Source organism: Syngnathoides biaculeatus, chromosome 4 (genome assembly GCF_019802595.1).
Source record: "Syngnathoides biaculeatus isolate LvHL_M chromosome 4, ASM1980259v1, whole genome shotgun sequence".
Lineage (NCBI taxonomy): Eukaryota > Metazoa > Chordata > Actinopteri > Syngnathiformes > Syngnathidae > Syngnathoides > Syngnathoides biaculeatus.
The window spans coordinates 5,929,693-6,000,205 of NC_084643.1; the positions used below are offsets into that span (position 1 = coordinate 5,929,693).

Below are 70,513 nucleotides of genomic sequence, written 5' to 3' on the forward strand. Positions count from 1 at the left end.
TACCACAACTGAAAACATGTGAAGCTCACACGACCAGTTTTAATTCTACATGGCAAACTTTGAGGGAAAACCCCGCCATTATCCAACCTGTAAACCATCTCCTCAACACGTTTTGGGAGTACCAAGATGGCGGCCAACTGTCTTCAACCAATCGACATACCGCTCGATGAGTATGCGCTATCCACTCTTTTATTATTATTATTATTATTTTTTTTTTTAGATCGGTGAGTCTAACGATTTAAGACATTCTTGTGCAGTATACTCGCTGCACATAGACACACACGAAAAGTTCCTGCACTATAGCGCCTCCAAGCGGCAGGAGAGTCCCTCCAAGTGGGAGGGGTTTGGAAAGAGAAAGTGAAAGTCTCCTCCAGTTGTCTTCTAACGTTGGAGTGATGAAGCGAAAAACGATCAAGGTAAATCTTTCTTGATATTTCCATCTTATGCCAGAATTCCACGCAGGTATTTCCAGACGAACCTTGCCTCGCACTGTCACGTAACCCGATTTGCAGTCCCTCTTTGCCCCTGCAGCTGTTGTCACCTCACACTTTTAGCCGCGGCCTGATCTCCTTTTGTCCGCATCGGCTTGTCTTTTGAGTATGCCACAGTCTCGCCGTAGATGACTTATTATTGCGAACCATGTTGCTTTATTTACAATTTGGCTGTTGTTGTTTTCTTCTTGATCCCAGTTTTTTTGCGTTCCTGTTCTCCGGAAGTCTCTGTCCTTGTGTGTCATGATCCGCCTGTCCTTGTGTTCCACCTGCAATGCCTCGTGGGTCATAAACCCGAGTATATATAGACCCACTTTCTATTCAGGCTTCATCAAATCCGTACTGTTGTCACGGTGCTCAATACGCTCCGTCGGAATTCTCATGATTATGTGCGTTCATCTGAGATGACACACTGTGGCGACCCCGAAAGGGACAAGCCGAAAGAAACGTACCTATTATTATAGTTATGTGTTTACACTTGTTGTTTTGCATCCCGGCAGTTCCTCTTACCATTTCCGACACGAGATTAGTAAATTCGTTTCTTTCGGCCTGTCCTGACGCGACCCCTCGTGGGGAGTAGAGCCCCCCAGAGAGATACCAACTCACGCCCCCCTGGTTTACCAAACCAATGCTCTACTACAATACTCTGGGCCTCATTTACAACACCGGATTGATACACAGTGACTCTGAATTGTCATGATCCTGCCGCTTCAGCACGAGCTGTGCGGGTGCCTGCGCGGCTGCGCTCATTGGGAGGCGCACACCTGCGACTCATGCGGGCGGATCATCCCCTGTGTATATATAGGACCCGGTGACGACTGGTCCTCCGCCAGTTCGGTGAGCTTTATGTCCCGTTCCAGCACTCTCGTATCCCTGATTGAACCTGTGTGTACCGACCTTCGTCCGTTCTCCGACCAACCCCGTAAGCCTGACTCCTTCGATACTTCTGCCTGCGTTGATTGTTCTCCCGTGTACCGACTCCTGCCTGTCCGCTCATCTGCTCTCTTCGCCCGACGTCCGAACTACCGCTGCTGCACCGGACTGCTGCTCGATCCCCGACCTCTGCATACAATAAACGTGTCTCTTCTTGAACTACCTTGCGTCTTCCGAGTTCCTGCATTTGGGTCCTACTCGCGTTTCCGATGGGACGTGACAGAACGAACTGGCCAATACAGGACCCAGCAGGAAAGACCCGGCGTCGCCGGGACCGACGCAAGGTAGACCGTCTGCCGGAGGACCAAGCCTGTCCGATCCGGATAGGCTCCCTGATGTCCTCCGATTCCGTGTCTTACGCTCCGCCAGCGAAGTACGAATACGTCCCGAACACGACCCGTCCGGCTCCTCATATTCTTCTAGACTCTGACTTTTCGGAATATGAGGAGGACCGTGATTTGTATGCCGGGCTGCCTGAGTACGACTCCGACGACTTTGATTTTGAGTCTCTTTGCCCGGCTTTTGATCCCAGTCAGTTTGCCCCGCCTTCCCGCCTTTCCAGCACCCAAGCGACTTTGCCCGGTAGATCCAAGTGCACCTATCGGTACGAGGGAACCCGCTTGGCCATCTACACGGGACCTCCGCGTGGCGGCCAGAGGAGATGCCCCGGCCGGGCGCTCCCTGGTGTCTCTCGCTGCGCGGCAACGAAGACACCGTCCTCCCACTCCTCGCCGGTAACGGTGAGACCGGCAGACCCGCAGCTGGTGGCGAAGCTTCCACCCCAGAGGGAGTAGGTGCCGCGAAATGCGGGCAGAGATAGAGCGGCAGAGTGCCGAATTGGCGGCTCTCACGGCCCAGGTCCGGCAAGGATTGGCGAACCAGCCGAGCTACGCTGACGTCGCAACGGCGACGGACTCACTGCTGACTCAGGTTCACGTTGCCGTGGAAACCGACCCGCCCCCTTGCCAAGTGCACGCAAAAGTGGGAACAGACTCGCCACCTCAAGTGCACGTCGCAGTGTTGGCGGTTCTGAGCAGAGCTCACGCGGCAGTTGGAACTGACCCGCTCCCGAGACACGCCCACGTGTCAGTTTCGACTGACTGTCCGCCTACTCAGGTTCACGTTGCCCTGGAAACGGATTCGCCACCGTGCCACGCCCACGTTGCTGTTTCAACGGATGCACTGCAAGCTCACGTGGCAGTGGGGACCGACCCGATGCCGCCTCACGTTGCTGTCCAGGAGGTGGCGACGTCTCCACAGCCGCTTCACGTCCGCGCTCTGGAGTGGCAGTGGCGACCGGCCCGCGGTCGCTCCCCCTTCCTGCTGTCGGCGACGGGCACGCCCTCACGTTCCTGTCCAGGAGGTGCCGACAGTTCCCCAGCCGCCTCACGCTCCCGTCCAGGAGGAGGTGGAGTTGGTGATGCGGCGGCGGGGTCGCTGCCTTCTCACGTTGCTGTCCAGGAGGGGGCGGTACTGGCGCCGCTTTCTCACGTTGCTGTCCAGGAGGGGGCGGTACTGGCGCCGCCTTCTCACGTTGCTGTCCAGGAGGAGGTGGAGTTGGTGATGCTGCTGCCGCCTTCTCACGTTGCTGTCCAGGAGGAGGTGGAGTTTGTGATGCTGCTGCCGCCCTCTCACGTTGCTGTCCAGGAGGGGGCGGTACTGGCGCCGGCTTCTCAAGTTGCCGTCCAGGAGGGGGTGGTACTGGCGCCGCCGCCTTCTCACGTTCCTGTCCAGGAGGAGCTGGGGAGTTCTGTGGAGCCACCTAGGAGCTGGAGAGACTTCGGGGTGGCGGTCATGGCTCTGGTCCTGCCCTCCATCATCTTCTTCGCTCCTGAGTGTGCCCAGCCGCTTCAGGACCTGGCCTCGTTGGCGACCAATCCCTGGTCGTCTTGCAACGACGGCGTGGGAGGTTCTCGTCCGGAGCAGTGGCCTGCCTCGTTCTGGTTCCTGCTTCGCCGTTTGGTTCCTCACAGAGGTCGTCCGCCCGAATCGCCCCGTGGGGACCCTGGTCCTTGGCGTCCGGGTCGTCCTCCTGACCTGTCCGCCCGGACGCCTCGTGTTTAGTGGCCTGGATGGCCACCAGTCTGGGGTTCAGGGGGGGGGGGCGTTCGAGTCAGAGGCATAATGTTTGAAGTATGTTTTATGCCCATATTTAGTCATGACTGAATAATTTCCACATGTCCTCAGTGGGGCTCTGCTCTGTGGCAGGATGTGTCCTTGAGTGCATCTGTGCACGCAGGCTAACCTTGATAAACTGCATACTGGACACTTTGTAATAATCCATTGCCAGCTAGAACCGGTTGAGACAGAAACCTTTTGTCTAAGTGGAAAGCCTCGATGTCATGCCACAGGTCCGATACCACTTATGGTCCGCCCTTCTGACAAGATAAAGGATGTGTGCTTTCTCTGTAACTTTGCCCTTGTGATCTACTCTCTACAGCCATTGTCTGTAACTAATAAGTGCCCGGAATATTCTGTAAGTAAAATTCTTTGAAGAAACTGTTCATCGTCTCCAGCCTTTATTTGGATAACCAACATTCTCACTACCCGAAATTAAACGAACACGCGGAAGAAAAAAAGCGTCCTCCAACAAGTTCAATGTAGTTTATTCCGGAAACTGGGTGTAGCATTCCGACAAGACAGAGGTACAGAAACGCTAGGCTAGGTGGGATCCAAAAGACATGCGGCAAGGTCTGATGACTATGGGGCAAACTAAAAACTCACGACTCCTGGTTTACCAAACCAGTGCCCTAACCACTGAGCTATGGGGACTCATTTACAACACAAGATTGAAACGTTTAGCACCACATGAAACTGTTATAAATAGAACTAGCTAGATAGCTATCAAGATATCTGTCACGAACCTCCTGCAGGGGGGCGGGGTGGACCCAAATGCAGGACTTTGAGGCAGAAGCATAATGTTCAATGTAGTTTATTCCGGAAACTGGGTCATACACGGCGTAGTAGTCCGACAAGACACAGGTACAGAAACGCTAGGCTAGGCGGGATCCAAAAGACGTGCGGCAAGGTCTGATGACTGTGGCGCAAACTTACAACTCACAACTCCTGGTTTACCAAATCAATGCCCTAACCACTGAGCTATGGGGCCTCATTTACAACACAAGATTGAAACACGTGTGTGTGTGTGGGGGGGCAAGCATCGTCTTTTGACGGATCATTAAGAATTGTATCCCTTAACCCAGAAACTTCGACTTTGTGACGTGTAACTTTTGTTTTTGTGATATTATTATTGTGTTCGTTGTTTTCCACAAATCTGTTTTGATCGTGGGGAGAGTGTCACTCTTTTAGTTTTTGCATAGGGACAAAGATAAGATTGATCATCGGCAAGATTTTGGGTTTGGTCAAACATATGAAGAATTACATTTTGTAATAACATACAGCCAGCCATAAAACTTCAGGCAAAGTGGAGACTGTTTTGTTGCTTCAGGTGCAGGTACCGGTTCAACAAGGGACTTCAATATGAACGGACAAGAACACTAAACGATCATCTTGATTCTTTGTTAGGTTTAAGATCGGAGGAGAAGGAAGAAGGCGGCAACCCTTGTCGAATTTGGCAGTGGACGCGTCGCCTTTACAGGCCTTCACAAAGACACATTCAACGCCTTGTTTTCAGCAGCAGTTGTTCGCCTGCTGCACAGCTTTGACGTTTTCTTCAGACTGGGACATTTAATCCAAAATGGCTTTGGTGAGGCTGATCGTGCTGTCTATTATCCACTCACACGTGGTTGGAATGCAGCCCACCCAAATTTCACAGCAGGCGTCAAGCGCTAGTCCGCCTCCCGGAGAACAAACTCCATTGGAGACGGGCAATCTGTCCTTCCCTTGGAGTCGCCTTCGCTTGCCAAGGTAAATCCCCCTCCCGTCGTTACCCCGAAAAGTCAAGTCAAAGGAAGCTGTTTGAATTTACTACGAGAAGCAAGCGAGATGCTGTTTTACTTCTTAGGTATGTGATTCCTCTTCACTACCACATCATAGTGCACCCCAACCTCACCAGTCTCCATTTAACCGGCTCCGTCACGATCCAAATCGACGTCCAGAACAGCACAAATTGGGTTGTGTTGCACAGCAAGGGTCTGCGGATCTCCAAGGCAACCATATTGGACAAGAACTTAGCTCATTTGTCTGACCAGGTAGTTTTAACGACTATCAAAAAAAAAAAAAACGTCGTATTAGCACACTGACGCTGATCTGAATGACTGACCTCCCGTCATGTTCTAGGTTCTACCTTGTCTCCATAACCCTGCCCATGAGCAGATCGGCATCTTTTCTCCCAGAGTCCTCAGCATCGGACAGAAGTACTTCCTGTATATTGAGTTTGGGTCAGAGTTGTCAGACGGCTTCCAGGGTTTCTACAAAAGCACCTACAGAACCAGTTCAGGAGTGATCAGGTAGAGTATATTTTGATGCATACTGTGGTGTGGATAATCTTGGTATAATGTGTAAAATAATATACTCCATGGCTCTTTTTAGAACATTAGCTTCCACTCACTTTGAGCCTACAAGTGCGCGCATGGCATTCCCTTGTTTTGACGAGCCAAGCTTCAAAGCCAACTTCTCAGTGCGGATCAGAAGGAGCTCCGAGTACATTTCCCTGTCCAACATGCCGATAGTAAGTGTAGCTTTTCATTTCCTGACGCGGTTTTTGGTACGTGAGGAAAGGCCCACGACAACATAAAACGGAACAGAACAGAACAGAACAGGTGTCCGGTTGTTCCAGGTCAAGTCAGTTGAGGTGGATGAAGGCTTGCTGGAGGATCAGTACGCTCCAAGCGTAAAGATGAGCACGTACCTTGTCGCTTTTGTCGTTTGTGATTTCAAATCTGTCACTGCGACAACATCATCTGGGGTGAAGGTGCGGCCCGTTTGGTTTCTTTTCCTAGTTTGTCGTTTAAAATCATAATCGCTAAGGCTTTCTCCCCTCATACACTGCCACAATGGTCACAGGTTTCCATCTACGCTGATCCTGAGAAGTGGTATCAGACCCACTATGCCCTTGAAGTTGCTGTCAAAATGCTCGACTTCTACGAGGAGTATTTCAACATTAATTATCCCCTTCCCAAATCTGGTAAAGTTTTTTTTTTTTTTTTTTTTTTTTTTTTAACCCCCAGTTGCTTCCCATAAAATATATTGCTTCATATTTTCTCTATCTTCTTCCAGATTTGATCGCCATCCCAGACTTTGAGATGGGTGCAATGGAAAACTGGGGCCTGATCACTTACAGGGAGCACGGCCTGCTCTTTGACCCTCAAGTATCATCAGTATCCGACAAACTGTGGATTACCAAGGTGATTGGGCATGAGCTTGCCCATCAGGTAGGTGTGCGTACAGTCGCATTTCACACACGCGGTACGGTTTGGAAAAAGTGCCATCCATCCATTTTCTACTGCTCCTCCGGGTCGGGTCGCGGGGGAAGTAGCTTCAGCAGGGATCCCCAGACTTCCCTTTCCCCCGCCACCTCTTCCAGCTCTTCCGGAGGGATCCCGAGGCGTTCCCAAGCTAGCCGAGAGACAGCGTGTCCTGGGTCGTCCCCCGGGGGGTCTCTTTCCGGTGGGACGTGCCCGGAACACCTCACCGGGGAGTCGTCCGGGAAGCATCCGGATCAGATGCTCCAGCCACCTCATCTGGTTCCTCTCAATTCAGAGGAGCAGCGGCTTGACACTGAACCCCTCCCGGATGACCGAGCTTCTCACCCTATCTCTAAGGGAGACCCCAGACACCCCTGCGGAAGGAAACTAATTTCGGCCGCTTGTATCCGGGATCTTGTTCTTTCGGTCACGACCCGCAGCTCGTGCCTATAGGTGAGGGTAGCAACGTAGATCAACTGGTAAATTGAGAGCTTGGCCTTTTCGACTTAGCAATGTGAGCTAGGTGGTGACTTTGGTGATCTGATCCCCGGCTACAGAAACTGGGAAACAGTGCCATCGCCATGAATTTAAATTATGTACATTGGCCGGCACTCCTGATTCCGAAGACCCTTGCCATTGGACGAAAACACAGAGGCTGAAATCTGATCGGACAAAAAAATAAATCTAGCAACCACATCTATGACTAAAGGTGGTGCAGATGTGAAAAATGATATAAAATGAATAAAATAGACTGTTGGGAATATTTTACAACATCATGACTCAAGAAAGGACTTCCTGGTTCTGATATCTCACAATTGCTGTCAGCACTGCACTTAATTTCACGGATATGTTCTGGTGCCATCTTGACTACGCATTCTACACTTTACTTCATTCCTTTACTTCAATTTAACTGAAGAAGAATCACTTAGTTGACGGCGATCAGGATTCATTCCTTGATGTGGATTCTTTTGTACTAAAGAGGATTTGTTTTTTCTTCTTGCAGTGGTTTGGTAACCTGGTCACAATGACGTGGTGGAATGACACCTGGCTGAATGAAGGCTTTGCCAGATACATGGAGTACATTGCAGTTGAGGCGACCTACCCTGAACTCGAAGTGGTACGCGCTTGAAATAATCTGACGGTCAGGTGAAGGCGGAATCACGTAACCTCACGCTGTCGTCGTTCTTGCAGGAAGAATATCTGTTGCACACGTGTTTCGCAGCAATAGCTCACGATTCCTTGAATTCTTCTCGGCCAATATCCAGTCCGGCGGAGAACCCCACTCACATCCGGGAGATGTTTGACACCGTTTCCTACGACAAAGTACGGTTTCTGTTTTTCTGCCATGACTTTCTGACTGGCTATGTTAAAAAATAACATTGAAAAAAATTGTACCTCATGCAGGACGAGCGAATAGAAACATTTTACTCTGCCATTATGAAAACTTTAATTGTACAAGGTATTATTTAAGTTTGAACTTTTGTATGAATGTAAAAATAACAGTTACGCATTGTTAATAAGCATTTTAATTTAGCGACAAGATTACTTAGCCTTTGTAATTCAACTGTCCTTGTAGCTGAAGCGGAAGATCACAAACAGCTCAATTTTTGATACCTCAGACTGCGACTGCAGCTTTCGTATGGACGTAGATTAGTGCCACCGGGATTTGAATTTGAAAAGTAAAGTGATCACATTTTCAATAGTTGCTACAATTCACTGTCTAAAATTCAACTTGCTACAATTCGGTGTCTAAAATTCACCGTCCGTGCCACCAGGCAGGGTTACGTCAGGTCAGAACTGAACAGACAGCCAATCGTAGTTGCGCTTTCTTAGTCACGGGACGTCACATACTAAGAAAGCGTAACTGGATTGGCTGGCTGTTTGCTTCTGACCTGAAGTAACCCTGCCTGTTGGCACAGACGGTGAATTTTGGACAGCGTATTGTAGCAACTATTGAAAATGCGATCACTTTATATTTCAAATTCAAATCCTGTTTTCTGCGGCAATTCAAATTCAAATCCTGGTGGCACATATTTACTTCCATAGATTACTGCCACTGGGATTTGAATTTGAAATGTAAAGTGATCACATTTTCAATAGTTGCTACAATTCACTGTCTAAAATTCAACTTGTTGCCATTCAGTGTCTAAAATTCACCGTCCGTGCCACCGAACAGACAGCCAATCGCAGTTACGCTTTCTTAGTCACGTGACGTCACATACTAAGAAAGCGGAACTGGATTGGCTGGGTGTTTGGTTCTGACCTGAAGTAACCCTGCCTGGTGGCACAGACACCGAATTTCAGACAGCGAATTGTAGCCAGTTGAATTGTTAACATTGAAAAGTTACACTGAAATCCAACTATTGAAAATGTGATCACTTTACATTTCAAATTCAAATCCTGGTGGCACTAATCTATGGTAGTAAATATGTGCCACCAGGATTTAAATTTAATATGCCACAGAAACCTGTATTTGAATTTGAAATGTAAAGTGATCCCATTTTCAATAGTTGCTAGAATTTGCTGACTAAAATTCGCCGTCTGTGCCACCAGGCAGGGGTTACTTCAGGTCAGAACCGAACAATCCAGTTACGCTTTCTTAGTATGTGATGTCACGTGACTAAGAAAGCATAACTGCGATTGGCTGGGTGTTCTGCCTGGTTGTACAGATGGTGAATTTTAGGGTTAGGGTTAACGAATTTTAGACAGCGAAATTCAGACAGTGAATTGTAGCAACTATTGAAAATGTGATCAATTTACATTTCAAATTCCAATCCTGGTGGCACTAATTTACTTCCATACTTTCGGCTCGTCCCACGAAATTTACAAAACCTCATCTGTGTTTGTCTCTTTCTACCTCTAGGGGGCATGCATCCTGCACATGCTGCGTCACTTCCTCTCCGAAGACGTGTTCCAGAGGGGAATAGTCCGATACCTTCGCAAATATAGCTACCAAAATGCACGAAACCAAGACCTGTGGGACAGCCTGGTCAATGTAGGAAGACAAAATGAGACAAAAATCGCTTTGTAAAACATGTTTGAGAATAAACTCCAGAAATATAATCGTAGATATGTCTTTTTTTTTTTTTTCCCCAGTCTTGTTCAGAGGAGGATTTCATTTCAGGGCAGCATTGTTACGACAGAGCACAGGCCCATAAAAATTCAGTCAGTAAACTCTTATTGGAAGTGCTGACCTCCACCCGGGAAAAAATGTTGACAATTGTGACTCGGCTATTGTTTTATTCAGTACCTCTTGGCTGGGGAACACTTGGACTTGACCGCCATAATGAACACTTGGACTCTGCAGAAAGGCGTTCCTCTGCTAATCGTAAAAAGGGAGGGGGCGCACCTGAGGCTCAGGCAGGTGCGCTTCCTGAGGACGGAAGTGCCCTCTGGTCCCCTCTGGTCCACGCTGCAACGAGGGTGAGTATGCAGTCCAAAGTGGTTCCCGTCAGTGTTTAATTCTTAGCTGCATGACTGAACAATCACTCTTTTTCTCCAGCTACTTATGGCATATCCCACTCACGTACAAGACGGATACTTCCCACGCCATCCACAGACACATGATGACAACTCACACAGGTAAGCAGTCATTTTCATTTCTTGCCTTCTTCTTGTTGCGCTTCTTATTTTCACTGCCATCAAGTGTAAACATCGATATCTCCGGCGCATCCAAGTTTATTTGTGTGCTTTCCAGACAGCGTCCACATAGGAGAGGACGTGAAGTGGGTGAAGTTCAACGTGGACATGACCGGCTACTACGTGGTTCATTATGAGGACGGCGGGTGGGAGGCCATCACGAAGCTGCTGAGAGAAAACCACACTGCCCTGAGCTACAAAGACAGGACCCATTTGATACACAACGCATTTCAACTGGTCACGTAAGACGACTGCAAATGCTGTACCGTACTGTATGTGTGTGTTTTGAGCGAGTATAAGTCCGGTCCGATTTTGGTTGCGTCGCCAATTTCATCATATAACCTAAAATGAGGACTTTTGGTGACTAATCGCACTTGAGATCAAATTTTGCGCGTTCAATCTCAACGACTTTGCGGACTTTACTTGACAAACTAGTTTGTTTTTATTTTGCTCGAGAGCCGGGATGTCAAACTCATTTTTAGCGCGGGCCGTATTGTAGTTACGGTTTCTGTCAGAGGCCCATTATGAAATTTTGAATTGACCCATCATATTTACACAATGATTTTATCAACTAGTTTTGGAATCAGAAATGAAGGGTAAATGTGTTTTTCAATGATTGTTGATGTTTGGTAACACAAAAATGCTTTCAATATCCCAACGTCATCATTTAGGATGTGACAGTTTGAAGTTTTGCTACAGATTTGAACAATAATCATGGAAGTTGATACGCATGATTTGCTTTCACGGGCCACATCAAATCATGTGGCTGGCCGCATCTGGTCCCCGGGCTTTGAGTTTGACACCTGTGCTCCAGAGCATTTAAAGATGAATTTGTAAAACGACTATAAAGATTATTCTTGATTTAAAACAACGTCACATTCCTCAGTATTAGCCGCAGCATAAAATCAATTAAAAAAACATGCGGTGAATCATAACTTAATCTGTCATGAGTTAATTATTATCCTTGTGTGTGTATTTAAAGGGCAGGTTTTCTTTCCCTCGACAAAGCGTTCGACTTGATCGGTTACCTGCATCTGGAGACACACACCGTCCCCCTGCTCGAAGGATTGGGCTACCTGGAGGCCGTTTACCATATGATTGAGAAACGGAGGGACGCGGATCTGGTGGAAAACTTTAGGGTGAGAAGATGAAGATCCGAATCAGAATCAGAAGCGTGACTGAAATTCTCCTCTCGCTTTCCTTCGGCTCAGAGTTACATCCTGCAGTTTTTCCGCGGTATCATCGACCAGCAGACCTGGAGTGACGAGGGCTCCGTGTCGACTCGGCGACTAAGGTCGGAGGTTCTCTCTTTGGCGTGCTACCTGAATGACGCTTCCTCTGTGGATGAGGCACGCTGGCGTTTCAAAGACTGGCTTCAGTCAAACGGAGCTCTCAAGTCAGTCCGCTTCTCGGCTTCCTTTACGCTTTCGAAGTTGTGTCGATGCTTGACGTTGCCCGAACAAACGTATCCTCTAATTGTGCCAACTGGAGACTTCCCACCGACGTGGCCGAGACTGTGTATGCGGTCGGTGCCCAGGATGATGATGGGTGGACTTCGCTCTTGCATCTCTACAAGAACTCCAGCTCAGCAGCGCAGAAAGACAAAATTTTGCATGCTTTGACCAACAGCAGAGACACAAATAAATTACACAGGTACATTCTCCCGTATAACGGTTCCATAGAATTACACCATCAGAATGGTAATAATTGAATAAAATACATAACCATTGTATACTTTCACGTGGCTTATGCTGCCACCATGTGAAAAAAATGATTAGAGTTACAGTGAAGAAAATAAGTATTTGAACACCCGCCTATATTGCAAGTTTTCTGACTTAGAAATCATGGAGGGGTCTGAAATTTTCATCGTAGGTGCATGTCCACTGTGAGAGATCACAATGTATGATTTTTTTTTTTTAGCGATTTATTTGTGTGATACAGCTGCAAATAAGTATTGGAACACCTGTCTATCAGCTAGAATTCTGACCCTGAAAGAACTGTTAGTCCGCCTCTAAAAGTCCACCTGCACTCCATGTAAGATCCTGAATCAGATGCACCTGTGTGAGGCCGTTAACTGCATAAAGACACCTGTCCACCCCATACAATCAGTAACACTCAAACTTGTAACATGGCCAAGACCAAAGGGCCGTCCAAAGACACCAGAGACAAAATTGTACAAGTCCACATGGCTGGAGAGGGCGACGGAGAAATTGCCAAAAAGGTCCACTTGTTGGAGCAATCATTAGAAAATGGAAGAAGCTAAACATGACGGTCAATCTCAATCGGCGTGGAGCCCTGTGCAAGATATCACCTTGAGGGGTCTCAATGATCCTTAGAAAGGTGAGGAATCAGACCAGGACTATTCAACAGGACTTGACCTAAAAAGAGCTGGGACCACCGTTTCCGAGGTGACTGTTGGTAGTACACTAAGACGTCATGGTTTGAAATCATGCTTGGCACGGAAGGTTCCTCTGCTTAAACCAGCACATGTCAAGGCCCGTCTTAAGTTTGCCAGTGACTATTTGGATGATACAGAGGAGTCATGGGAGAAGGTTTTGTGATGAAATGAGACCAAAATGGAACTTTTTGGTCATAATTCCACTAACCGTGTTTGGAGGAAGACGAATGATGAGTTCCATCCCAAGAACACCATCCCTTCTGTGAAGCATGGGGGTGGTAGCATCCTGCTTTGGGGGTGTTTTTCTGCACATGGGACAGGACCACCGCACTGTATTCAGGAGAGGATGACCGCGGCCATGCATTGTGAGATTTTGGGGGACAACCTCTTACCCTCAGTCAGAGCATTGAAGATGGGTCACGGCTGGGTCTTTCAACATGACAATGACCCAAAGCACACAGTCAGGAAAACCAAGGAGTGACTTCGTAAGAAGCATATCAAGGTTCTGGCGTGGCCTGGCACGTCTCCAGACCTAAACCCAATAGAAAATCTTTGGAGGTAGCTAAAACTCCCATGTTTCTCAGCGACAGCCCAGAAACCAGTCTGATCTAGAGGAGATCTGTGTGGTGGGGTGGTCCAAAATCCCTCCTGCAGTGTGTGCAAACCTGGTGAACAACTCCAGGAAATGTTTGACCTCTGTAATTGCAAACAGAGGCTACTGTGCCAAATATTAACATTGGTTTTCTCAGGTTTTCAAATACTCATTTGCAGCTGTATCACACAAATAAATCGCTAAAAAAAAATCATGCACTCTGATTAATGGATTTTTATTTTTAGATGATCTCTCTCACAGTGGACATGCACCTACGATAAGAATTTAAGACCCCTCCATGATTTCTAAGTCAAAAACTTGCAATATAGCAAAGTGTTCAAATATTTATTTTCCTCACTGTATTTTCCCGCCTCATGCTACAGAACACATAATGTTTGTTTTTTTTTTTTTTTAGACTACTGGACCTAGGTCTGGAAGGTCAGGTGATCCGACCCCAGGACCTTTTCTCGCTCATCTACGGGGTGGCCAAAAACCCTCGAGGGCACTACATCGCGTGGGATTTTGTCAAGAAAAACTGGAACACGCTGGTTCAAAAGTCCGTGTCGATTCGGCGATGAATTATCGTTTTCATTTTTGTTGACTATATGGTCTGAGTGTCTGCTCTTCAGATTTCAGTTGGGCTCATCTACTATTCGGAGCATCCTCGTAGGGACTACAAGTCAGTTTTCATATCCAGAGGAATACTCTGAGGTACATGTATACATCTTTACCGCGTTTATAACCAATATTGAACTGTACCTTCCAAATTAATGTTCATACATTAGTGATGGCTGTGCTGAACTATGTTTTTTTTCTTCCCCTGAACTATATTTTTTTTTCTTCCCCTATCCAGGTGAAGTTGTTTTTTGAGTCGATCAGAGAACATGCATCTCAGATCAAAGCTCCTGAACTTGCTCTGGACAACTTGCAGAAAAATATTCGATGGATTCAGAGAAACTTGGAGATGTTAAAAAAGTGTCTGGCTGAGAAAAAGAAATTTGGACACAGGGAATACTTGTGATTGTTGATTTTTTTTTTTTTTTTTTTTTTTCAAATTACATTTCTTTTTATGACAGTTTGTGGTGTGTCTAAAAAAAAATCACATTTTCATTTTTTCTAAAGGAAACATGAATTATGCTGACTTATTGTTATTTTTTTTCAATTCAATCTTTAACTTGATTGGTCTCATTGATGATTAAAAGTCTCTTTTTCTAGGGAGACAAGCTAGACAAACACCGGCAAAAATAGAAATAAGTTACAGACGTACAAGGAAAGACAAAATACAATTTAAACCGACACTTTGGATTTAACGATCTGAGTCATAACTACGAATCAATTGCTCAAACATTAAAGCATTCGACATCGAAACATACATAGAGAGCAACAACAAAGAAAGTCCTTCCATTTCATTCATTATAGATTTTGTGAGTGTGAGTCGGTTTATGCAAAGGAGATAAACATTACCAAATTATGTTGCAAAAAAAAAAAAAAAAAAATTCTTCCATTTTTTTTCTCGTCTTCTGATGACCGGAACCTACGCAGCCCCTAAAGGGACATTGGAAAAAAAAAAAACAAGACTAACTTGTTTCTCATTGTAAAGAGTAAGTTACTCATTGTAATGAGAAGCTTTCTCATTGTAATGAGAAACTTTCTCATTGTCATGTAATGTAACAAGTTCGTTTTTTTTCTCAATGTCCCTTTAGGGACTCTGTAGTGTGTCAAAAAGTAAGTACAATTAATTTATAGCACATATCAAGGAGAGGACTCACAAAGTGCTTTACGTTGTTAAAATATACAAACACAAATGTTACAGTGTTCCAAGCTTATTCCTAAATCAAAGCTTGCAAATTCACCTATTTGTGGATGTTTTTTTTTGGCGGGGGGGACAGGCCGAAAGAAAAAGAAGATTATTATTGGGGAGCCTAGCTTCTATTTTTTTTTTTTGTTTGTTTAAAAACTATTTTTGTTCTCAGTCCAACTCTGTGCAACAATATTGCTTCGGCCTCATTTTTTGGCATCTTCTTGGGAACTGAACTGATGAGGGGAGGAGCTTGCTTACTCTAGACCAGAGGTGTCAAACTCGTTTCTATTGCGAGCCACATTGTAGTTATAGTTTCTGTCAGAGGGCCATTGTGACTGAAACCATGAAAATGTTTAATTGACCCATCATATTTACACATTAAAATTTATCAACTAGTTTTGGAATCAGAAATCAAGGGTAATGGGTTTTTCAACTATTGTTGATGTTTGGTAACACAAAAAAGCTTGCAATATCTCAATGTCATCATTTAGGATATAACAATTTGAAATTTTGGTCCAGGTTTTACAAAAACCATGGAAGTTGATACACATGACTTGCCTTCGCGGACCACATAAAATCATGGGGCGGCCTGCATCTTGTCCTCAGGCCTTGAATTTGACACCAGTGCTCTCGACCATAGCTTTGTCTAATAAAAAAGTGGGTGTAGCAGAGAACACTACAGTATACGTATGGTGTGTGTACAAACACACGCACCCACGATATTTTTTTATATAATTTATACAGTTAATAGAATAGAACAATAAATCAAGAGAATCGATTACAACTATAAACAATTTAAATTTTAGCATCTTTAAAAATGTGTTTGCATATGTGGCACTGAAGTGCAATATTAAAAAGACACGTCAAGTTCGAATCAACTGCAAACATCAAAAGTTTCAACATGGAGTAATTTTTTTTTCCTAAAAATGATTTCTCAACGTTGCTTTTCCGGTTGTTATTTTAGGCCCGCCTCTGCATATTGTTAGCCAATAGGATGCGAGAGCTGGCTCAGTTGTCAACAACTGTTCGGCGAGCAAGTCAAGTGTACCGTCGTACATTTTTACCAATTCCGTTTGCGGACAAATATATATGAATTTTGTGCCTTTTAAATTGTGGAACAAGACCGCGTTGGATGGACGAGTTTAATTGAAGTCAGTCAGCTACAATTTCGTGAAATTGGCTCGTCCCTGGTTAGCTAGCGTAGCTGGTGTTGGTGTTTTGAGGACGAGCTGCAGTCAGTCAGTCAGTCAGTCAGTCAGTCAGGCAGGCAGGCACGTACGTCAGTGGCGTGTCCAGCCATTAAAAGCACACGTCTGATCCAAACGTGTCCTAATATCCTGCTCCCGGGACCTAAGATCCTCCTTCCAATAATGTGCGATGGACCCTTTTGACTATAACAGTTCAGGTAAGGAAGTACGACGGGTTACTGTACGTGACAGCAAGCTAGCAGCGAGCAATCTCGCTAATAATAACCATTCATTGGGAGTGACTTTCAACTGCGGACACGAGGTCGGGAGGAGTCAGTTTTCCCTTTATCTATTACACGAGCCTGCTAAAAACTTAACATACAATTAATTGAGCGACTTAATTGAGCTAGGACCCTCCCCCGTCTTTGTTAGGTTTCATATTTAGTCATAGCAGATAAGTCGTATTCGGGTCTGCTTTGCCGACCAGCACACATGCAGCAGCTGATCAATAACCTCTTCTGTTGTCCCAATATAACCAAGACGTTATTGACAAAAACAGACAAGCATATTTTATGTCAGATGGCAGAGGAGATGAGCACTTCATTGTTGTTATTGCTCGAGTAAATGACCCAAATCACCTCTAAATAGGCTCCGTTATATGTTCTTATCCCGTCTTCTTATGGCTAGCTCCAATTGAAGAAAGTGATGGACGTCAGGGGATAAATAAACTGTAAGTTTGACTCTTAAATGGGTTCAAATATCGAAATATGTTCAGAAGCTGCGTTTCCCCACTATTTGTGTAATGTTTTATTTTTTTTTTAACGTTCTAAACTTAGTGACAAACAAGTAATATGAGGGTTACACTCTTGCAGATTTTCTTACTTGTCACGCAAGTGTAAAAGGAAGTTAACCACTTTCAAACCAAAACCTCAACCGGTTTTGATGGTTCAAATGTGAGTGTGCTTACTTGCCACCTACAACTGTCTTCTGTCTTTCTCTTATCCTGTTCTTTTCACTTAACATCCTCTGTTTGCCGTATCGAAACCAAAAAGTAGAGAAAAAGCAAAACCTGTTCATCTTTTGCTTGTTGTCAGTCTGGAGTACACACTTTTCTGTGGCTTCAAAGGCATCTCGATCTGTAACGAGTGACTGAATTCATCGTTTGGAGTCACTGGTTATTATTATTATTTTTTGCTTTAGGTCATCTGACCCTTTTATAACTTCTATAATCGGGCCACAAGGTCTGGTTTATTTCAGGTTATGTTCTTTCATCTTCTTGAGGTATTCCACATTACCAAATATAGAGTTCCTTACCTATTAATAGGCATTTATGCAGTCAGTGTGAAACTGACAGACAGATACCCACGTGACAGAAGGTCGGAATGCGTGAAGTTAGCCCACACGTCCACCCTTGCATTTAGGGTAAATACATTCTAAACTCACGGCTCGAGACATTTTTATTCCCTCCTTCAAATCTATTACATAGTGGCCGGACATCCTCATTACCCAACTAACTATGCAGCAGTGTATAGGTAATTAGCACTGGGGCCATGTTTTACTACATTGACTAATTCCGAATCGGGAGGCTAAACATGACATTTATTGTTTGTGGAAATGAGCAGAGAATGGAATTCCCTCCTGGAGAATTTGACGTTTACCATGCACACGCGGTGCAGGTCGCTGAAAAGCGTTCTTGTGTAATCTTTGGGCGCGTGTGACAAGAGCGGACGCGACACGGTCGTGATTATTTCATTATTCGGAGCCGGTTGGGCCAGCGTGGCGACAAACAAGGCTCGCAGTTTGCTTCACTTGAAGTCAATTCCATCGTAATATCCAGAGTAGTATACATACTAAGTAAATTAAAGTAGCACAAAATACTGCATGTGCTTGCTTAGGAAACTATGAAATAAATAGAATTAGAAATTTCCACAAATTAAAGAGGGAATAACATTTAGGCAAGGATGTCAATTTAGATAAAAAAAAAAAAAACAGGAATTAGTTGTAATTTAAAAAGGAGTTCTTAATTTGAAGATTTGCAAGGATTCCAGCTAATTATGCCGATTTACTTGACAGGTGCAGTACAGGTAAATGTTGTTTGTTTAACAGGCGAAGACTAACAAACTCTTTTCCCCGAGGAAAATAAGAGAAAAGCAAACACTAAAAACGAAAAGAGAATCCAACGGCACTTCAACGGCAGTGAATGCAAAGATGTGAAACTGCGTGAAGAGACTCTTCTTTCATCAGCCCTTTCATTTCCTCATGTGTCACGCTTGCCTTACCGTGTTTCTTCCTCTTCTTCCGGCTGCAGAGCGTGCCACCCTGCCACGGAACATGATTGAGAACACCATGTTCGAAGAAGAACCTGACGTTGTGGATCTGGCCAGAGACTCGGCAGCGTATCCGGTACGCTCAAGTCATTGCACTGGCCGCTATGGCAGCGATCACAATTTAAAGCACTCTTTGCGTTTGACGCTCGCTAGCCACGACATTTGCACTTCCAATTCAGCCCAACGTGAGCTGCTACCTTAACATCCATCCATTTTCTTCGCCGCTTATCCTCACGAGGGTCACGGAGAGTGTTGGAGTCAATCCCAGCCTTCATCGGGCAAGAGGCAGGGTACACCCTGAACTGGTTGCCAGACAATCGCAGGGCACATAGAAAGAAACAGCCACACTCACAATCGCACCTAAGGGCAATTTAGAGTGTCCAATTAATGTTGCATGTTATGGGGATGTGGGAGGAAATTGGAGTGCCCAGAGAAAACCCACGCAGGCACGGGGAGAACATGCGAACTCCACACAGGCGGGGCCGGGATCGAACCCAGGTCCTCAGAACTGTGAGGCCGACGCTTTACCAGCTGATCCACCGATGCACAGTCATAAAATGACATTATTGTCAGGAATCAGCAGCACAGGGGCAGACCCAAATGCAGGACTCTCAGGCGAAGGCATAATGTTCAGACCTGTTGCTCCACCGTGCCGCCGCTACCTTAACAAATAATCAAAATACATGTAAAATAAATGTTTATAAATGATACAGAGGTTGTTATGAAAATAACAAACGTACAACTGAAATAGAATTCAACCGAAAGTGCATAGTATCTGACAGTCTCGATTAAAAAATTTGAATTTTCAAAAGAAGTGCTTAAATTTTGTAGCTGATTCTTACTTACCAGTAATTTTGTGTCCACTCAGTCAGTGTCGATGGTCTTTACAATGTGACTTCAGACATTTCCGGCCCTTGACCCAGATGAGACTGCGTACGAGCCTCGCAGCTCCCGGCTTCTGGTGCGAGGCTTGGGGGAGAACGACGTGGATGACGACGATGAGGACTGCGAGTCCTCGGCCCGACTTTTGGGCATGTCCTTCATGAACCGCAGTGCCAGCCAGAGATCCAACGCATCTATTCATGTCAGACAGTCTCTACCCAGGTAAGATGATTTTTTTTTCAATCGCACTACTGCTGTTTAGATTTATAGTAGGTAAAAATGAATACTTGTCCTGTGTCCCAGATCATGTTCACCACCCTCAGCCCGCACCACGGTTGTTTGTGTGCTATTTTTGGTCATAGTGGCCTCCATGACCATGGTGTTGTACTTTTTACCTGGGTGCAACTTTACAAAGGTAAGAAAAATACAGTGTTCTTGTGCATTTTATGATTTTTAGTAATTCCCGGCCTACAGAGCGCACCTGGTTATAAGCCTCGCCCAGTACATTTGTAAAGGAAATACCATTTGGTACCTACATGTTCCGCAGCTGTGTAAAAGCCGCAAGTGCCCACATTGAAACCCACATTGAAACACGAGGTATTTACAAAGAAAAACGGTACACAGAGAGTTTAACGCTAGCTCATTCAGAATGCTGCTGGTCGCGATCTGACCAAAACAAAGAGCATAGGACTCCAATCCTAAAGTCCTTGCACTGGCTTCCAGTCAGCTTTAGAATAGATTTGAAAGTTCTGCTACTGGTCTATAAATCACTAAACGATTTAGGTCCTGAATAGATGAAAGAAATGCTTACGGAATACAAACCCAGTTGAGCTCTGAGATCGACTGACTCAGGTTAAATAGTGGAGCGCAGAGTCCAAAGCAAACATGGTGAAGCAGCATTTAGCTATTATGCTGCACACAGATTTAATAAGTTGCCAACAGAGGTGAGGTCAGCCCCAACATTGTGAATGTTTTTAAATCCAGGTTGAAAACTACTTTTTTCTCATGCTTTTTAGAATATATCCACTTTTTGATCAAATCACTTGCATTGTATGCGGATTTAATTGTCTTTTTTTTTTTACTATTTTGTTTGTCATTTTTTTTAATGCCGTTTTAAATGTTTTATCGCTTTGTTTTCAAAATGCCTTTAATCATGTAAAGCACATCGAGTTACCTCGTGTATGAAATGCCCTATACTAATAAATTTGCCTTGCTTTAGCGCCGCTGGGCTAACGCTAACACTAGCGGCGCACTAACGGGGCCGGTAAAAAAAAAAAAAAACACACACATACTGGTGGAAATCACTGAAACACGGCAGTAACACGCTAGTGCAGCGCTAACAGGACCTGACCGGTAAAAGTCACTTCCTCGGCACATATATTCCACCGGTCTCACTGTTACCTTTTCCGCTAGAGTGCCCCCTTGCGGCCGTTAGAGAAAAATCCATAAATAAGCCGCATCACCGCATAAACCGCAGCGTTGAAAGTGTGTGAAAAAAGTCGCAGTTTATAGGCCAGAAATTAATTAATTAGTCCCTTGTCACTGTCTATCACCTGGGCACCGCAGAGGTCTTGTACTTAGTGTGTCAGGTCGGTGTTTAAATCTCTGTTCCTGTCTTGTTGTGTGGAATTCCCATGTTCTTCCCATGCTCGCGTGGGTTTTCTGGGTTCCTCAGCCAAAGTGCTTAGCCCACCTCTTACCCAAATCCAGCAGGGATAGGCTTCAGCTCACTCCCTTAATCCAAGAACAGCAAGCACAATTGAAAATGGATGGACGGGCTTTTAGCGGCATCCATACTTTTATAAAAAAATCTTCACTCTTTGCAGATGGGATGTCCTAAACAAGGAAACAAGACATCTAATGGCACCGATGGGGAACTCTTCCCCTGGGCACAATACCAGCTCCCTCGTAGCGTACGTCCTCTCAGCTACGACCTGACCTTCACCCCTGACTTCAGCACCATGGATTTCAGCGGCCACACCGTCATCAACATGTTTGTACTTCACAACACCAAGCGCATTGTCCTGCACAGCGCTCATCTCAACATTAGCAAAGCTACATTCAAGGTGGGATTTCGGGTTTTAATCAATCTGGTGTTGAAAGAGTTTGTAATTTCTTTGCCGCTTGTGCCGTGGAACTCCTTGTTGCTGGTGCAGTCCAGTGCTGGCCCGGCCCTGGATAAGTGTGGGTGAGGGCATTCGATGTAAAAATTAATCTGATCGAATCATGTGATTTGGAGAATGATTACTCGGAATTTGTGCAGTCACACTCATTCTACTGAAATTTGGAACAATTCTCATAAGACCATATTCTTCTAAAAACAACAGTTTTATAACAACAAGCAATTTGTTACTGAGGAGAAAAGTATCTTCAAGCATTTTGGCGTGTGGTCTGTAATTTAACGTCAGCTTTGTCTCTTCCAGCTTGGTGACGGGGAGGCCAGTGACGTCACCATATTGGAGTACTTGCCAAGGGAGCAAATAGCTGTGAAATTCTCTGAGGAGCTGAAGGCAGGGCAGCGCTGTGTTTTGACTCTCGACTACGCTGCCAGCCTGTCGCACACCTATGACGGTTTCTACAATAGTTCCTACACAGATCAGCATGGGAACAAAAGGTACCCCAAGATGAGATTTTTCTTCAGTTAAACCTACGAAAATAAATTGTGTAACGTGTTCAGACGATCAATATTTTAACATTCGGAAAGTGTCAAACATCCATCCATTTTTTTTGCCGCTTATCCTCACGAGGGTCGCGGGGAGTGCTGGAGCCTATCCCAGCATTCAACGGACAGGAGGCGGGGTACACCCTGAACTGGTAACCAGCCAATCGCAGGGCGAATAGAGACAAAAAGCCACACTGACAATCACACCTAGGGGCAATTTAGAGCGTACAATTAATGTTGCATGTTTTTGGGATGTGGGAGCAAACCTACGCAGGCACGGGAAGAACATGCAAACTCCACATAGGCGGGTCCGGGATTGAACCCAGGACCATAGAATTGTGAGGCCATCTGATCCACCGTGCCGCCCAATTGTCAAACAAAACAAAAGAAATACATTTAAAGTGCTTATCCCGTGATGACTCATTAAAATCATGAACAGGAAAGTGCTTGTAATGTGATACTTTTATGTTTTTATAGCAAATGTAATTGGAATAAAATTTTGTGCTGCGGTAGCTTGCAATATTACCACAATATGTTTTGCGATGGGCACGGTGGATGTGCCCATGTGCCTTGCGATTGGCTGGCAACCAGTTCAGGGTGTACCCCGCCTCCTGCCCGTTGACAGCTGGGATAGGCTCGAGCACTCCTCGCGATCCTTGTGAGGATAAGCGGCTAAGAAAATGGATGGATGGATGGATGTTTTGCGATGGTAGTTGAAGGTCAGCTTTCAAAACTAAAATTTCCATGACGATGAATTATTTTTGGAATTATTCAGAGTCCGCGGCACAGTGATCAGCTTGTAAAACAGTGGCTTCACAGTTCTGAGGTCCCGGGTTCAATCCCGGACCCGCCTGTGTGGAGTTTGCATGTTCTCCCTGTGCCTATGTTGATTTTCTCTGGGGACTCCGGTTTCCTCCCACATCCCAAAAACATGCAACATTCATTGGACACTTTAAATTGCCCCTAGGTGTGATTGTGAGTGCGGCTGTTTGTCTCCATGTGCCCTGCGATTGGCTGGCGACCAGTTCAGGGTGTGCCTTGCCTCCTGCCCGTTCACGGCTAGGGTAGGCTCCAGCACTCCCTGCGACCCTTGTGAGGATAAGCGGCTGAGAAAATGAATTATTCAGAGTCCAAACTGTTAACTTTATAAAACATTTATTAAATCTATAGGCAATGTTTTAAGTAATGTTTTACATTATTATCACAATACATGTAGTCACTCAGTTAAAAAAAAAAAAAAAAAGTAAAATCAGTACTTAACCTGTTTAATATTAAAGCTAATATGCGTCACTCCTATGCTAATAATTCTGCATTAGTCTGGGTTGCCCCCCCTTATCTGCCCCTATATTGTGGGCCTAGCAGGTTGCTGGGAGGCGTCTCGTATTTCCTCAACTTGTGTACAGCTGTTGTCTTTTGTTGTCTTCTTTTTTCAATTATTATTATTAATTATTAGCCCATCACGCCCCTTTTGAAAGTTTGTTCTGAACGATTGTAGTCTTCAATATCTAAAGAAAAAAACAGTAGCACCTTAAAAATCCCATTGCGAAACTTTTCCGGCATAAAAAGGAATATGCAACCTCAATTCCAATGGAGTTGGGACGTTGTGCTAAACAAACAAAACTACAGTACAATGATTTGCAAATGATGTTCAACCTATATTTATTTAATACACCACAAAGACAATATTTAATGTTCAAACTGAAAAACTTTGCTGTTTTTAGCAAATAATCATTAAATTTCGAAAAAAATGGGAACGTTGACGAATTCTTATTAAACACCTGATCGGAACATCCCACAGGTGAACAAGCGAAATGGGAACAGTTGGGAATTCTGCACTTTACAACAGCGTCCTAGTAAAAAAGCGCGGGAACTACGCTGGCCTGCCGGCAGTCTACGCCCGTCCCCTGTTGAAAATGTGTAGCGCGATATGAAGTTCAAAATACGACAAAAAGAAGAATGGGAAAGAATTCCGCCTACAAAGCTTCAATAATTGTGTCCTCAGTTGTCGAACGTTCATTGAATGTTTTTAAAAGAATAGGTGATGTAACATAGTGGTAAACATCCCAGCATTTTTGGAATGTAGATTCTGAGTTATTGATTATTTGCTAAAAATAATAAAGTTTATCAGTTCAAACATTCAGTATATTGTCTTTGTAGTGTGGCGGCCTCACAGTTCTGAGGATTGGTGTTCAAATCCCGGCCGCACCTGTGTGGAGTGTGCGTGTTCTCCCCGTGCCTGCGTGGGTTATCTACGGGCTATCCGGTTTCTTCCCACATCCCAAAAACATGGAACATTAATTGGACACTCTAAATTGCACCTCGGTGGGATTGTGAGTGCAACTGTTTGTCTCAGTGTTCCCTGCGATTGGCTGGCAACCAGTTCAGGGTGTACCCCGCCTCCTGCCCGATGACAGCTGGGATAGGCTCCAGCTCTCCCACGACCCTCCTGAGGATAAGCATATCAGAAAATGGATGAATGGATGTCTTTGTAGTGTATTAAATTAAACATGGGTTGACCAGGATTTGCAAATGAGTGTATTCTGTTTTGATTAGTTTAACACAACGTTCGAACTTCACACAGAGCTTCTTTTCCGCTTCCGCCGAAGAGGTCCAAAAAACCTAATCTGCATTTCTAAAACATCAAAATGCAAAGTGCATATACGTCCTCTAACCACTCGAGTGTTACAGTACTTTCGTTAAAGTAGAGACAGAGTTTAAGCATGTACAATACTGAACTGCTGCCATGCGGCCCCCAAGCCATTCAGATTAAGTGTGAAGTATTTACAAGTTACATAATTCAGCATTTTAATCTGCCCATCTCTTGCCCTCAGGGTCCTGGCTGCAACCCAGTTCGAGCCGCTCTACGCTCGAAAGGCCTTCCCTTGTTTTGACGAGCCATCATTTAAAGCCACCTTTTTGGTGAAAATCAACAGGAAGCCGGAGTACATGACACTGTCCAACATGCCTCAGGTACTTTGACACCAGTTGGGGGTTATTATAGTTGTTCCTGCGAAGAAATTCTAGTTCGTGTATCCGACAACAAAACACCATCATGTCAAATGTTTCTTTAAAAATGGATCCTTTTATTTGTGTATTAGATACAAGTCATTAGCTCTTTTTTTTTATTTTCTTGGTAATCACATTTTGTTCCTTCTTGCAATCATTCTCGCTACTTACATGAAGTCTTTGTTATGCTGATATTTTATTACCATTTGTCTGAGGAACAACTGAATAAAAAAAAACCCAAATCGCGCTCTCTGACGTGTGCCTCAGCTGCACAGCACGCAGCTCGCCAGTGGCCTCGTGCAGGATGAATTTGCAAAGACGAGCGTCAACATGAGCACGTACTTGGTGGCCTTCGTCGTTGGTAACTTCACCTCCGTCAGCAAAAACGTCTCCGACATTTTGGTAGGTTTGATTTCTCAAGTGCTTTTTTTTTTCTATTCGGATAATCATTCAGACTGAAAATCTTGATTTGGGTGCATTTTTAGGTTTCTGTGTACAGTGTACCAGAGAAGAAAGCGCATACTAACTACGCTCTGGATACTGCATCCAAACTACTTGAATTTTACAATGGCTACTTTGAAATAAACTATCCTCTTCAGAAACTAGGTGAACATTGACATCATCATCCCCCCCCGCCGCCGATGGTTAGAATCCCCACTGAAATGTATTCTCTCATTTGGCAGACTTGGTTGCCGTCCCAGACTTCCTGGCAGGAGCCATGGAGAACTGGGGTCTGATCACCTTCAGAGAAACCGGCCTGCTGTTGGGGGGACATTCCTCTCTTTTGCAAAAACAAAGCGTTGCTGCCATCATTGCACATGAGCTGGCTCATCAGGTACTTACTTTATTTTATTTTATTTTTTGTTGCCTACATTGTACTGAGCGGTGAGGATGCCTGTGCCATAACGTTGTTACTGGTGTGGTCCAGTGGTTTGGAAACCTGGTCACAATGAGCTGGTGGAGTGACCTGTGGCTCAACGAAGGCTTTGCCACTTTTATGGAGTTCATGTCAGTGCAGAGGGTGCTGCCGGAGCTTGACATGGTAAGCCATTTTGGATTCCACACACGCGCAGCTAAAATTTATCAGACCACTTCATAAAAAGTTCAATTAAGTTGAAGGAAAGGCCACGACTGTCTTAAACGAGTGGGTTGGTAATTAGAGGTGTCTCGATCCGATCACGTGATCGGAAACGGGAGCCGGTCACATAATTTTCGCGTGATCTGTATCAGGTGATTTTCTATGCACTCAAAGACACTTCGGTAAGCCCGACTCAAAAGTGATTTAAGTTTGGAATTCTTCATTCCTGTTCAAAATGATTAAACGTCGACGGCGCTGAAAACGAAAGCATTCGTGTTAAAGCAGTTTATGATGCTGGATGGCCTCATTTCATTTCCATGACAATCGGTCTTCTAAATTTGTGAAACGCACTATGTGAGACCATCGAGGCACTGCGCCGTCTGCTCGGCCATTAGGTTTTGTGTTTGTGTTTGCAGAGTAACTTGTTCTTAGCGATGCGATTCCGAACCTTGGACAGAGATGCGCTTAACTCCTCCCACGCCGTGTCCACCGAAGTCAGCACACCGGAGCAGGTGCAGGAGATGTTCGACTCCGTGTCCTATCAGAAGGTGCACGTCTCCATATTTTTTTCAACATTTTTTTCCTATTTACCGGATGCGTAATTCAGGCAGTGATAAAAATGTGCTCTGCTTGGTCTCCTAGGGAGCTTCCATTCTACTGATGTTGAACACGTCTTTGCCAGGTGACCAGCAGTTCAGAAAAGGCATCATTCAGTATCTGAAACAGTTTGCCGGTTTAAACACCGACACTGACGACCTCTGGAACAGTCTTACCGAGGTAGGTACATTATTGATGAGAAGTTCCGATTATGATATTTAGGTGGGATAATAATACAGGGAGTCCTCGGATTAGGACGGTCTCCACCTGAGACGTTTTGACTTTACAACGCCCGTCCCCCGTCCGCCATTTTGTCTGGCTAACGCTCGTCCGTGTTTATCTCACCCTCCTTTTTCGGCATTATCCCCCCAAAGAAGAAAGCTGTCTTTTAGCAATGCTTCTGCAGCCAAAAGAAAGTCTTTTCCCGTGGAAACGAAGCTCAAGATCATAAAAAGACTGGAAAAAGGAGCAACACCTAGACCACCAAGGCTTCAGTCGGTCAACCGTGGCGACAATTATTAACCCATTCATCGGCAGGGTGGCAGTTCTTTGCCTTATTGAGATAAAAGTCTCCTAACAGGCCACAATCAAGGAAATAAAATAACACTTCTTTTTCGTTTATGGTTAAGTTATATGATAACTTTACTAATGTATAATCTCGTCCCAAAAATGGGACGCTGCCCGCGAGAGGGTACTCGAGTTTTCTTCGTAGATCGTCACAAAAATAGGACCTTTCTCATTAAGGGATATATTTTTCAAGGGAAAAAAATGGTATAGCTGTAATCCAACTAGTTTATTACAGCTATGTACTGTAAATAAGTAAATTAAAAACATCAGCTTTTCAACGTTCCAAACTTTGTGTCCTATGTCGCTCCGACCTGGGTAACCGGTGTCAGAGAAGTTTTATCTCAACAACTTAACAGAAAACGGGTTTCAGACGCTCTATGTGTACTTTAGGCAGCCCTGTTGGGTCAGGAAGGAAAGGGAAATAACGCCGTGCTAACTTTGACCGATGAGTTATCCTCTCCTGGTACCGAATTATGGCTTCAGATTAAAACGCTTAAATATTTTGATATACTGAAGGATATAATGTGTGAAAATCATGACACTGCCCACGATTGGGTTGAAGGCAAAGCCCGTATTTTTGCGCTTGTGAAGGGTTCTGTTCCTGTGTCGGATACAATGATCACAAAACAAGGTTCTTTGATACTCGTCGTGATGGAGAGGATAGAGGACCAGGTTCCTTCGCAATAGCTAAACACGGCCACCCCCTTCTTCTTCTTCTCCGTCCACCTCTGTTGCTAAGTACGTCATCTTGTTTAGTTCAATGTATTTGTCTTTTATACAAAATATTTTGATGTAAATTCTGACTTTAATGGTGCAATCTGACTCAAGTCGAGATTCGAGTTAAGGCGCTACTGTAGGAACGGATCTCCGGTCGTCGACCGAGGACTGCCCGTACAGAGGAGTCTTAAATCTGAAATAGAATTAAATGATAATTGATTTTCTTTCGGTTCTTAGGTCGAGGTCTCAAGTCAGCATCCAAATGTGTCAGAGATGATGAGGTCATGGACTTCCCAGAAAGGCTTCCCGTTGGTTACGGTATCCCGTACGGGGGATGTGGTCAATTTAAAACAGGAGATTTTCCAGCTCACATCAGACAACTCCAAACATTCCTCCAGGTAGCCTGCGTCTTCCTCCTTCTCTTCCTTCTCCTCTTTCACTTTTGTGATTTGTGGTGATGGGAAGTCACCGGACCAAAAGGTCAAATTTTATTTTGCCCTTTGTCCTAGCTTGTGGAATATTCCCGTGACCTACGTGAATGACAGCTGTAGTTTGGGCCCTGAGTGCAAACAGTTGTTCGTGCTGAATACGCAGTCAGGTGAATGACAAACTTCCAACGAATAATCATTTATAGAGTCATCGTTTGCCAAAGTCTGCACACGGCAGGCGCTAATTTGGTGAAACACCTTTGCACACTCTCTTCTTAGGAACTTTTAAGGTGGCAGAAACAGTGAAATGGTTGAAGTTGAACTACAGGAGCACGGGCTTCTATATCGTTGACTATGGAGAAGAAGGCTGGGCTGCTCTGACTGACGCCATGACCAAGAACTTCCAAGTTCTCACGCAGGAGGACCGCGCCTCGCTGATACACAACATCTTTGCACTCTCCAGGTACGTTTGCAGATAAAACACCCTTATGTATTTGCGTTCATCGCTCTGTTTGTCCTTCACATCGTCTCAGACTGGGACGCGTGTCCTTCCGCCAAGTCCTCAACCTCCTGAAGTACATGCCGAATGAAACTGAGAGTAGTCCTGTGAGGGAGGCCTTGCTGCAGCTCCAGAACATCTACCAGATGCTGCAGAAAAGATACAAGGAGGGTCTTGTCAGCCGCATGAAGGTGTGCACGCACACACACACACACACACACACACAAAGAAAAGATATGATATGAATGTTTTAGTGTTTTTTGGATGAGGATGTTTTGTCACTAGAAAGGCCTGAGACATGTAAGTGATGCATGGAACCAAATTGCTGTAGCTGAACTGTGCGATTCTTTTGGCAACCTTCCATTGATGGAAGATGAACTGTACCATGGCGACCTGAACTGGACAACTTGGTGGAATCCATCCATCCATCCATCCATCCATTATCTACTGCTTCTCCGGGTTGGGTCACGGGGGAATTAGCTTCAGCAGGGATACCCAGACTTCCCTTTCCCTAGCCACTTCTTCCACCTCTTCCGGAGGGATCCCGTGGCGTTCCCAAGCTAGCCGAGACACATAGTCTCTCCAGCGTGTCCTGGGTCGTCCCCGCGGGTCTCTCTCCGGTGGGACATGCCCGGAACACCTCACCAAGGAGGCGTCCGGGAGGCGTCCGGATCAGATGCCCCAGCCACCTCATCTGGCTCCTCTCGATGCGGAGGAGCAGCGGTTTGACACTGAGCCCCTTCTGGATGACCCAGCTTCTCACCCGATCTCTAAGGGAGACCCTGCGGAGGAAACTCATTTCGCCCACTTGTATCCGGAATCACGACCCACAGCTCATCCCCATAGGTGAGGGGAGGAACGTAGATCGACTGGGAAATTGAGAGCTTCCCCTTTCGACTTGGCTCCCTCTGCACCGCAACGGACCGATACAAAGTCCGCATCACTGCAGACGCCGCACCCATCCATTTGTCCATCTCGCACCCCATTCTTCCCTCACTCGTGAACAAGACCCCACGATACTCAAACTCCTCCGCTTGGGGCAGGATCTCATCCCCGACCTGGAGAGGGCACGCCACCCTTTTCCGATTGAGGACCATGGTCTCAGATTTGGAGGTGCTGGTTCTCATCCCAGCCGCTTCACACTCTGCTGCGAATTGCTCCGGTGAGCAAACTTGGTGGAATGTAACACAGATTTCATTGAAACAACTGGAAACCTGGTCTGGAATTTGATTCATTGTCATATTTATTCCCACAAACCGAGCAGGTTGTTTTTGGTTTTCTGAACTGGCGGTTTACTCTTATTTTAGTTTGTTGGTTAGTAGAGAAATGTCAGAAAACGTGCTATAATTACTTTTTGATAATTTTGAGAACCTTGGTTCTTTATCAAATTAACACGTGACCGCTCCTTGAAATTTTTGCAGGCACATATTCTGAAAGACTTTGGTGTGCTGATGGATAAGCAAACCTGGACTAAGGAGGAGAGTATCTCCAAACAGGACTTGAGATCTGCCCTGTTGGAAATGGCCTGTCATCTCGGGCAAGAAAAATGCACGCAGCAAGCGACAGCCATGTTTAAGCAGTACGTGGCGTCCAATGGAACCTCCATGTGAGTAAAACACATTGCGAATGGTGATAATCTGAATTAAACCATTGAAAGGAGGAGATGTGTTGAGCTGAAGTGTGGCATTTTTTTGGGGTGGTGGGGCAGGATTCCAGGCGACCTGCAGCGAGTTGTATTCACTGTGGCGGCTCAGTCCAATGAGGACTGGGAAAGTTTGCTCACCTTGTATCATTATGCCACGTATGACTCCGAGAAGCAAAAGTTGCTAGAGGGCTTAGCATCCACCCAGGACACGCAGAAAATGGTGTGGTGAGTAGCGTGCATAACCAGGATGCGCACATCCTTCATAACATAGCTGTTAATCCGTTGTTTCTAGATTGACGGTTTCAAATTTGCATCTTCAGATGAAAAGGAAGTTTGCTTTATACAATTTGAGCCATACCAGTCCGGGGGAAAAAAAAAAAGTCATCCAATTTTCAAGGGAAGAGCACTTATAATCACAGTGGTACCTCGCTTTTCGAACGTCTCTGTTTTCGTACAAATCGCCGCATGAAGTGGTGCGTAAGTCGAAAAGCTGCTGATTGTTTTCGTGAACGAGCAGAGGTTAGCTGGGGACAGCGTTGGCGAGGAAGGGGGGAGATGTCGTCCGATGAGGCTAAAAGCAGGAAGGATGTCTCAAGTGCCGATATAAAAGCTATCTGCGCTAAATGGAACGACATCCATAATTTTGTAGCACTCCATCACCCTAACAAAGCAGAATGTTGCAGAGCACTGCAAAAATTTCAATGACGTTGTTATGAGCCACTTCAGGAAGGTGCTCAGTAGACTGCAGAAAACAGTACATTAGATTCTTTGTCTGTTAAAAAGGGGTGGGTCACCCCCACCGAAGACATTTGAAACGGTTGTTTTGCATTGCTTTTTTCTTTTGTTCCATTAACCCTAACTCAAGTTAAATTTTTTGTACGTTACATACTTTCTCTGCAAATAAAAAACAATTTCTGTTTTTTTCCCCCCTCATTATTGTTTGTTTAAAGTTATTCTGCACTTTTAATAAAAAAAGGTTTACAAGGTTGGGGGCTAAGTCGCTACACATATGGCAATGGCAGACTAGCATACTACTAGCGTTATACTACTAAAGCATACATTTTAAGCAAAAAACAAACATTTTTTAAATGATTTAATTATATAAAGTATTTAAACTATACATGTATTTCTACTATGCAGTTTATTATCAGGAAAAGCTAAAAAAAAAAAAAAATTTAGGCCTGGAACGCATTATTTCATTTTCCATTCATTTTAATGGGAAAACGCGCTTCAGTTTTCAAATGTTTCGATTTCTTCGCCTTCTGTCTAGTAAAATCTGGAATTTTTAGATGTAAAGTATTTATGTAAATTCTTACATGTTTTCCATAGAAACTTGCCCACTTTGAATGCCTTAGCGCACACCGAAAAGCTTGAGTTGCCTTTTTTTTGTCGAGTGGGCGTAAATTTCATGGCTTGCTTTTTTCGGAGTTCAGCTACATGATTTAATTCCAATATTTGTTCTTATTTCACTGCTTTTTCTGTCTGAAATTGATTTTCTACTCATTAGGCTCATGTGGTTCCCCGCAGGCTTCTGAATGCCGGCTTGAATAGCAATATGATCCAGATCCAGAACCTTCCCTTGGTCGTCCACAGAATCTGCCAAGGCTTAGCTGGAAACTTGATTGCTTGGGACTTCATTCAAGAGAACTGGAACCGGCTCACACAAACGTGTGTGGATGATTTGAAGAAAAAAAAAAATTATCCATATTTGAAGATAAACTGGAATTTAATCAGTTTTATTGTTGTAGGTTCCCTGTAGGTTCCTATGCCTTACAATCACTCGTCAAGTCTACCACCTCTCACTTCTCTGAACAGTCGCACCTTAATCAGGTACTGAACATCATTTTCGCGAAGAAACAAAAGTTTGCCGGGATTTATCTACTGCTACGGCGTGCGTTTGTTGTGCAGGTGCAGTGTTTCTTCGCCAGCCTGAGTGAGCGCGGTTCACAGATGCGAAGCGCGCAGGAAGCGCTGGAGACCATCCGACTGAACCAGTCCTGGATGGAGAAGAATCTTCCCTCTCTTGATAAATGGCTTTAATGCAGGCCAGGCACTCCTTCCATTCTCTGCCCCCACCTCCCACACTCCCCGCAACCCCGATACCAGTTTAGCTGGTCAACCGGGGTACGTTGTCAAGACAACCGGCAAAGTTTGCACTTTTTGTCTCTTAGCTCTGTTTCGTCCAGGTCTGTGTCGAGCTGGACCGGGTAACATCTGACACATGGGCTCCTGTGAGATTTTTAAGCTAGCTCAGGGCGGCTCTGATTGTATCTGACGGCAACGTGTCAGACCCAAACACTCCTCACACTTGAAGCTGTGGACCAAACCTCACATCCGACAATCATGCGAACGATCCACTTTGCTTTACAGACCCTTTCAACTAGTGAGCGTTCCAACTGTTTCATCGCTGCTAAAAATCGAGAAACTGTTAGTCAGCAGTATTTTTAGTTTAAAAAAAATGTTTTTTGTCCTTGGGCCTTGCACTGTCTATATGCTTTATCATATAGACTCAGCTGCACATTTTTAAAGACACGAGCTTGTGACAATGAGCAATTTTTCCACCTAGGAAAAATGTGTACAGAAACAGTAGCAGCCCGGAATTATTTGCAGCTATATTCGAAAGTGGTTGGTCGACCAAAAAAAAAAAAAAAAAAGAAAAGAAAAAACTTCCCAATATGTACAGTAGATGGCGCAATGCACCACTGTGCTGTTTTAAGCAACCAAGGTGTCTTAAATTAAGCAAGCAGCACACGTCACATGCTACAGTACACATACTTGTTAATTTTATATTAGTCCAAGGCCCATTTTAAATGAGATTTCCCAAAATGAAATATTCTGGAATGATAATTAAAAAGGGTGGCACGGGGGCTCAGTTGGTAAAGCGTTGGCCTCACATTTCTGAGGTCCCGGGTTCAATCCCGGACCCGCCTGTGTGGAGTTTGCATGTTCTCCCCCGTGCCTGCGTGGGTTTCCTCCGGGCACTCCGGTTTCCCTCCCACATTCTAAAATTATTAATTGGACACTCTAAATTGCCCCTCGGTATGATTGTGAGGGGGTCTGTTTGTCTCGATGCCCCCTGCGACTGGCTGGCGACCAGTTTCAGGGTGTACCCCGCCTCCTGCCCGTCAACAGCTGGGATAGGCTCCAGCACGCCCCGCGACCCTTGTGAGGATAAGCGGCGAAGAAAATGGATGGATAATGTAAATATGTTTGGCCCCACAACCGCAGCAATTTTAAATGTGCCATTTTTATTGACCTCGCTCCACTCAAGTTTAACTTAATTCTCCCCCGCCCATTCTCGTGTACATAAAATTTCTAGAGGACATTTATTGATCCAACCTGATCAATGCTCCTGTCCAAACACTTTGTACTGTATTTCTCGTTTGTACTACCACCGCTTGAGGAGTTGTTTGTATAAGGGCTCACTTGTATAGAAGAACGTTTATATCGGGTATCTGTCCTCATCTCCCTGATGCAACGGTTTAAAGTTACTCCATCTCCAGAGTAAATAGCTGTCAACCTATTTATTATCTTGACTTGATCCCCTCCCCACTGCAAGGTTTTGCTCCACCGTGTGTTTCACGGCAAACTTGCTCCTCAGACTGTTGTTGCCTTTCGCACACATGACGTAGATTCTGCTTCATCGGACGGATTCCGTGTCGTCTTGTCGTCTACGAGACATGAACAGTTACACTTTTGTGCGTCCGATTGTGTTTGTTTCTGCTCTATTTTGGCCACCAGCAGAAACTCTGAACTCGGTAACCCACAAGAGATGAGATATCCTCGCGAGGCAGTGTAATGATTCGGTATGAGACATGAGGTGAGATGTTATCGTGAAGCAGAGCCTTCCGGAAGTGCTGACACACTGTAGCTATGCTGGAGATGCTCATCACATCACATGACTCAATAATCTTCAAAATATATCAACACGTGTGCGTGTGCATGCGTGGGTTGAACAGAATCTTTTGGCTTTTTTTTTTTTTTTTTGTCATGTGCTCCTGACAGACGAAATGGAAAACTCGAGTCGAATGATGTGAAAATTCCAATTGATTAAAAGGAAATCACACATTGAGAATTTGCAGGTGTTTTCTCAGGGATGTTTTTGTTGTAATTTTATATTTTTATGAGCATGTTTCTATTTTATGTGGGTGCCTAGCGTCATGAGCTGATTCGTTCCCAACCCAATAACTTGAACTTGCATACATTCACTGGTCTCACATTCACAATTGAATGAACTCTAATGCAAAGTCTGTAGCAAAAATGCCATTAGATAGAATATAATCCTCTGCTTTGATTGACATAGACTGGTATTTTTTTCATTATTATTGGCATGTTAATATACTGGTAGTTCTACCCAACTGCAGTCACTCACATTTGGCGAGCGGGACCACGATCGCAAATCTGGTAGTACTCACACCCCTTGACGAGTTCCACATTTTGCTGTTACACACTTTGTAAACCTTATTGGAGTATTGCTGTCTTTAAAAATCCCATAATGATAAAAGTGAAACCATAAATTCACGTGTGTAAATCTATCAGACGTGATTTTTCCGTTTGTAGGCGAGATTCCGTATTTTTAAATTGCATTGATTAAAAAAAAAAAAGTACATATATATACACACACAATATATATATATATATTCTCTCCTATTTCTACAATATTCCGACCGTAACCCGTGCCAGAATCCACACTCCTTCATTTTCCGGTCCGACTTTTGGAAGTGACGTGAAAGATCAGGTACGCGTCAGTTGATTGGTCGAATGTGTTCCTCCTGACCAATGAAAACTCTTGTTGTATACGAGGCGGTTCATGGGGCCATTTTAAAGTCAACACGATGGCGGTGCTCAAGAGGAAATAAATTCATCGATATGTCAAAAAATAAGTTCCGATGGGATTGGATGGAACGAGAAATCATCGATACAGTTAGAAAGAAGGGAGTTGGCCCTCTGTTAAGCGACTTCATGCGCAAAATCGACCTGGTAAAGCGTTGTGGACGTGGTGTCACGATAGTATTGACTATGGATGAAGAGATTTCAAGGCATTGGAAGTTCACGCAAAACGACAAAAACACTGAAAGCAACGAAAACGAACTTTTCCATGGCTGCTACATTCGGATGTCAACCCAAGGCCAACAACCAACCCCAGTTGCAGATGGTGAGCGTTCAGAAGCAATTACTTGTAAAAATGTCTGTATTATTTACTTGATGTCAATAATTGTTGTCAAATTTATGCGTTTCAATCATTTATAAAAACAAGAAATGAAAACATTTTCGAATGGATACGATATACACGCTACGAAAGCACGCTTGCATGCCATGATGCAAATCTGTGTTCAATTTTAGTAGTTGAATTTGGATTTGAATTTTTTTGCGGGGTAAAGGTATGGACCTAAATAATGAACAATCATATTGTGTACATTTTGAAAACAGAATAGCATTCATTTATACATATGGTAGACATATTTCATTCAAAATACAATTTACAAGACTTGCACGTTAAAATTGGTGATCGTCCTTTGATCATGTTTGCAGCCCCCCCCATCTCCACCCACGCTATTTTTCATTCTTTTTTTCATTCAGTCAAATCACATGTAAACGTAGATCCATAATTATTCACACTATGAGACCATAGGCCTCAACCTTAATCTCATTCCCACTCATCGTCCATGAGATGCTTCTACAACTCCGACCGACTAAAGCGGCGCTCCAGTGTTCCCTTGCTGATTCGGAACCGGAACTATCACGAACACGCTCCGTCAACCAGGTGGCACGCGGCGGCCCGACCTGCAAAAATGAAAATTCTCTGGTCTAATGAAACCAAAATAGAACTTTTTGGCCCAGAATAGCGTCATATCTGGAGAGGATGAGGCACTGCTCATCACCCGGGCTCACGGCAGCCCAACTGTGCGCCACGGTGGTGGCAGAATTGATGCCGTGGAGCTGTTTTTCTGCCGCAGGAATTGGGCTGTCAGTTCTCATTAGGTGGTAAGATGAGAGCTGCCAAATCTCGAGAAATTCTTCAAGAACTTGCTCCGCTCTGCTTTGGAATTCCGACTAAGGTGTGGATTCACCTCGCAACACTGCAAAAACCCAAAGCACGCAACCAAGGTAACACAGTAGCAGCGTGCGAATGTCCTCGTGATCCAGCGAGATCCCGGACGTGAACCCGAGCGAACATCTTCGGAAAGACCTAAAAGTGGCTGCCCACCAACGTTGCGTTTCCAACTTCCAACTTGACTGACCTTGCGGGGATCTGCGGACAAGAACGGGGTGCCAAAATTCGCCTGAAGGTGGTTGCCAACCTCGAGACATACCCAAGAAGACTTGAGGCTGTGATTGCTGCCAAAGGTGCTTCAATAAAATAGCACGCCAAGGGTGTGTATACTTATATTTACATGTTGAATACCTTTGCGCTACCGTCTTAAACATTAAGGGGTGTGATTAATTATGCACACACAATCAGCCAAATGCAACAAATTGATGGCGAGTTACACTAAATGAATATAGCTGTACTGCAAAACCTGATCACAACCCAATGGAACATGCTCGTCAACATTTTTTTTTTGTCCCTGAAACTTTCTAAACGGCAAATGCCATATTTCCGTGTAACCTCTCGAGTTATTGATGAAAAGGTGATACTTCAGTCCCACTTTGTTATGTTTCAGATCTATTGCGGTGTCATAAAAACTTGTCTTCGCTGTCGAAATATGTCCGGGCCTGCCACGTAGTGCCGGTCGTGTATCGGAATTACGACCTGTGCGTCGAAAGTCTTTGATGTGGTTCCAAGGAGGTTTCCGTGCTGGCAAATTTGCATTTGGCTTCTTTTTCCGCTGAGTGGGTGGAACGGTGTCATTCTTTCTTTATTGGCCGATTAACGAAGGGCTCACCTTGAAAGATTGAAATGTCGTCGAGTCGTTAAAACGTTTTGTTGCCTCCACTTCCTCCGTCGTTTTGATTGTTCGAGCTTATGAAACGTAGAGTACATGCGCCTCTAAAAACCTGTTTGAGCTTCCATTTGGATGTCATTCATAACTCGGGAGATCTATCACGGCGCATGTAAAAAGTCTTGACACCCCGGTTCGAATGCCAGGCTTTTGTGATGTTTTGACTGTGGTATGATTTTTCAAAGTCGTTTTTTTTTTTTTTTTTTTTAAATATATTTTTGAGGGGAAATAAAAATCAACTGAAATAAGCGTAATTGGGATTTGACGGTTCAGAATGAACATAAGATTCGCACTCGAGCTGGTGTAAAATGTGAGGCGGCACACGCCTGCCGCCCTTTCAAGTGCCCCTGATGAGCCCCAAATACATTTCATTTTTTGCTTTCTATTTGAAGTCTGGATGTTTAAAAATGTTCCGAATTCCTTCATACTCCAAAACATGCTGCCATCACCGTCTCTGTATATATGGTGTGTTTTTTTTGTCGATGAGCAGGAGCAATGTGTGTTTGTGCCAAACATTAATTTTTTTTGTTAATTATGGCCAACAATCTCACCTCAGTTTGAATGCACCACAACATATTTTCCATTTTGGCCACTGAAGGCAGCACAGTGGAGCAGCTGGTAAAGCGTTGACCTCACAGTTCTGAGGACTCGGGTTTGATCCTGGCCCTGCCTGTGTGGTGTTTGCACGTTCTCCCCCGTGCCAGCGTGGGTTTTCTCCAGGGTACTCCGGTTTCCTCCCACATCCCAAAAACATGCAACATTAATTGGAGAGTAAATTGCCCCTAGGTGTGATTGTGAGTGCGAATGTTTGTCTCCACGTGCCCTGCGATTGGCTGGCGACCAGTTCAGGGTGTGCCCCGCCTCCTGCCCTTTGACGGCTGGGATAGGCTCCAGCACTCCCCGCGACCTTTGTGAGGATAAGTGGCAAAGAAAATGGATGGATGAATGTTGTTTCCAATAAACTGCAACTGATTTTGTTATGTTGTGTAATGGTGGCCTTGAGGGTGCCTTAGCCCTGAGTCTTTAAAAAATGTAATTAAAAAAATAAGAACGTTGTGAGGATTTTTTGGCATACGGGGGGGGGGTTCAAAAAGTATGTAGGCAGCCACTAATTGTGCAAGTTCTCCTGTCATTTTCATCATATGCACACCTCACCTATGAAAGAAAAAAAATCCATAAAATCACAGAATTTACGAGCAAATGATGTAAAGTATTTTCTCCAAACAAACCCATTTTCTGTCTCTCGCAGACCTTTCACCTCTTTAAGGTGCTCCTCTGTCATCCACTTGTTACTTGTATTAATGTTTGTTTTATAACCCGCGACCCTCGTGAGGATAAGCGGTGAAGAAAATGGATCGATGAATGGATGTTTTATGAATTTCAGTTCGAACTTTCTACAACCTCAAACTAAGTACCGAGATGATTATTTTTGACCAAATACTTATTTTCACCCAAAATTTGCTAATATACCCGAATTCCCGGCTGACAGAGCGCACCTGGTTATAAGCCTCGGTACACAGAAAGAGTTTAACGCTAGGGCGGCGCTAGTGTTAGCACGACCTAAGCGTTAAACTCTTTCTGTGTACCGAGGCTTATAACCAGGTGCGCTAACGCTCGCGCCGCATCACCGCATTAACCGGAAATTACGGTATATATTTTTACACATCAGACAGTGTTTTGTTTTTTGTTTTTTTCCCCTCATTTTGTCTCAAAGGTGAAGTATACCTATGATGAAATTCACAGGAGTCTCTTCGTCATCTTTTTAAGTAAGAGGACTTGCACAATTGGTGGCTGACTGAATACTTTTTGGCCCCACTGTATATGATTTTTTTTCACTCGTGGACTCAGCACTTCACCACCAAGATGTGCAAATACATATTCAGTTAAGTTTGCAGATTAGTGTTATGTGGTGCATGTGCAATGGTGTGATGTTGTGCGCTATAATAGACACAGGGTGTGGAGGCGCACTTATTATTTTGAAAGACTGCACGTGCTCGGGCATTTATTCTTTTTTTCCGTTCTTTTTGACGCTTTTACCGATGTAATGAATTGGGCGTTTAAAAATGTTCACGGTAAGGGGGAAGAGATGAGAAACACAGGAAGTATGTTGCATGTTTTATTTTGAAGCCACATTTATCGGGCGGTTCGACGAGGTCACTTTCTTGTGTTTCTGATTGCTAAGGATAAGGTAGGCGTGTTGGTCTCCTCCACATATTTTCGTTAATTTTCTTGTAAAAGTTGAATATAAATTAGTTTAAAAAGTCGGCAAAGCGGGTGGAGTTACAGAGGCGCGGTGTTGAATGTATTTTTATTAATTTCAAACATAAACCCGTTACCTGGAGAAGGGGAGACATCGTCAAGGTCTGTGTGGCGACCGTGTTTTTAATGTTGCAGAGCTCTGTGAGCATTTCTCATTCATCATACAGAAAAATACACAACGCAGCGTTAGACCCACTACAAACGCAGTTGCAGACTCCAGCCGTGGTTTGAACGTGGCCGACCTTGGTTCAGTCTCGCCGACCGACTGAAGTCTTGATCCAAGAAACTGGAAACGAGCTGAATTGTGACGTCCCGGTTAGGCAAAATTTTGAGGCCTCACCACCTGGAAACATTTGTAGGAATAAGCGGATTACAAAAGATTTACTGGGTTCAATGATTTCGCACGTGATGCGTGGGCAGGCACTCGCTAAACTCCATTGTGTATTTACGGAAAGGATTAAAATATATTTCACTAAATTGTCCAATATAACCGCACCCTGAAATGAAACGAGTAGCAGTGGTGCAATGTACAATAAAAATATGATTTTCCCGTTGAGGGCTCGTAAGTATCATACATTTCATCAAAGTTTGTTGGAATATCAAAGACTAAATTCAAATTGTTCACCTCGTACGACTCTGAGTTGCACTCAATCCCATCCATCTCCCTTTACAAAATTGTTCCCCAAGGTTCCGCCTTTGGCCCCATCGTGTTCATAATGACGCCCGGCTCTCCCCGCCCACATTTACCTGCTACACTAGCCCTCAGATCCCGACTGACCCTAATCAACCTTCTCAAACTTCCATTCATCCATTTTCTTTGCTGCTTATCCTCACAAGGGCCAAATTGAGAGTGTCCAATTAATGTTGCATGTTTTTGGGATGTGGGAGGAGAAAACCCACGCAGGCACGGGGGAGGAGATGCAAACTCCACAAAGGCGGGGCCGGGTTCGATCCCTGGTCCTCAGAACTGTGAGGCCGAAGCTTTACCAGCTGCTCCACCTTGCCGCGCCCTTCTCAAACTTAATTGGAAAAAAAAATGAAATTCCCCTCAGTGGCACCGACTCAACATTCTCTTAAAGCAGGACTTTCCTCATCTCATAAACACTTCTTCGATAACAGGTCGTTGCCATCGATAATTTTCATTTCTGTCACATATTAATTCCTCCACTTCATTTGCCTTCTTTCACCATCTCCGTTCGGACCATTTATCTTATTTATATACTAATTATACGCCTTCTTGATTACTGCAACTCACTCAAAAATCGTCAATCAAAACAGATCCCTTAACACACGTTTATTCACTATAAGTTTTTTTTTTTTTTTATGTGACATTTGTTTATTTCAACTTCGCCAGCGTTGTGCACCGGTAAGATAAACTGTGTTACTTGGAAATGGTTAATAAATTTACTGTATTGCACAATAATCTTTTGCAGAAATGCGCCGCTGGCAGGTGAGTGTTACCGTTCCTCATACCTGCTCTCATTTGCATTTAAGTTTCATCTAATTATTGGGTGGCGATATAAAAGAAACAAAACAAAAAAAGTTCCAGGCAACAATACAGTGCAAATGTCAACTTTTCACGCACGTGTTATTAAATATGTGTCGATGTTGTTTTGGTGCGGCAGTCTTTGCTGAGTCAGTCAATAATTACGGCGGATGGTACAAGAACAACGCCTGCATAAACGCTGCAGTGTTCCCTCGTCGTTCACAGGATATTAAACATAAAAAGCAAATGCCTGGAACGACACGCGTGCACTCGTTGATGGATGATGTTGAACATGCAAATGAGCCACAAACGGAAAATTAAAGAGAAATGTCAGGTTCAATTTCCAAAGAAATCTGCAATGTACGAAAAGAGCAGTCTGCAAACTTTGTAGCGTGGATTACTTTTACCAGTAAGTAATCGTAAAGTCATATTTTGACAGAGAACTTAGTAAAAAAACTGTGTCTCTGCTTATTTCTTTTTAATTATTCATATTTGAGCTAATGAGACATGGTGACACCTGGAAAAAAATACTTTTTTGTCCACTCTTCTGTCATTTTGCTTTGGCGTTTGTCATTGCAGAAAATCTTGCGACATACGATAGAATATTGGAAATGCAATAGAGCTCGTGCACCTACGTCATAAAATCACGTGACTTTTGTTTACGTCGCCATATTTCTGGTCAAGCTAAGCGTTTCTCAATGCTAAGTCAGTTGGAGACGACACGAAAATATGTCTTGTAGCACGACGCCCAGAGTCTTGTCCGAGTCCGTCAGACATTTAGAAAGTGATAATAAATGACGGTACGTGGAAAAATTGGATAAACTCGGCATAGAGGACCCGTAAGTCGATGTTTTCGCCGATAAGAAATTAGACCGTTAATTCGCTTCCGCTTGTCTCGCACAGCTCTATCTACACATGGATCTGGTGAGTAAGTCATCGAGATTCACACGGAAGAGTTTGAAAGCGTAGAAAAGTCTGGACGCATATAAATAGGTCGACGCTGGATCTGTTCTCAATCAAGGATAAATCCCTCATAGGGACGGTTTTGACGGCTCTTGAATGCGGAAGCGTGTTCGGCCACGCTTTAACCTTTGCCGGGATCCATCAATCTTTTCAGCTAGTATTCAATACAAATACCAATATTTCAATAAATGACCCCTGGTTTTACACAAACTCGCATTCATTAACTATGATTGAAAACACGGAAGCGATTGCGGCCACACATTAACCTCCGTAAACCTCTGCGACGCATTATTCTCAAATGAGCCAATTTGGCATTATAAATACTTCTTGGTAATTTGAGATTGAGAAGAATAATTCTGAAATGAAGCGATCGCTACACAGGCATTTGTGTATTTTGCTTGGGCACCATCCACCATGTTTAATTGCCAAAATCCATCAACATTTTCTGCTCTTTTAAAGCTGGTATTCCATAGAACGATCTCTTTGAGTATGCGTCTCGTCTGTTGTGACAACCACCAGCACGACAGGTCTCGGGTATTGCAAATATTCTCCTCCGGTTCAATGTCGAGCAGCTCTGTTTGACCACCAATATGGCGCCGTGAAAATGGTGACGTCACATGCACGAGCTCTATAGACCGTTTCGACTCGTTTTTGGGGGCAGTTTTGAAGGTTGCCCTCAATTGCGAGCTTGTTGTCAGACGCGCTGCGTGTTTCGCAGAGCATTCATAGCGTGTGAGGTGCACCTGTGCACCAAATTTTTCATTTTTATTCTTTTTATCCCGTTTTAAATGTTTTATCTCTTTGTTTTCAAATACCTTTAATCATGTAAAGCACATTGAGTTTCCTCGTGCATGAAATGCTCTATACAAATAAATTTGCTTTCCTTTAATTTATCAAGCGTAATTGGTTGGATGACGTGATTATGAACTATATGAACGATATGAACTTGACGAGTGATGTTGGAATTGAACCCGAGCAATTAACACGAGCCCATGGCAAGTTGCTTGACGGCTCGTTCATTTCCTTGGGTACTCGCTTGTTTTCCACACCCCACTCGTTGAAGTCAGCAGCTCGGTCACTGCTCAGCCAATAGGAGCGGCCCGCTTGTTATCAAAAGTGTACACGAGGCGTACCGCGCATAAACAGAAACAACGCCCGGCCAGTTTACATCATGGCAAATACAATAAATTGCGTTGCGGGGCTTTATTCTTTAATTTTGCATTGGTGCAGTGCTGATATTAAGCTGTTTGTGGTTACATAATTGCGACTTTTGCATTATCACCTGAGCGCACGGAGCGCTACATGTTCACGCCATGTGACCGTTCGTCATATCTCCCGATCTCGCAAGTCACGGTTCAGTGTTCGGTTCGTCACCGCTCGTCCCGTTTCGTCAAATGATTTCTTCGCAGACATTTCAAGTATGTTAGTCGAAGGAGGCGACACGTAGGTGGGAACCGTGACGCACTTTCCTACAGCTGAGCGTTGCACTTTATAGAGTGGAACATCGGAGTTTGAACATGATTTGTTCTTGTCAATTGTTCAACGTCCGATTTGTTCGACCTCTGAAACAATTTTTTTCCATAGGAAATCATGTCAACGAGTTTAATCCGTTCCCAACCTCCAATTAGTAAATTCATATCTGAATTCCTGTTCATTTAAGAACATGTACACCCTGCTAAAGTGAGGGTTAGTGGTTTTCTAAAGCGTTGGTCTCACAGTTCTGAGGTCCCGGGTTCAATGTCGTTCACTCGAGTTCAACGTGCCGCGGCTGGAATCCTCTTCCACTCTCTCATGACGCCATCACATAGCAGGCAGATGTGAGCGATCTTGTCTTCTTCTGCGGTCCCACAGATGCGTGATAGGATGTGGGCCTGGAGACAAGCTTGGCCGGGATCCTCAGCTTCTTTAGCAAGGCACTGGTTGTCTTGTGTGTCACGCACTGCCCTGCAGGCTAGTTTTTGAATGGGGGGGGGGACGTGGTTCCAGTTAAAAATGTTTCTAGTCAGCTTGCCTTTGGCAAACTGTGCGCGAGCGCTTTGTTGCGGTTCATATTTCGAACAGAATCTTTTTGGGATGATAGCTTTGAAGAACAGTTTGAAGGGGTTGCTTACAGGCTGACCCTCGGGCCCCCGCAGCGTCAACTTGTCGACAGCGCTCACGTATTGATCTGCCGAAGACGACCTCGCAAGACGACGCTGATTTTGATCTTGGTCGCGTGATCGACCCTGGTCAGACTCGTTGATTTGAACCTGTCACTGAACACTGATGAGTCACATGATCTCGGGAGGGAAAATGGCCAATTGGCAGAGGTGAGCGTGAGTCAAATATCTGCGCATGAGAAGTACACTTAAGCTAGTTCTCAAGTCTTAAACTTCCAGCAAGTTCCATGCGAGTGTGGCAAAAGATGAGCAAGCAAGCAAGCAAGATGAGTCAAGTCATCACATTGGTTTTTTATTTATCCATCCATCCATTTTCTTTGCCGCTTATCCTCACAGGGGTCGCGGGCAGGAGGCGGGGTACGCCCTGAACTGGCTGCCAGCCAATCACAGGGCACATCGAGACAAACAGCCGCACTCACAATCACACCTACGGGCAATTTAGAGTGTGCAATTAATGTTGCATGTTTTTTGGATGTGATGCCCGGAAACCCACGCAGGCACAGGGGGAGAGCATGCAAACTCCACACATGCGGGGCCGGGATCGAACCCGGGTCCTCAGAACTGTGAGGCCAATGTGTTCCACCGTTGGAAAAAGAAAGTCTTGTAAAAACTTTACTGAGTTATATATTTAAAAAATACATATTTTCTTACCATAGTAAACACGGGCGTTTTATGAGCATTTTATTTGAACAATTTACATACGTGTAGCTGGGGCTGGTCATAGAATTTCAATTTTCATCGTATTTATGATTCCTCTCGTCATTGCTTGAATAGGTCCCTCATTCCGCCACGTACTCTTGAGCCTATGTAGAAATAAACAAATGCATGTAACATTGTAACATGCATGAAAATATCAGAGGAAGGTGAATCAAAAATGCTGACACGGTACAAAGAATACTGCAAACTAAACCCGAAATGTCACGACGGATGCTCTGCGAAGATTCGGCCAAAGTCCGAGTCCAGCTTCCCTGGGCGTCAGCTCGTGATGTGCGAATTTAATCGGCTTGTCTTTCTTTGTTCTGCTCCTGCTTCAGGTCTTGTTCCTCTTCCTCTGTGGACCCCCCTGCCCTTCCAGACGCCCCCCCCCCCTCCACACCCCACCCTTACTCTTCTTCTTCTTCTGACTCCCTTTGTGCAATTTTGCAGCTCTTCAACCTGATTGGCGACTCTGCAATTAAGCCACCCGATGGCTGCTCGTGGGTGTCTTCGCTTGACAGTCAGCACTTGGGAATTGCGACAAAGTGACAGCGTGATAAGTTTCCGTCTCCGACGTGTGTTTAGTGGTTTTCAAATCATTTTGTGCAGTGTTTTGCAAAATGGGCGGCACGGTGGATTAGCTGGTAAAGTGTTGGCCTCGCACTTCTGAGGACCCGGGTTCAATCCCGGCCCCGCCTGTGTGGAGTTTGCATGTTCTCCCCGGGCGTGTGTGGGTTTCCTCCAGGCACTCCGGTTTCCTTCCTCATCCCAAAAACATGCAACATGAATTAGACACTCTAAATTGCCCCAAGGTGTGAATGTGAGTGTGACTGTCTCAATGTGCCCTGCGATTGGCTGGCAACCAGTTCAGGGTGTACCCCGCCTCCTGCACGTTGACAGCTGGGATAGGCTCCGGCACTCCCCGCGACCCTCGTGAGGATAAGCGGCAAAAGAAAATGGATGGATGGATGTTTTGCAAAATGCGCGAGGCTGACATTGTGTTGACAGTGGTGGAAATTGGATGCAATTTTTTGCTTCTTCTCTTTAAATTGATAATTGTGTAATTCTCTTGATTTTAGTGTTTTCAATTGGGGGGGTCGAAGCAAGTGATATCACACAAAATTGCTCAGTCACACACACGCACACACACACACATTTATATTTTACAGTATGTATCTATTTACACATATATTTACAAACGTATGAAAGCAAATGAACAACAGATTATGCAATAAAAATGTATACGCGTATTGAGTCAACTGGAAACTCTTGTCAAAACGGCATCCCTGATAGTCACAAACAGAAAAATGTATTGCATCGTATATACAGATTAGGAAATATGGACTCTTTTTACAATATTTAAGCACTTTGTTTGTTGCACTGGGGTTTTTTTGTCTCTGCTGGACAACGATCATTTCATGTCATCCAAGAACCGTAAAAATATTCCAATCTCTCTCCATAATAAATATACACGCATTCTGACAGTTTACATCTGAATTTGTTTTTGTTTTTTTTTTCAATTTGGAGTGAGTTGCCTGATGAAAATTCGCTAAAGATTTCACGATACAACGCCATCCACTAAAGATATCAAAACGATACGACAGTGGTTCATCTTTTAAACATAATTTGCAAGCGTTTCTTCCGTCGGGAAGTTTTCCGCGGTTGGTTCTCCTCCAGTGTCCCGTCCCTCGCTCTGCGTTTCAGGCTCCGTGGCGGTTTGCGTGACGTCGGCTTCCTGCGCGGCGCTAAGGTCGAGGCTCAGCTGCAGTTTCTCGTTGAGGACCGCTTCCTCAATCGCTTTCTGCTGCTCCTCTTCCTTTTTCCGGGCTTCGTCCAGCTTCTCCTGTTTCTTCATCTTCCAGAAGTAGCTGAGGTTTTTCTCCGGGTAGGTGACTTTGGCGAGCGGCAGCTTAAAGATCTTATTGGTCTCCGTGGTGATGAGCAGAAATGTAAGTGCGGAGAGACAGAAGGGCCACGTGCAGGACGGCAGACCGAACTGGGGACACAAAAGGGGGAAAAAAATTGTAATAAGCACCGCCCGTTATTTGGATGGGCTAGCGAGATATAAACATATGCCGTAATTTCCAGCCTATAAACCGCAACAATTTTCACACACTTCCAACTCTGAGACTTATGCGGTGATGCATTTTTTTTTCCCGAATGGCCGCATGGGGGCACTCGAGCAGAAAAAGTGAGAGTGAGACCGGTGGAATATATGTGCCGAGGAAGTGAATTTTACCGGTCCGTCCCTGTTAGCGCTGCGCTAGCGTGTTACTGCTGCGTCGCAGTGATTTTTACCAGTATGTTTTTTTGTTTTGTTTTTTTAACTGGTGTGATGGTCTGAGTCCTACCCCGTGCTGAGAAGTCTCCTTGTGATTAATGCGCTTGCGTTACTATCAGGGGAACTCTGGGTACATAGCAGACGCTTACTGGGAAATCACCCGGTCTCATAGTTCCCCTTCTTCTACATAGAGGGAGCTAACATACGTCCTTACCATAAGCTAACCTTAAAACAAAAGTTGATAAAAAGATGTACACATATATGTACGTTCGCTGTGTTCGTCTTTCTGAGACCTCCGTAGCGAACACGAACGCTCGGCGACAAGTTGTCAAATGGCACATGTTGAAACATGGAAGGGGATGTTTCGGACTGGCCTGACGTTTACAAAATATATGCGCATGCGCATTAATCACAAGGAGATTTTTCAGCACCGGTAGAGCTCAGACCATCACACCGGTCCTGTTAGTGCGGTGGAGCTAGCGTTAGCATTAGTACGGCGGTGTTAGCGTTAAACTCTCTGTGTACCGTCTTTCTTTGTTAATATCTCGTGTTTCAATGTGGGTACTTGCGGCTTTTACACAGCTGCGGCGTACGTATGGTATTTCCTTTACAAATGTACTGGGCGAGGCTTCCAACCAGGTGCGTTCTATAGGCCGGGAATTACGGTAGTTTAGAAAACGTACCACGGACATGATGTTGGCTATGGCGGAGCCCAGGTATGCGCAGAAAAACCCTGCAGAGAGGAAGATAAATCTAAGATGTGACATCTATGACATTTGTCAATCTTCAAACAATGCGGTTGAAATGCCAACTCACCACAGGTAATGGCGAGGAGGTGCACTTGCCAAGTCAGCGCATAAAACATTCCTCCAACGGCAATGCACGCCAGCACGCAGTTGTAGCCCCAGAGGCCAAAATAGATTGCGCCAAACGGAGCTGCCAAAGCCAGGCCTGCACGGCAAATATGCAAATCACAAGACATCACTGACATCTGCTCGGGTTGCTCACAAACAAACTCCGCGTTTATTTGGCGCTGCATCATCTTGACACGTAATGGCCTTCTTTTAGAAAACACTCAGCTCGCGTCGTGAAAACCTTTGAATTTACTGTAAAGCCTCGGTTCTCGAACAAATCGGACGAAATTTTCCAAATTGTTTTGCTTCTATTTTCGAACGAAAATCGGTATCCCCACAAAACCCGGAAATAACATATTGCGCGCGGCCAGACCAGCTGACCCACGACGAATTCCCACGCTGCTGAAAAAAACCAGAAATAACATAATGCCCGCGGCTTAAGCAGCTGTCCCACCCGCGACGCAACCAGCGCAGTTTTGTTATTCTGTAAAACGCAGCCTCTGTGCCGGTAGTGACTTGTTTTTCTTCTTATCAAGGACTAGCTACCGTATGAACCCCCCAATCATGGCTCCACAGAAGGCAAGTTTCTTGTTTAAAGTTAATCTGCACTTTTATAAATAAAAAAAGTTTACAAGGCTGGGGGCGAGTCGCTACAGATACGGCAATGCGCTCCCAGCCTACCGTACTCTATTACTAAAGCATACATTTTAAGCATAAAATAAATAGATTTCTTAAATTATTTTATTATATAAAGTATTTAAACTATACATCTATTTCTACTATGCAGTTTATTATCAGGAAAAGCTTAAAAAATGCTTTAAAAAGCCTAATTTTTGTAGGCTTCGAACGCATTATTTCTTTTTCCATTCATTGTAATGGGGAAACATCGATTCGGTTTTCGAAATAATCACTTCTCGAACCGTTTTGTGGAACGGATTGTGGTCGAGAACCGAGGCTGCGCTGTACTTGCCAGACCCACCTGAGAGCATGCCAATTGTGGAGCCGAGGACAGCGTGAGCGCACGTGATAGGCGAGGAGATGAAGAGCGAGATGATGAAGATGCCTCCGGTCCAAGGGTTGTCGCAGCCGTAGACCTGGCCGATCCCAACCGGTATGGACATGAACAGCTGAGGACATGTTTAGGAGAGTAAATAACAACCCCTCGGCCCGCTTGGACCTAAAAAAAAAAAAAACCCCGACTCTGACCTTGGCAACATCGATTTCCTCCCAGGTGATATTTGGCAGCTCGGTGCGGGGCTGGATGAGGACTTGGGGGAAGTGATGGTTGTAGTGACCTGTGGCCACCATGTGGAGGCACACCAGGATATTGAAGGGCAGCGTGAACACTGGCAGATCCCAGCGACTGTTTATGGATGCCAAGGCGCTGGACACGATCGGACTAAAACAAATGCACATTTATGCATCACTTTATGTGGAAAAGTATCAGGACACATATTTTGTTGATTTGCAGTATTGTACCGATGTTTACTAAACGCATCCATCCGCCCTTTCATTTTCGACGGCCTTTGACCTCAATATGATTTGGGGACAATCGCCGTTCCGACTGATTTTGCGCGAGTCGTCAACCAATCGCAACGCACAAATACTGCAAACAAGCAATCGTTTAAGGACTTCAATTAACTTTCTTGTTCTTTTTTCCTTTCGGCTTGTCCCGATTTAGGGGTCGCCGCAGCTTGTCATCTTTTTCCATCTAAGGCTATCTTGTGCATCTTCTTCTCTAACACCCACAGACCTCATGTCCTCCCTCACAACATCCATCAACCTTCTCTTTGGTCTTCCTCTCGTTCTTTCTGGCAGCTCCATCCTCAGCACCCTTCCACCAATATACTCTCTCTCTCTCTCTCTCTCTCTCTCTCTCTCTCTCTCTCTCTCTCTCTCTCTCCTCTCTCTCTCTCTCTCTTCTCTCTCTCTCTCGCCTCTGAACATGTCCAAACCATCGAAGTCTGCTCTCTCGAATCTTGTCTCCAAAACATCCAGCTTTGGCTGTCCCTCTAATGAGCTCATTTCTAATCCTATCCAACCTGCTCACTCCGAGCGAGAACCTCAACATCTTCATTTCTGCCACCTCCAGTTCTGCTTCCTGTTGTTTCTTCAGTGCCACTGTCTCTCATCCGCACATCATTGCCGACCTCAACACTGTTTTATAAACTTTTCCCTTCATCCTAGCGGAGACTCTTCCGTCACATAGTACACCAGACACCTTCCGCCAACTGTTCCAACCCGGTTGGACCCGTTTCTTCACTTTCTTACCACACTCACCCTTGCTCTGTATTTTTTACCCCAAGTATTTGAAGTCGTCCACCCTCGCTATGTCTTATCTACCTATATCCACTGCAAACAGGAAGGGGCTTAGCGCGGATCCCTGATGCAGTCCCACCTCCACCTTAAATTCTTCTGACACACCAACAGAACATCTCACCACTGCTTTATAAACTTTGCCCTTCATCCTAGCGGAGACTCTTCCGTCACATAGAACACCAGACACCTTCCGCCAACTGTTCACCCCAGTTGGACCCGTTTCTTCACTTCCTTACCACACCCACCATTGCTCTGTATTCTTGACCCCGAGTATTTGAAGTCGTCCACCCTTGCTATCGCTTCTCCCTAATCTGCATATATTTGGAATACGGGATGAAGTCTGACTACCCGAAGAACATGCAAGGTCAACACAGGATGACCGGAGCCAGATTTTGAATGCCAAACCTTGGAACTGTGAGCCAGCTGTGGTAAACCTGAATTCACCGCGCTCCCTTCCAGATTAAACATAAAACTGGCTTGACTACATTTGGTGCTGATTCTGCATTCTCTTATTTGACATTCACACTAACGTGGTTATTACACATGCTCGAGAAAATAATACTCATCGTAATAATTGACGTGGGTGTAACATCTTACCACATCATGGACAGGAAGATGTTGGGCAGCAAGAGCCACCAGTACCAGTTCCCTGCATTGGAGAAGACAGCCATCAGCAAGCCCACTAGGATGCCGTTGTACCCGTACAGTCCTGCGGCAATTGCACCCCTGGAAAAATTTGTATTCCATTAGAAAAGTCGAAACGGTTCCGGTCAACCCCACCATCGGGTGGCCCATCTTACTGGTATGAAACTAATTCCCTGCACCACGAGATCAATACAGAAACGAGCGAGCGCACAAACCTGTTCTGTCGCAGAATGAGGGCAGAGACGGTGGCGAAAAGAGTGCCCACGAAGCCGTTGAGCGCCCACCAGTAGTTCTGCACGATGAGCCCGGCAAATATAATGAGCCCGCTCAGCGGGTTGTTCACAAACATGACCTGGGCGGCGCCGCGGAGGACCCAGTCCAGTAACTGCAGCAAGAAGAACTGCTCTGAAGGGCAAACGAGGAAAACGCAGAATGTTTAACGTTATCTTGTAGCTTCTTCTTCTTCTTTTCCTTTCGGCTTGTCCCGTTAGGGGTCGCCACAGCGTGTCATCTTTTGCCATCTTAGCCTATCCCGTGCATCTTCCTCTCGAACCCAACTGCCCTCATGTCTTCCCTCACCACATCCATAAACGTTCTCTTTGGTCTTCCTCTCGCCCTTTTGCCTGGGAGCTCCATCCGCAGCATCCTTCTACCAATATACTCACTCTCTCGCCTCTGAACATGTCCAAACCATCGAAGTCTGCTCTCTAGAATCTTGTCTCCAAAACATCCAACTTCGGCTGTCCCTCCCATGAGCTCATTTCTAATCCTATCCACCTGCTCACTCCGAGCGAGAACCTCAACATCTTCATTCTGCCACCTCCAGTTCAGCTTCCTGTTGTTTCTTCAGTGCCACCGTCTCTAATCCGTACATCATGGCCGCCCTCACCACTGCTTTATAGACTTTGCCCTTCATCCTAGCAGACACTCTTCTGTCACATAACACACCAGACAACCTTCCGCCAACTGTTCCACCCCGCTTGGACCCGTTTCTTCACTTCTTGCCACTCTCCATTGCTCTGTATTGTTGACCCCGAGTATTTGAAGTCGTCCACCCTCGCTATCTCTTCTCCCTGTAGCCTCACTCTTCCCCCTCTACTTTTCTCATTCACGCACATATATTCTGTTTTACTTCGGCTAATCTTCATTCCTCTCCTTTCCAGTGCATGTCTCCATCTTTCCAATTGTTCCTCTGCGTGCTCCCTGCTTTCACTGCACATGACAATATCATCTGCGAACATCATGGTCCAAGGGGATTCCAGTCTAACCTCATCTGTCAGCCTATCCATTACCACTGCAAACAGGAAGGGGCTCAGAGCTGATCCCTGATGCAGTCCCACCTCCACCTTAAATTCCTCTGTCACACCTAAGGCACACCTCACCATTGTTCTGCTGCCATCATACATGTCCTGTACTATTTTAACATACTTCTCTGCACAACCAGACTTACGCATGCAGTACCACAGTTCCTCTCTTGGTACTCTGTCATAGGCTTTCTCTAGATCCATAAAGACACAATGTAGCTCCTTCTGACCTTCTCTGTACTTTTCCACGAGCATCCTCAAGGCAAATAATGCATCTGTGGTACTCTTTCTAGGCATGAAACCATACTGTTGCTCGCAGATACTTACTTCTGTCCTGAGTCTAGCCTCCACTACTCTTTCCCATAACTTCATTGTGTGGCTCATCAACTTTATTCCTCTATAGTTCCCACAGCTCTGAACATCCCCTTTGTTCTTAAAAATGGGAACTAGAACACTTTTCCTCCATTCTTCAGGCATCTTTTCGCCCGCTAGTATTCTGTTGAATAAGTTGGTCAAAAAGTCCACAGCCATCTCTCCAAATTGCTTCCATACCTCTACGGTATGTCATCAGGACCAACTGCCTTTGCGTTTTTCATCCTTTGTAGTGCCTTTTCTGACTCCCCCCTTAGTAATCATTTCCACTTCCTGGTCCTTCACTCTTGCCTCTTCAACTCTTCCTTCTCTCTCATTTTCTTCATTCATCAACTTCTCAAAGTATTCTTTCCATCTATTTAGTACACTACCGGCACCAGTCAACACATTTCCATCTCTATCCTTAATCACCCTTACCTGCTGCACATCCTTCCCATCTCTATCCCTCTGTCTGGCCAACCTGTAGAGATCCTTTTCTCCTTCTTTCGTGTCCAACCTGGTGTACATGTCTTCATATGCCTCTTGTTTAGCCTTTGCCACCTCTACCTTTGCCCTACGTCGCATCTCGATGTACTCCTTTCGCCTCTCCTCAGTCCTCTCAGTATATCCCACTCTTCTTCGCTAATCTCTTTCCTGTATGACTCCCTGTATTTTGGGGTTCCACCACCAAGTCTCCTTCTCCCCTTTCCTACCAGATGACACACCAAGTACTCTCCTGCCTGTCTCTCTGATCACCTTGGCTGTCGTCGTCCAGTCTTCCGGGAGCTTCGGTTGTCCATCGAGAGCCTGTCTCACCTCTTTCGGAAGGCCGCACGACATTCTTCCTTTCTCAGCTTCCACCACATGGTTCTCTGCTCTACCTTTGTCTTCTTAATCTTCCTACCCACCACCAGAATCATCCTACATACTACCATCCTATGCTGTCGAGACTACACTCTCCCCTACCACTACTTTACAGTCAGTAACCTCCTTCAGATTACATCGTCTGCACAAAATATAATCTACCTGCGTGGTTCTACCTCCGCTCTTGTAGGTCACTATATGTCCTCCCTCTTCTGGAAATAAGTGTTCACTACAGCCATCTCCATCCTTTTTGCAAAGTCCACCACCATCTGCCCTTCAAAGTTCCTTTCCTGGATGCCGTACTTACCATCACTTCTTCATCGCCCCTGTTTCCTTTACCAATATGTCCATTACAATCTGCACCAATCACAACTCTCTCGCTGTCTGGGATGCTCAGAACTACTTCATCTAGTTCCTTCCTGAATTTCTCTTTCAACTCTAGGTCACATCCTACCTGTGGTGCATAGCCGCTAACCACATTATACATAACACCCTCAATTTCAAATTTTAGTCTCATCACTCGATCTGATACTCTTTTTACCTCCAAGACATTCTTAGCCAGCTCTTCCTTTAAAATAACCCCTACTCATTTCTCTTCCCATCTACTCCGTGGTAGAATAATTTAAACCCTGCTCCCAAACTTCTAGCCTTACTACCTTTCCACCTGCTCTCTTGGATGCACAGAATATCAACCTTTCTCCTAATCATCATGTCAACCAACTCCTGTGCTTTTCCTGTCATAGTCCCCAACATTCAAAGTCCCTACACTCAGTTGTAGGCTCTGTGCATTCCTCTTTTTCTTCTGACGCTGGATCCGGTTTCCTCCTCTTCTTTGTCTTCGACCCACAGTAGCTGAATTTCCAACCGACGCCCTGTAGGTTAGCAGTGCCGGGGGCGGGCGTTGTTAACCCGGGCCACGACCGATCCGGTATGGGATTCTTTAGATGAACGCTCATATTTGTTTGGCACAGTTTTTACGCCGGATGCCCTTCCTGACGCAACCCTCTGCATTTATCCGGGCTTGGGACCGGCCTACAGATTGCACTGGTTTGTGCCCCCATAGGGCTGCATTTTAACGTTATCTTGTAGCTGCAATTGCAAAATTCTCGAGTGAAAATTCAAACTGGATCGACGGCAAGTGGGCTCAAAAACGCTTGTGGTCAAAGGTTTGGCTGAGAAGTCAACAAGTGATTTGAAACGGAATATCCATGTATTTGACTTCAAGGAATATGTACAATAATCCCTCCAATGTGAAGTAATATTATTATTACATATATTTTGGACATTAATTTGTAGTGCCGGCTTTCACAGCCTAACCCGGCAGAAACATCCTCGACCCCTCCCCTGACGTCGGCGGCGCTTGGCATTACAGACCATTCGTTCTAGCTAAGCCGAGATGCCGACGTGTTTTGCAACAAAACTGAGAAAATGCACCCAAATTTCTTCTTCCTTAACCTCCCGTGGGGTCAATCTGACAAGATAAAGCTGTGACTGTCACAGTTGAGGCTCGTTCACTAGCCGGGGAATGTTGCCCGCATCTAATCATTGGTGGTTATTAGCTGCTTGGTTATAGCCTCTCGTGCTGCTACAGTATAAGCAACGGCGTACTTTATGAGGCGGCGCAGTGGTGCAGCTGTTCAATCCCGGACCTCCGTGTGTGGAGTTAGCATGTACTCCCCGTGTCATTGTTATTTTTGTCTCCTCAGCGGCGGGAGTAGTAATAACACGGAGCATCGACTCGCTGTTACACTCTCTTTGTTGGCTCTTAGCACACAACACTTTGCGTCCCCACCCCCACCGAAAGTCGATCGCGAGAGGCTGGCTGCTTGAAAAGTAAAACTTGGGGTAAAAAAATAAAAATTGTCTGGCCACGCCTGCTGTATGTACTCTACATCTAAACCAACTCCCCAGAAAAGCGTCAAATCTCCGCGGTCCATATATAATGGGATTGTTATTGTTCGTCGTCAGCGCCACGCCCCTCCCAACACGTCAAGTTCCGCCTGTGTGTATTCTGGCTCAAGCGCACAGGTTTGAACATTATACATCATGCTATTTTTGTTTAGTCCGTTTGTAATTATTTTTCATAAAGATCGGCCACAAAATGCCAGATAGTGGACGTTCTCTGGTTGGTGAAATGTATCCACGAGCAACTGGGGGGGTCAGAACAGCGAGCGGTGCAAACGCAGATTGGCTGTCAGATTTCCAGGAATTTCGATAATACTTTTCCAATTTAGAGATGTTTCTTGATGAAATCTGTGGATAACTCTTGCATTAAAAGAAATAGTGAAGCCTCATCCACTAACTTTTAATGTCTGCTCCCATTCCGATTACTTTTGACAAAGTCCTCCTTTAAATGCGTGAATTTTTTTTAGATGCACCTGAATGTCACAATATTGAATATAGAATTTGAAAAAAAAAAAAATGAAACCGGTGCATTTATTCTACAGCGTTTTAAAAATGAGTTTTGAGGTTTTGCGTATTGTTGTACTGAACCAAGAAAAGTTCCCCCAAAAAATCCGAGCTTGGCATTATGCGTCAGCTGTTCGGGGTGAACTCACTTTCCATCCACTTTGCGAGAAGCGCCATGTCTCCGGAGAAGTAGGAGACGCCCTTGAGGAACCGAGCCCTGGCCCTGTGCGGGCACGAGGCTCGACCCGTCGGGACCGGGCCGTCCGCCTGCTTCTCGTTCTCGGGCTTCAGCTCACGTTGCGCCATTAGCGGTTGCGATTCCGGCGGCGACGGTTCAAAATTGAGCTATGACGTTATGTAAAAAGAAAAATGAAAAAATACCAAAAAAAACATTCATCACTCGGGATTTGGCCCACATGCACAAGTTCACAAAAGTGTTCCTGATATTTGATATACTCAATATTTGATATTATTATGAAACCGACTTGTACAATTATTTGGCTAACATTACACAAGTTGTAGCCAAATTACACACTGTGGACCAAAAATGAAAACTATGACCCCATAGATAATTATGATCTTATGTAGCTAATCATAGACAAGCTGTATTCCATATTCGGGTCATGTAAATTATTCCTGGAATCGGAAAATAATCTCTCATTAGTAGAATAACAATAAAATGAAAAGCTTGCGATCTGTTTTTAAACTTTGATTTTGACATTTTTGTCTTCCACATTTCTGCGCAATACATTTGAACTGGATCACCGTGAAATATTAATGACAGCCTTCCCTCGCCAAATGGCGGTTCGTCTATTGCAGATTCGGTGCATTGCAGATTTTTAATTTTTTTTCCATGTTCATATTACATGAGTATTTTTTTCGAGGTGGTAATTGGTATTAAAAAAAAAATGCATATCTGGTGTAAGAAATTAATAATTGTAGCCGTGCCATCCACGCACTTCATCCAATATCCTTGTCATATTAGAAATATATATATATATATATGACTATGCATTTTTTTTTTTTTAAATCCTCCACTTACCTTTGTGGCCAGTGATCCTGGCATGTGATCAAATGGTCAAGACGTTCCCGACTTGCCCCCGCAGTCCTTCTGGAATATTCCAGCCAAGGCTTTATAAAGCCTCACACGGGAGAAGCAACTCCTACGTTCCTCCCTCCACCTCTTCGCGCTCACCCATTTTTTCGTTCCGTCTGTTCATCATTTGCAGCCCAATCTTTGCTCATCTCTGCCCCGCCCGCCTGTCCAAAAGATACGCTGAACAGCTCTGAAGTATGCGCAGCGCCTTTTTTTTTTTTTTTTTTTTTTTTTTACATTCTTTTGTTTTCATCACTGTTGCTTGTCAAGCAGATGCATGTAGCGCACTGCCGGCATTTCCCTGTGGGCCTCAAATTTGTCAAAACGGCTTACATAAATCACCTGACAGTCCATCACTCATCGAGAACATTTTGAAACGTGACTGTGGGAAGTCGTGCCATTTATTTATTTATTTATTTATTGTGGTTATTGAAATGATTTTCTTTTTCTTTCTGTTTTCTTTATCTTTAGGAGCGAAGCCAAAAGATACGAGAAGCAGTAGTTCAAGGCAACAATTTATACATCCTACACTTTTCTATAACTAATATTGAGGAAAATCATTATTATCTTTGTGGAATTGGCCTTCCGGGACCACATGAGTTCTCCCCCCCCCCCCCACAGGCCTGTTCTAAAAGTAGTTCACCGGTGATGGGACATTGTGGTTTCCTTGGAATGTAGTGGAAGTGATTGCGGTATTTAAAAAAATGTAAACGCTTGCAGAAATAAAGTGTTGCACATGGATAGGTGCTGCCTTGTTGCAAAATCATTGTCAATAGTGTCCTCACACAGCTGCGTATTCCGTCCATCCGTCCATTTTCTTTGCCGCTTATCCTCACCAGAGTCGCGGGAGTGCTGGAGCCTATCCCAGCTGTCAACGGGCAGGAGGCGGGGTACACCCTGAACCGGTCGCCAGCCAATCGCAGGGCACATCGAGACAAACAGGCGCACTCAAAATCAATTAGTGTCCAATTAATGTTGCATGTTTTTTGGGATGGGCGGCACGGTGGGTCAGCTGGTAAAGCGTTGGCCTCACAGTTCTGAGGACCCGGGTTCGATCCCGGACCCGCCTGTGTGGAGTTTGCATGTTCTCCCTGTGCCTGCGTGGGTTTTCTCTGGGCACTCCGGTTTCCTCCCACATCCCAAAAACATGCAACATTCATTGAGTTAATCACCATTTTTAAATGCACTTGTAGGAAATCGAACCTGACTCACTTCTAAAGACTACCATGATATTACTCGTGATCTTTCCAAGTAAAAAGTACTCGCCCTGCTTTGCATGGACAGTACGATTCCACTATTCTTATCCTGTTGGATTTCAAAATGAAGTTTGTGTGGCGTCAAACATTTTTGCATCGATCGGCCACATTTCGCCGTAACTCTGACATTGCGTCCTGCTCCGTCCGAAATCTTAATTCCGTGTACGTATCCTTGCGTGAAATAGCTGAGACCTACCTCTCTGTAGAACCCTCTTGGACATGTCTGGCGCATTTGTCATAAAACATACCACAATATTATCAGGAATATGCGATAGAAAATCCACTTCAAACCTGTTCTGTTCAGTCGCCATTTTGGAAGCCTGTGGGACATGGCTAAGGGGGCGGAGCTTAAGATCGCCATTCGGAAAGGTCCATTTGGCAGACAGGTCCGGACAATTTGGTGGATTTAGATTGAGTCGCAGGCCGACAGATGTTGAGGTCCATGGACGTCATCGCCATCTCATTCTTTATACCTGCTTACATTTTTCGTCGGCACCACCAGGCGGAGGAACGACGAAGTTCCGCGACGATTATGTAACATCCTCACTTCTTCTGCGTCTCCATCGAGAATGTCGCTTTGCCGCATTTAGAGGGAATGAGAGGAGCCGTGCTGAATACAGTCAGCTGTAAAGACTCCCACAGTAATGCGGCCCAACCGCTTTCAGATCGGCCGCGCTACGAAAATTACCGACACTGGTCTAAGCCATGTCTGGTACACGGTCGCCGATTCGGATTTACACGCTCGCTCGCGGAAATGTGTACGTATGCGAGTACGGCGTCTCGGGAGTCTGAGGCGGAGGTGACACAAAACGTGCTAATGTGTGAGCTTGCAAGCAAAATGCATCTTCGCTAGGAAATTAGATTATTACATATAATAACAAGCAATCAAGGAACGATGGGATTTTTTATGAATTTCATGAATATACATAAAATGTACGAGTCGTGAAATATGATGACCTTTCTACCATATTGTGATTTATTAAGATTTACCTGTACTATTTACTGTAATTACAAAATTTCAAGATTACAAATGTGAAACAATTTCATCACAGAGAAGTGTGATTAAAAAAATAAATCATGGTTATGGTTATATGTGCCTTGACTCTGTAAAAAATGACAGATTACCTTGTGTTACAAATCATGTCCAAATTTGGGTTATGTTGCTACCGTAGCAAAGGAACTCATAAACAACCGCCCCGGAGTAAAATTTTAAAAATCATAAAGGGAAATCAAGGCATTAAAAAAATGAATATATTAGGTGGCACTTTGGTTAACTGGTTTCAATGTCTGCCACACAGTTCTGAGTACCGAGGGTTCAAATCCTGGCCCCCGCATGTGTGGCGTTTGCATGTTTTTGTCCGGGCACTCCGGTTTCCTCGCGCATCCCAGAAACGCAGGTGCTAGCTTCACTGACGTCTGTAACTCGTTTGTAGGCGTCGACGTGATTGCAAACGGCGTTGCGCCCTGCGATCGCCTGGCGACCCAGTTCGGGGTGCACCCCGCCTACTTCCCGGGGGAAAAGCCGGGACGGGCCCCGGCGCTCCCCTGCGACCCTCGTGAGCATAAGCAGCTCGGAAAATGGTTGAATATACGGTATTAATGTAGTAAATGCAATTCCAAATCACATTCATGCACTCGGTCTATTTCTTAAAAGATGAAAAGGCAATTAGGGAGTTATGACTAAGCCCTAAGTAATTAAGAGGCGTGTCCCAATTCGTTGCCAATGCCGTGCACGACTTTCTTTAATGTTTAATAATCCTTCTCAAGGTGTAGCATGAACGGGATCCAAAATTATTGATTGACATATGCTGACACTGAATAATGTAATTATCTTCATTGAAGTGTGTACACGTGAGCGGCGAGCACACAACCACTTACACGGAAAGTAGGGGCGGGCTCTAATTTGTTTCTATGTTGATAGTTATGCAATGAATGTAAGTTCGGTCTCGACCGGTCACGCGATTATTTAATTTTTTTTTATCAATACTATAATTTGAGACACAAACATGGGAAGTAATGCTTTGAATAAAGCAATATTTTGGCTACAACCATTGACACACACACTGGCATACACAATTTGGCAGGATTGCGTCGCTTTTTTTTTTTTTTTTTTTTGTAAATTTGTATGTTCACTGAAGCAGTGCAAAAGAAAGATGAGATACATTGCGGCTATCGATCATATTACCGTAATTTCCGGCCTTTAAACCGCACTGCGCTAGTGTTAGCGCCGGGCCAGTGTAAGCGTCGCGCTACCATCTTGCTGCTGTTTCAGTGATTTTTTTACCAGTTTTTTGTTTTTTTTTTAAACCAGACACCATGTTAGTGTCGCGCTAGCGTTAGCGCCGTGCTAAGATGCTGTGTTTCTGTGATTTTCACCGGTATTTTTTAAAAACCGGACCTGTTAGCGTCACGCTAGAGTTAGCGCCGCACTAGCGTGTTGCTGCTGTGTTCCTGCCGCATCTCTTTTTTTTTTTTTTTTTTTACCAGCCCTGTTCGTGCTACCTTGTTGTTGCCATGTTAAGCTAAGCTAAGGTATCAAAACTTTGAAAACTCTTTCTGTGTACCGTTTTTCTTTGTAAATATTTCATGTTTCAATGTGGGCACTTGCGGTTTTTACACAGGTGCGGCTTATGTATGTGCCAAATGGTATTTCCTTTACAAAATGTACTCGGTGAGGCTTATAATCAGGTGCGCTCTATAGGCCGGAAATTACGGTATTCATTTCAAACATTTTCACATACTGTAATAATCCAATACAAAGAAAAACATTGCTCGGTTGTGGTTGACGACGACATTTGTATTTTTGTCGCCTTTGCAGTAATCGGCACCAGCGGTTGTCACATCTGCCTCGCACTTCCGAGATTGGTGGTTCGAATCCCCATTCGGGCCTTCCTGTGCAGAATTTGTGTGCGTATTCTCCACTTACTCTGTCTTCTACCCATATTTCAAAAAACTAATGTCTTATTTTGGCTGCACGTGGAAGAACGGGATTGAATTTCTACACGACTGAGAAACAACAACTCCATGAAAGACATTTTACTAACTGGACTTGCCGAAGATGAATTTCATAATGAACTTTTTAATGAACAGTTGACAAGTTAGTAAGCGGTAGTCGTCTCCGGCGCCACTTAAACACTCCCTCGTGTCACCTTTCATATTTGTTGCCAGGGACATGAAAAATATACAGTACGCTACTGTTGAAAAGTTTTGGGTCAGCCAGCTCAATTTCATATTTTTTTTCAAAGCACACTACTGTATAAAGTTTGGAAGTGTGGTGGGTTCCACTTAAAAGCACATAAACACACATTTGATATCCACACAATAGTTCTGTGGTATCACGCCGCACGGGAGCGCAAAGCCAACCCAAACATGTCACGACCAGAACACGGGGTTGGAGCCAAATGCACGACTCGGGAGACGCAGAGGCATTTCGAGATATGTATTTATTCAGTCCAGTGTCGGGGATCGGGCAGTCAGTCAACAGGAGCGGCAGTAACCAAGACGTCAGGTGTAAGAGGCAGGTCGGGGGGCAGGCAGCGGTCGGTACACGGGAGAACAGGAACGGGATTACGAGAGAAAGTGTGAAGCAACGATCTGGCAAAAGCCAGACCGTACGGTCTGGTTCTATAGAACTGGGACGTGATCACTCGAGACGAAGCGCAGGAGTGTGCTTCCGCCGATTGTGCCATCGGAGACCGGTTCAGCCAGGACAGGGACCGGCAGGGCCATGACAAAATACCCATTCCCGGGGGGCTAGACCAGGGGTCGCCAACATGGACCCCCGCTCATCATAAGCCCCAACTCCACGCCCAAGAGAAACACGCGAGCCTCTTCAAAAAATAGGTCACCGGTGATGGGACGTTGTGATTTTCCAGGAATGTTAGAAAAGTGAGCGTTTTAAAAAAATGTAAACAATGACAGCGATTTACAGATGTCCTATTTTGATACTTGTCACGAACATGGAACATCGGGGGGGACCCAAACGCGGGATGACTCCGAGGCCGTGACGTAGTTTTCGAACAAACTTAAATCCAGACAGAGGTCACACACAAGCTAAGCAGTCCAACGAAGACAAAGGCACCAAAACACGTGGCAAGATCCAAAAAACGTGAAAACTAGGTCGGATAACTTCAAGGCAAAAGCGGGACTTCACTAAACTTGGCTGTGGTGGCACAGGAATGCTGTGCCGTGGCAACGAGGCAAATGCACCACGAGAAGCTCGTACACGCGCGCAGACTCCTACGACCACCTGGCAACTGGGAAGCGGGGTACACCCCAACTGGTCGCCAGCCAATCGCAGGGCACGTCGAGACAAACACTCACAATCACACCTAGGGGCCATTTTAGAGTGTCCAATTAATGTTGCGTGTTTTTGGGATGCGGGAGGAAACGCACGCAGACACGGGAAGAACATGCAAACTCGGGAATCGAACCCCGGTCCTCACAACTGTGAGGCAGACGCGCTAACCAGTCGGTCACCGTGACATTTAAATCATTGTTTGTAATTATTTTGAGCAGTAGGAAACATGATCAGTCATAGCTATTATTATTTATTAATAACATGTAATTAAAGTAATTATATCAAATTTCGCTTTTCAGTGGTGCGTATCAAACTGGTATACGAACCATTTGGATTATTAGTCAGCACACAGCAAGTCACCCTCAATTTCTACATTGACCACAGAGATTAGTAAATTAAAAGAATAAAAACACACTTAATGGAAATATGTTATCTATAAACCTAATTTAAAAAAAAAAAAAAACAGCATTATGATATTTGTTTTTAAAAAAAATCTGAACAGAGTCAGATGAAAGCTGTACAAATGTTGTATGAAAACAAATTTTAAGGGGTAATAATTGATTAGCCGTAAACATCATAGAAAACATAGACAAACTAAACTATCTAGAAGCGTTTCAGTCCTTGCCAAAGTCAAGCACTTCCTGATCGCCATTGAGAACACGCTGTGCCACCTACTACGAGACACGGAAGCTCTTTTCAAAGAAGAGAACATCTCACAAGCGAGTGAAGTGACCGGGGCAATATTACGCAGTATTACGTTTCGTTTTTCGAGCCATATTTAGATGATCTGCGGATCACTTCTAACTCACAACGGACTCCCAGACAGTATGTATGAGTCAACCTGGCCGAAGCCGTCCGCCGCTGACACAATCAGTTGAAGTGACCGGGCCAATATTAGACTTTCGTTTCGAGCCATATTTAGACGATATGCGGATCACTTCTAACTAAGAACATACTCCCAAACAGTATGTATGAGCCAGCCCGGCGCAAGCCATGTCTTGTCCGCGGGTGGCCTACTATGGGACACGGAAGCTCTTTTCAAAGAAGACAACATCTCACAATCGAGTGAAGTGACCGTAGCAGTATTACCCTATCATTTCGAGCAATATTTAGACGATATGCGGATCACTTCTAACTAACAGCAGACTCCCAGACAGTATGTATGAGCTGTGCCCCTCGTCCGAAGCCCTGTACATCGACACATTTAGCACCCCTGACCTACATGCGTGGATCTTTTGTTACATTCTGAGAGGATTACGTCTCCCCCCCCCCGCCCCCCAACTATTATTTATTTTAGTAGCTGTATACACACCTACATGTCATTTGGAACCCACAAAGCTCTCGTCCTTTGCACCCATGCAATCCGTTTTTCACGGCGAACCGGGTCTTTTTGAAAAGTATGAAGAGCGAATCCATCGTCACGAGGGTTCGAACAATATCGAGCAATACAACGAGCCGGCATTTTGACTAACACGAAGGAACAAAGGGCTACTACCTTCCCGCAGGTAAAACTAGTAGAAACCGTGTACGTCACTTCCTGCTTCTTCTTGATAACAAATCCCTCGAGAGGCTTTTCATGGCGGGAGTTACAAAAAGCCATATACGTATCGGTCCATTCCTGCCTTTTTTTCCATTAATAACATAATAAAAATCATACATTTCATGACAGTGGCACTTTAAGGACTACCACAGGCGCACAAACAAAATGATAATATATATTATGAGACAGTTCCCAAAAATATATCAAGAGATCATCTTTACAAAAATGATATTTTGTATAATACCCATTTTGCGTGATGTATCATCATTTATATACAGTAAATTGTACACGTACGGTTAGCGTTACGATGGCCTTGGTGAGACTACGCAAGCTAAACGAGATTTGAGGTAAAGACCAGGACTTGTTCCATTTGGACTTCCTCCTGCTGCCCTTTCAAGAATTTGAAAGTTTATCTGCTCTGACCTTGTTTCGACTTTAATCGTTTTGTTTGTTTGTTCTCCACCCTGAAAAACGTCACCACTCCCTGTAAGCTAGCAGCAATCTTTCCGATCTTATGCTGACCTCGAGTCTACGAGGTCAATCAACGCCTGAGCTGTGCCAGACTCAGCGCCTGACCCGCATTTAACTCTTCACCCATTTTTTGGGGAGGGGGGTACGCAACACTACTGCTGAAAACATTATAGCTCATCAAACCCTGAAATCACGAACAAAACTACGAAACTAAATCTCGGATCTTCATGCAACCACCGTGACGTGATGGCGGCAATCAAAATTTAGGACGTTTCATAACCCCCCAAAACAAAAACAAAAAAATCACCTGCAGCAATCGTGTTACCCGATGCTGACATCTGGTGAAAAAATAACAGAAAGCGCCGCGTTGGTTTCACCCCCCACCCCCCCCACCCCCCTTCATCTGGGCCGTGGACCGACATTTGCGAGCACGTTCCCGCGGGTTCTCTCCTCACCAACGCAAATAAAACCAGTCCGACAAAGCCGTGCAAATACCAGACGCTCCGAAAAAGATCTGACAAGATTAGTGGAACTGGAGTGGCGCTGGCGTTTTCACGCGGGCGGCTCACTTTGAAGGGGGCCGCAAATATGTTCAGCGCTCATGTGTGTCTGTGTGTGTAGCGGGGGGCTCCAGCTTTTGTCAGAGTCTATGGAACCTGATACTGGATGACTCCCCATCCCAAGAATGTGAGTTTCCTTCTCTCCGAGCATCTGGCGAGACGCCCGGCCACAATTCCATCTGTGTGTTTGTGTGCAACTTGTTACTATTTGCCCCTTTTTCTGAGCCCCACTTCAGAACACAAAAACATTCTTTGTGCCCTTTTCTTCATCTGCCGCAATCGCGGACCTTTTGCTAACGTGACGTCTGTTTTGTTTCCAGACTTTTTTGGTTTTTTTGCTTCTTCTTTAGCGGTCACCGCAGGGTGGGCGGAGGGGGTCGGGCACGGCGCCCCCCACCCCCTGCTGGACGGCACCCCTTCGTGCGCCCGGACAATTATCGGTGAAAAAATTACGATCAGATTTCCTTCGGCAAAGCCCACCCTGGTCGGTGGTCAGCTTTCAAGGTGAAAAAAGTTCGATCTGCAGATCAAGCCCCAAGCCCCCACCCCAACCTTCACAAAGCTAGATTTCACTGTTCACTGTTATTCAAATGGGATCTTTGCATTTGGTGGCACAGTGGATCAGTGGCAACCTTCGTGAGGATAAGCGGCAAAGAAAATGGACGGATGGATACACGCAATAGGCGAGTCAGCTGCTTAAGCGTTGGCCTCACATTTCTGAGGACCCGGGTTCAATCCAGGCCCTCCCGGTGTGGAGTTTGCATGTTCTCCCACGTGTCTGCGTGGGTTTTCTCCGGGCACTGCGGTTTCCTCCCACATTCCAAAAATATGCAACATTAATTGGACCCTCTAAATTGCCCCGAGGTGTGATTGTGAGTGCAACTGTTGTCTGTCTCCATATGCCCTGCGATTGGCTGGCAACCAGTTCAGGGTGCACCCCACCTCCTGCCCGTTGACAGCTGGGATAGGCCCCAGCGCGCCCCGTGACCTTTGTGAGGATAAGTGGCTAAGAAAATTGATGGATGGATAAATGCAATAATTTAACAACAGTTCTGAGGTCCTGGGTTCAATCCCGGACCCGCCTTTGTGGAGTTTGCATATTCTTCCCATGCCTGCGTGGATTTTCTCTGGGCACTGCGGTTTCCTCCCACATTCCAAAAACATGCAACATTATTTGGACACACTAAATTGCCCGTAGGTGTGATTACGAGTGCGGCTGTTTGTCTCGATGTGCCCTGCGACTGGCTGGCAACCAGTTCAGGGTCTACCCCGCCTCCTGCCCGTTGACTGCTGGGATAGGCTCCAGCACTCCCTGTGACCCTCGTGAGGATAAGCGGCTAAGAAAATGGATGGCTGGATCTTTGCATTTGATTGTGATCGCATGTCTATAGTAATAATGATGAATGACGAATGATTGCAGGTGTCCTACTGGTAAAATAATGAGTGTTGCAGAAAATGGATGCATGAACTGATAGGACTGTCCTGTATCTGTGAACCAATTTATCAGTTTTCGAGGTGCGATGGCACATTGCGACCACAGAGGGCAGTAACGCTCCACTTACCAGCCTGGAAGAGCAGCTCGCACCTCGAAGCCAGAGAACAAAAATCCTTCTTTCAAGGAGGAAAATACAATATTGTAACCTCAATTGGAACACACCATAACCTCATTGAACCAAGGATAGTTTTTTTTTTTCTTTTTCCTGTCGTCAAAAGCGTGTGGTTTAGATTACAAAGGAACAACATTTGGTCTTCAAGATGAGAGGCCTGTTTGAGGTTTGACCATATTCTCTCTCTCTCTCTCAGTATATATCCATTGATCCATTTTCTTTGCCGCTTATCCTCACAAGGGTCACGGGAGTGCCGGAGCCTATCCCAGCTGTCAACGGGCAGGAGGCGGGGTACACCGTGAACTGGTCGCCAACCAATCGCAGCGCACATAGAGACAATCAGCCGCACTCAGAATCACACCTATGGGCAATTTCGAGTGTCCAATCAATGTTGCATGTTTTTGGGATGCGGGAAGAAACCGGAGTGACCGGAGAAAACCCCCCGCAGGCACCGGGAGAACACGCAAACTCCACACAGGCGGGTCCGGGATCGAACCCGAGACCTCAGAGCTGTGAGGCCGACGCTACATCTGTTATTGAAAAGTGAAACTGAGTCTGGGAAACGTTTAGTTGTGTGCGTGTGTTTCCACAGAAGAATCAAAGTGAAAGAAATATTTTGGATTTTGTTGTTGGATGTGTCAGCCCGTTACTGAGTGCTGCTCAGTCCAGGATCCTCAGCTGGGAAAGACCAAAAACGGATTACAGGACATGATGGACAGCACAATTTACAACTGCACATTCATCTTGTTCATTCGTTTCGTCCGTGTCAACACAAACACACACACACACAAATCATCATTGAGTTCCTTGAAAGTATCTTTAAATCATATTATTCATCAGCAACTGGAAAGTGTTGGCTTCAGAGTTCTGAGGACCCGGGTGTGATCCCGGCCCCTGCCCGTGCGGAGTTTCCATGTTCTCCCCGTGCCTGCGTGGGTTTCCTCCGGGTACTCCGGTTTCCTCCCACATCCCCAAAACATACGACATCAATTTGACACTCTAAATTGCCCCTAGGTGTGATTGTGAGTGCCCCGATTGGCTGGCGACCAGTTCAGGGCGTACCCCGCCCCCTGCCCGGTGACGGCCGGGATAGGCTCCGGCACTCCCTGCGACCCTCGTGAGGATAAGCGGCGAATAAAATGGATGGATGGATACACCACTGCCGTTTACATCCACGGAAATATTTTTTTTTAGACTGGAGCAAGACCCCCGATCAGAATTCTAATACATTTGCATTATGATCACACTCCTCCATCGCCCCAGCACGAGTACCGAACTTCTCCCCGGCGTCGCGATTGGTTTTACTCATTAAAAATGTAAGCAATGTCGTACATCAATTGGCTTTCGACTCACCCTTCTTCCCGCGTTCGTCAAATAAAACGTTTCTACATTGTGTTCCGTTGTTAAGTCTTGCAAAGTGACGGATTTGGCAGAGGAGGTTCAACTTGGCCAAGATAACAAACACAAAGCAGGAAAAACTTTCTCGCTCTCTTTTAAATGAACTCCCGTTTGCGTCTTTTCTCCCCTTTAAACTTCCAATCAACTTCGCTGCTTCCACTTACCCAAAACGCATGAAAGCCGATTATGCGCACGCGCGTGAGGACAAAGGCCGGATTGTTCTCGGTCTTGTTTCCTCCTCGTTGCACTTTTCGCTCGCTGATGTTGTTTAACTCTCGCTTCCTCGCCTCTCTCGCGATCTGGTGAGATTTTCATGCAGCGCGCAGTATGTAATCAATGTTTACGCGCTTGCCATCCATCACTTATGGCGTCCGCCGAGGCCCAAACAAGACCGGGAGGACTTCAGAGGGCTGAGTAAACATCTATTAAAACGGCGCGCTGATTAGGGCGAAGCGGTCCGGATGAAGGACGGGACCGGTGGAAAATCCGTCTTCTCGACTGCGACGGGGACCAAACCCAAAGGAGAGGCCGGGGGAGGCAGGGGCAGAAAGTGCAAGAGGATGAAAATCAGACGGAGAAATTGAGAGCAGACGCTGGAGATGAAGAGAGCGTCAAATGTGAAGGAGGGAGAGAAGAAGACAGAAAGCGGTCGGGTGATGGCTTCCAGCTGCGTGGCGCCCCTCCAACTCGCATGCTTCAAGTCGGCGGAGGCGCAGTCGGATCGGGGAAGGCCATGTTGGCAACTGCGACGTGGCTGCTCGCACAAGACGACAAACAACAGGTTTTTTTTTTGGAGGGGTCGGGGGGGTGGCTATAAAATGTTGTTGTTTAAACTTGCGAGAGAGAAAACACTTGGCTTGTTCAGAAAAACGGTGGCGCGCTGGCCTCACAGTTCTGAGGACCCGGGTTCAATCCCGACCCCACCTGTGTGGAGTTTGCGTGTTCTCCCCCGTGCCTGCATGGGTGGGTTTTCTCCGGGCACTCCGGTTTCCCCCCACATCCCAAAACAAAAACATGCAACATGAATTGGACACTCTAAATTGCCCGTAGGTGTGATTGTGACTGTTTGTCTCCGTGTGCCCTGCGATTGGCTGGCAACCAGTTCAGGGTGTAACCCCGCCTCCTGCCCGTTGACAGCTGGGATAGGCCCCAGCACTCCCCGCGACACTCGTGAGGATAAGCGGTGAAGAAAATGGATAGATCGATGGATAAATTGCCCATAGGCGTGATTGTGAATGCGGCTGTTTGTCTCTATGTACCCTGCGATTGGCTGGCAACCAGTTCAGGGTCTACCCTGCCTCCTGCTCGTCGACAGGTGGGATAGGCTGCAGCACTCCCCACAACCCTTGTGAGGATAAGCGGTTAAGAAAATAAATGGATGGATATCTACAACATTATCCCCTCATTTCGCTTTGCCATGGATTTTTTTTTCCTCATTTTTCACATGCAAATTTCTGTATAAAACAAATATTTTAGGAGTACAGTACTCCCTGCTACCCTTGTGAGGATAAGCAACTAAGAAAATGGATGGATGGATGTTGAGAACAGCGATGGAGGTGTTTCTTCCCCAAAAAAATAATACCGTGTTCCCTCGCCAGACCGCATTCACCTAATTCAGTGCATTGCAGATTTTTGTTTTGTTTTCATATTGCACATTCATTCGCTATTATCGCGGGATTTTGAGTGTATGTTTTTTTTGTAGTAAAATAAATGCTTCCTCACCTAAAACATCAAAACTGTAAAAAAAAAAAAAAAATTAATTAAAATGAAAAAAAACTTTAAAATTACTAAAAAAAAAAAGGAAAAAACTTTCATGGTTCTTGCTTAGATCTGTTTCAAGCTTTCATACATTAAAAATGTTAAAAATGTTTTTTGTTCCCCCAAACACCGATTTCACAGTAACTTCAACAAACTCAAGGTCCCAAAACAATGAAAC

General features: G+C 45.1%; 4 protein-coding genes across 9 annotated transcripts; 3 read left to right on the top strand and 1 right to left on the bottom strand.

Annotated features, from left to right (window-relative positions):
• The first annotated feature begins 255 nt into the window (after positions 1-255).
• erap2 (endoplasmic reticulum aminopeptidase 2) lies at positions 256-15,615 on the top strand. 3 transcript variants are annotated; one of them, XM_061817797.1, is made up of 21 exons: positions 256-416; positions 4,950-5,291; positions 5,389-5,575; positions 5,664-5,833; positions 5,916-6,054; positions 6,163-6,297; positions 6,390-6,510; positions 6,603-6,757; positions 7,794-7,907; positions 7,982-8,113; positions 9,654-9,785; positions 9,887-9,955; positions 10,038-10,213; positions 10,293-10,372; positions 10,488-10,671; positions 11,412-11,568; positions 11,641-11,825; positions 11,921-12,082; positions 13,835-13,975; positions 14,049-14,130; positions 14,273-15,615. In XM_061817797.1, the coding sequence occupies exons 2-21, from the start codon at positions 5,122-5,124 to the stop codon at positions 14,438-14,440; spliced, it is 2,859 nt and encodes a 952-aa protein (XP_061673781.1). In that variant the 5' UTR covers positions 256-416; positions 4,950-5,121; the 3' UTR covers positions 14,441-15,615. The 3 variants fall into 3 exon arrangements, with proteins under 3 accessions (XP_061673781.1, XP_061673782.1, XP_061673783.1); XM_061817798.1 differs by lacking the exon at positions 256-416 and adding an exon at positions 447-1,413; XM_061817799.1 differs by lacking the exon at positions 256-416 and adding an exon at positions 447-1,328.
• On the top strand, positions 1,409-3,928 carry LOC133499604 (uncharacterized). The gene is made up of 2 exons (XM_061817800.1): positions 1,409-2,936; positions 3,021-3,928. The coding sequence occupies exons 1-2, from the start codon at positions 2,229-2,231 to the stop codon at positions 3,486-3,488; spliced, it is 1,176 nt and encodes a 391-aa protein (XP_061673784.1). The 5' UTR covers positions 1,409-2,228; the 3' UTR covers positions 3,489-3,928.
• A 608-nt stretch (positions 15,616-16,223) lies between the features above and the next one.
• Positions 16,224-33,489, top strand: lnpep (leucyl/cystinyl aminopeptidase). The gene is made up of 22 exons (XM_061817988.1): positions 16,224-16,625; positions 18,716-18,810; positions 19,636-19,838; positions 19,920-20,031; positions 21,443-21,682; positions 22,040-22,230; positions 25,110-25,248; positions 25,552-25,686; positions 25,770-25,890; positions 25,968-26,119; positions 26,213-26,326; positions 26,779-26,910; positions 27,005-27,139; positions 28,481-28,641; positions 28,753-28,841; positions 28,951-29,134; positions 29,205-29,361; positions 30,592-30,776; positions 30,879-31,040; positions 32,343-32,483; positions 32,564-32,645; positions 32,724-33,489. Exons 1-22 carry the CDS (start codon positions 16,598-16,600, stop codon positions 32,853-32,855), a joined length of 3,090 nt encoding a protein of 1,029 aa, XP_061673972.1. The 5' UTR covers positions 16,224-16,597; the 3' UTR covers positions 32,856-33,489.
• Positions 33,490-45,774: 12,285 nt separating this feature from the next.
• Positions 45,775-69,345, bottom strand: slc14a2 (solute carrier family 14 member 2). 4 transcript variants are annotated; one of them, XM_061817891.1, is made up of 9 exons: positions 68,742-69,345; positions 56,499-56,694; positions 51,637-51,826; positions 51,374-51,502; positions 49,664-49,856; positions 49,437-49,584; positions 48,420-48,554; positions 48,287-48,336; positions 45,775-47,318 (listed from the first exon to the last, which is right to left on the bottom strand). In XM_061817891.1, exons 2-9 carry the CDS (start codon positions 56,653-56,655, stop codon positions 46,938-46,940), a joined length of 1,383 nt encoding a protein of 460 aa, XP_061673875.1. In that variant the 5' UTR covers positions 56,656-56,694; positions 68,742-69,345; the 3' UTR covers positions 45,775-46,937. The 4 variants fall into 4 exon arrangements, with proteins under 4 accessions (XP_061673875.1, XP_061673874.1, XP_061673878.1 ...); XM_061817890.1 differs by lacking the exon at positions 68,742-69,345 and adding an exon at positions 57,392-57,480; XM_061817894.1 differs by lacking the exons at positions 56,499-56,694; positions 68,742-69,345 and adding an exon at positions 68,533-68,688 and having other exon boundaries at positions 45,777-47,318.
• Between the last annotated feature and the right edge of the window lie 1,168 nt (positions 69,346-70,513).

Excerpts from the sequence above, each read along its gene's own strand:
- LOC133499604 (XM_061817800.1), top strand. The coding sequence starts at position 2,229 with ATGCGGGCAGAGATAGAGCGGCAGAGTGCCGAATTGGCGGCTCTCACG. Across the intron at positions 2,937-3,020 it reads TTGCTGTCCAGGAGGGGGCG|GAGGAGGTGGAGTTTGTGAT; the intron begins GTACTGGCGCCG and ends GTTGCTGTCCAG.
- erap2 (XM_061817797.1), top strand. The coding sequence starts at position 5,122 with ATGGCTTTGGTGAGGCTGATCGTGCTGTCTATTATCCACTCACACGTG. Across the intron at positions 6,511-6,602 it reads TTATCCCCTTCCCAAATCTG|ATTTGATCGCCATCCCAGAC; the intron begins GTAAAGTTTTTT and ends ATCTTCTTCCAG. Across the intron at positions 8,114-9,653 it reads ACACCGTTTCCTACGACAAA|GGGGCATGCATCCTGCACAT; the intron begins GTACGGTTTCTG and ends TTCTACCTCTAG.
- lnpep (XM_061817988.1), top strand. The coding sequence starts at position 16,598 with ATGGACCCTTTTGACTATAACAGTTCAG. Across the intron at positions 16,626-18,715 it reads TTTTGACTATAACAGTTCAG|AGCGTGCCACCCTGCCACGG; the intron begins GTAAGGAAGTAC and ends TTCCGGCTGCAG. Across the intron at positions 29,362-30,591 it reads GTCTTGTCAGCCGCATGAAG|GCACATATTCTGAAAGACTT; the intron begins GTGTGCACGCAC and ends AAATTTTTGCAG.
- slc14a2 (XM_061817890.1), bottom strand. The coding sequence starts at position 57,415 with ATGCCAGGATCACTGGCCACAAAG. Across the intron at positions 48,337-48,419 it reads CCTCCTCGCCATTACCTGTG|GGTTTTTCTGCGCATACCTG; the intron begins GTGAGTTGGCAT and ends TCCTCTCTGCAG. Across the intron at positions 47,319-48,286 it reads TAGCCAACATCATGTCCGTG|TTCGGTCTGCCGTCCTGCAC; the intron begins GTACGTTTTCTA and ends TTGTGTCCCCAG.